Source organism: Ammospiza caudacuta, chromosome 8 (genome assembly GCF_027887145.1).
Source record: "Ammospiza caudacuta isolate bAmmCau1 chromosome 8, bAmmCau1.pri, whole genome shotgun sequence".
NCBI lineage: Eukaryota > Metazoa > Chordata > Aves > Passeriformes > Passerellidae > Ammospiza > Ammospiza caudacuta.
The window spans coordinates 2,870,256-2,939,741 of record NC_080600.1 but is presented as its reverse complement, the minus strand read 5'-3'; positions in this window follow the sequence as shown (position 1 = coordinate 2,939,741).

The window sequence follows — 69,486 nt, the reverse complement described above, 5'->3', positions numbered from 1 at the left end:
AAGGAAAACCTGCGGGAGCACAGAAAACATCTCCCATCATGTTCTGGACGTTGCACAGAGGTCTGCCAAGTGTTTGGCATGAAGGAAAGAAAAGTAGTCCAAAACAGCTTCCAATCGAAGATTCATGTGATTGGAAACATCAGGAAAGTGTAAGGTACTGTTTTCTATCAGTTGGCAAGCTGCGCACACAATGCCAGTGTTGTACAGCTTCCTTCTTCACCTTTCCGATGCTGCCGCTCTCTCCGGCTCCCGGAGCCGAAGAAGCGGCTTCTTCGCGCAAAGACGATTGTACCGCTCACAGTGCTCTCTTAGCGCCGCTTCTGCCGAAAGAAGCCCGGGAGCGGCTCTTAGCTCCAGAGAGCATCGTACCTTCGTCTTTAGCCTCTTTTGTGGTCTACATCCTAGCAGAAAGCTTTTCCACTCTGTCTGGCAAGGAAAACCTGCGGGAGCACAGAAAACATCTCCCATCGTGTTCTGGACGTTGCACGGAGGTCTGCCAAGTGTTTGGCATGAAGGAAAGAAAAGTAGTCCAAAACAGCTTCCAATCGAAGATTCATGTGATTGGAAACATCAGGAAAGTGTAAGGTACTGTTTTCTATCAGTTGGCAAGCTGCGCACACAATCCCAGTGTTGTACAGCTTACTTCTTCACCTTTCCGATGCTGCCGCTCTCTCCGGATCCCGGAGCCGAAGAAGCGGCTTCTTCGCGCAAAGACGATTGTACCGCTCACAGTGCTCTCTTAGCGCCGTTTCTGCCAAAAGAAGCCCGGGAGCGGCTCTTAGCTCCGGAGAGCATCGTACCTTCGTCTTTAGCGTCTTTTGTGGTCTACATCCTAGCAGAAAGCTTTTCCACTCTGTCTGGCAAGGAAAACCTGCGGGAGCACAGAAAACATCTCCCATCGTCTTCTGGACGTTGCACGGAGGTCTGCCAAGTGTTTGGCATGAAGGAAAGAAAAGTTGTCCAAAACAGCTTCCAATCGAAGATTCGTGTGATTGGAAACGTCAGGAAAGTGTAAGGTACTGTTTTCTATCAGTTGGCAAGCTGCGCACACAATCCCAGTGTTGTACAGCTTCCTTCTTCACCTTTGCGATGCTGCCGCTCTGTCCGGCTCCCGGAGCCGAAGAAGCGGCTTCTTCGCGCAAAGACGATTGTACCGCTCACAGTGCTCTCTTAGCGCCGCTTCTGCCGAAAGAAGCCCGGGAGTGGCTCTTAGCTCCGGAGAGCATCGTACCTTCGTCTTTAGCCTCTTTTGTGGTCTACATCCTAGCAGAAAGCTTTTCCACTCTGTCTGGCAAGGAAAACCTGCGGGAGCACAGAAAACATCTCCCATCGTCTTCTGGACGTTGCACGGAGGTCTGCCAAGTGTTTGGCATGAAGGAAAGAAAAGTTGTCCAAAACAGCTTCCAATCGAAGATTCATGTGATTGGAAACGTCAGGAAAGTGTAAGGTACTGTTTTCTATCAGTTGGCAAGCTGCGCACACAATGCCAGTGTTGTACAGCTTCCTTCTTCACCTTTGCGATGCTGCCGCTCTCTCCGGCTCCCGGAGCCGAAGAAGCGGCTTCTTCGCGCAAAGACGATTGTACCGCTCACAGTGCTCTCTTAGCGCCGCTTCTGCCGAAAGAAGCCCGGGAGCGGCTCTTAGCTCCGGAGAGCATCGTACCTTCGTCTTTAGCGTCTTTTGTGGTCTACATCCTAGCAGAAAGCTTTTCCACTCTGTCTGGCAAGGAAAACCTGCGGGAGCACAGAAAACATCTCCCATCGTCTTCTGGACGTTGCACGGAGGACTGCCAAGTGTTTGGCATGAAGGAAAGAAAAGTTGTCCAAAACAGCTTCCAATCGAAGATTCGTGTGATTGGAAACGTCAGGAAAGTGTAAGGTACTGTTTTCTATCAGTTGGCAAGCTGCGCACACAATCCCAGTGTTGTACAGCTTCCTTCTTCACCTTTGCGATGCTGCCGCTCTGTCCGGCTCCCGGAGCCGAAGAAGCGGCTTCTTCGCGCAAAGACGATTGTACCGCTCACAGTGCTCTCTTAGCGCCGCTTCTGCCGAAAGAAGCCCGGGAGCGGCTCTTAGCTCCGGAGAGCATCGTACCTTCGTCTTTAGCGTCTTTTGTGGTCTACATCCTAGCAGAAAGCTTTTCCACTCTGTCTGGCAAGGAAAACCTGCGGGAGCACAGAAAACATCTCCCATCGTGTTCTGGACGTTGCACGGAGGTCTGCCAAGTGTTTGGCATGAAGGAAAGAAAAGTTGTCCAAAACAGCTTCCAATCGAAGATTCGTGTGATTGGAAACGTCAGGAAAGTGTAAGGTACTGTTTTCTATCAGTTGGCAAGCTGCGCACACAATGCCAGTGTTGTACAGCTTCCTTCTTCACCTTTCCGATGCTGCCGCTCTCTCCGGCTCCCGGAGCCGAAGAAGCGGCTTCTTCGCGCAAAGACGATTGTACCGCTCACAGTGCTCTCTTAGCGCCGCTTCTGCCGAAAGAAGCCCGGGAGCGGCTCTTAGCTCCGGAGAGCATCGTACCTTCGTCTTTAGCGTCTTTTGTGGTCTACATCCTAGCAGAAAGCTTTTCCACTCTGTCTGGCAAGGAAAACCTGCGGGAGCACAGAAAACATCTCCCATCGTCTTCTGGACGTTGCACGGAGGTCTGCCAAGTGTTTGGCATGAAGGAAAGAAAAGTTGTCCAAAACAGCTTCCAATCGAAGATTCATGTGATTGGAAACGTCAGGAAAGTTGTAAGGTACTGTTTTCTATCAGTTGGCAAGCTGCGCACACAATCCCAGTGTTGTACAGCTTCCTTCTTCACCTTTCCGATGCTGCCGCTCTCTCCGGCTCCCGGAGCCGAAGAAGCGGCTTCTTCACGCAAAGACGATTGTACCGCTCACAGTGCTCTCTTAGCGCCGCTTCTGCCGAAAGAAGCCCGGGAGCGGCTCTTAGCTCCGGAGAGCATCGTACCTTCGTCTTTAGCGTCTTTTGTGGTCTACATCCTAGCAGAAAGCTTTTCCACTCTGTCTGGCAAGGAAAACCTGCGGGAGCACAGAAAACATCTCCCATCGTGTTCTGGACGTTGCACGGAGGTCTGCCAAGTGTTTGGCATGAAGGAAAGAAAAGTTGTCCAAAACAGCTTCCAATCGAAGATTCGTGTGATTGGAAACGTCAGGAAAGTGTAAGGTACTGTTTTCTATCAGTTGGCAAGCTGCGCACACAATCCCAGTGTTGTACAGCTTCCTTCTTCACCTTTGCGATGCTGCCGCTCTCTCCGGCTCCCGGAGCCGGAGAAGCGGCTTCTTCGCGCAAAGACGATTGTACCGCTCACAGTGCTCTCTTAGCGCCGCTTCTGCCGAAAGAAGCCCGGGAGCGGCTCTTAGCTCCGGAGAGCATCGTACCTTCGTCTTTAGCGTCTTTTGTGGTCTACATCCTAGCAGAAAGCTTTTCCACTCTGTCTGGCAAGGAAAACCTGCGGGAGCACAGAAAACATCTCCCATCGTGTTCTGGACGTTGCACGGAGGTCTGCCAAGTGTTTGGCATGAAGGAAAGAAAAGTTGTCCAAAACAGCTTCCAATCGAAGATTCATGTGATTGGAAACGTCAGGAAAGTGTAAGGTACTGTTTTCTATCAGTTGGCAAGCTGCGCACACAATCCCAGTGTTGTACAGCTTCCTTCTTCACCTTTGCGATGCTGCCGCTCTCTCCGGCTCCCGGAGCCGAAGAAGCGGCTTATTCGCGCAAAGACGATTGTACCGCTCACAGTGCTCTCTTAGCGCCGCTTCTGCCGAAAGAAGCCCGGGAGCGGCTCTTAGCTCCGGAGAGCATCGTACCTTCGTCTTTAGCGTCTTTTGTGGTCTACATCCTAGCAGAAAGCTTTTCCACTCTGTCTGGCAAGGAAAACCTGCAGGAGCACAGAAAACATCTCCCATCGTGTTCTGGACGTTGCACAGAGGTCTGCCAAGTGTTTGGCATGAAGGAAAGAAAAGTAGTCCAAAACAGCTTCCAATCGAAGATTCATGTGATTGGAAACATCAGGAAAGTGTAAGGTACTGTTTTCTATCAGTTGGCAAGCTGCGCACACAATCCCAGTGTTGTACAGCTTCCTTCTTCACCTTTCCGTTGCTGCCGCTCTCTCCGGCTCCCGGAGCCGAAGAAGCGGCTTCTTCGCGCAAAGACGATTGTACCGCTCACAGTGCTCTCTTAGCGCCGTTTCTGCCAAAAGAAGCCCGGGAGCGGCTCTTAGCTCCGGAGAGCATCGTACCTTCGTCTTTAGCGTCTTTTGTGGTCTACATCCTAGCAGAAAGCTTTTCCACTCTGTCTGGCAAGGAAAACCTGCGGGAGCACAGAAAACATCTCCCATCGTCTTCTGGACGTTGCACAGAGGTCTGCCAAGTGTTTGGCATGAAGGAAAGAAAAGTTGTCCAAAACAGCTTCCAATCGAAGATTCGTGTGATTGGAAACGTCAGGAAAGTGTAAGGTACTGTTTTCTATCAGTTGGCAAGCTGCGCACACAATCCCAGTGTTGTTTAGCTTCCTTCTTCACCTTTCCGATGCTGCCGCTCTCTCCGGCTCCCGGAGCCGAAAAAGCGGCTTCTTCGCGCAAAGACGATTGTACCGCTCACAGTGCTCTCTTAGCGCCGCTTCTGCCGAAAGAAGCCCGGGAGCGGCTCTTAGCTCCGGAGAGCATCGTACCTTCGTCTTTAGCGTCTTTTGTGGTCTACATCCTAGCAGAAAGCTTTTCCACTATGTCTGGTAAGGAAAACCTGCGGGAGCACAGAAAACATCTCCCATCGTGTTCTGGACGTTGCACGGATGTCTGCCAAGTGTTTGGCATGATGGAAAGAAAAGTAGTCCAAAACAGCTTCCAATCGAAGATTCATGTGATTGGAAACATCAGGAAAGTGTAAGGTACTGTTTTCTATCAGTTGGCAAGCTGCGCATACAATCCCAGTGTTGTACAACTTCCTTCTTCACCTTTCCGTTGCTGCCGCTCTCTCCGGCTCCCGGAGCCGAAGAAGCGGCTTCTTCGCGCAAAGACGATTGTACCGCTCACAGTGCTCTCTTAGCGCCGTTTCTGCCAAAAGAAGCCCGGGAGCGGCTCTTAGCTCCGGAGAGCATCGTACCTTCGTCTTTAGCGTCTTTTGTGGTCTACATCCTAGCAGAAAGCTTTTCCACTCTGTCTGGCAAGGAAAACCTGCGGGAGCACAGAAAACATCTCCCATCGTGTTCTGGACGTTGCACGGAGGTCTGCCAAGTGTTTGGCATGAAGGAAAGAAAAGTTGTCCAAAACAGCTTCCAATCGAAGATTCATGTGATTGGAAACGTCAGGAAAGTGTAAGGTACTGTTTTCTATCAGTTGGCAAGCTGCGCACACAATGCCAGTGTTGTACAGCTTCCTTCTTCACCTTTCCGATGCTGCCGCTCTGTCCGGCTCCCGGAGCCGAAGAAGCGGCTTCTTCGCGCAAAGACGATTGTACCGCTCACAGTGCTCTCTTAGCGCCGCTTCTGCCGAAAGAAGCCCGGGAGCGGCTCTTAGCTCCGGAGAGCATCGTACCTTCGTCTTTAGCGTCTTTTGTGGTCTACATCCTAGCAGAAAGCTTTTCCACTCTGTCTGGCAAGGAAAACCTGCGGGAGCACAGAAAACATCTCCCATCGTCTTCTGGACATTGCACGGAGGTCTGCCAAGTGTTTGGCATAAAGGAAAGAAAAGTTGTCCAAAACAGCTTCCAATCGAAGATTCATGTGATTGGAAATGTCAGGAAAGTTGTAAGGTACTGTTTTCTATCAGTTGGCAAGCTGCGCACACAATCCCAGTGTTGTACAGCTTCCTTCTTCACCTTTGCGATGTTGCCGCTCTCTCCGGCTCCCGGAGCCGAAGAAGCGGCTTCTTCGCGCAAAGACGATTGTACCGCTCACAGTGCTCTCTTAGCGCCGCTTCTGCCGAAAGAAGCCCGGGAGCGGCTCTTAGCTCCGGAGAGCATCGTACCTGCGTCTTTAGCCTCTTTTGTGGTCTACATCCTAGCAGAAAGCTTTTCCACTCTGTCTGGCAAGGAAAACCTGCGGGAGCACAGAAAACATCTCCCATCGTCTTCTGGACGTTGCACGGAGGTCTGCCAAGTGTTTGGCATGAAGGAAAGAAAAGTTGTCCAAAACAGCTTCCAATCGAAGATTCGTGTGATTGGAAACGTCAGGAAAGTGTAAGGTACTGTTTTCTATCAGTTGGCAAGCTGCGCACACAATCCCAGTGTTGTACAGCTTCCTTCTTCACCTTTCCGTTGCTGCCGCTCTCTCCGGCTCCCGGAGCCGAAGAAGCGGCTTCTTCGCGCAAAGACGATTGTACCGCTCACAGTGCTCTCTTAGCGCCGCTTCTGCCGAAAGAAGCCCGGGAGCGGCTCTTAGCTCCGGAGAGCATCGTACCTTCGTCTTTAGCGTCTTTTGTGGTCTACATCCTAGCAGAAAGCTTTTCCACTCTGTCTGGCAAGGAAAACCTGCGGGAGCACAGAAAACATCTCCCATCGTCTTCTGGACGTTGCACGGAGGTCTGCCAAGTGTTTGGCATGAAGGAAAGAAAAGGTTTCCAAAACAGCTTCCAATCGAAGATTCATGTGATTGGAAACGTCAGGAAAGTTGTAAGGTACTGTTTTCTATCAGTTGGCAAGCTGCGCACACAATGCCAGTGTTGTACAGCTTCCTTCTTCACCTTTCCGATGCTGCCGCTCTGTCCGGCTCCCGGAGCCGAAGAAGCGGCTTCTTCGCGCAAAGACGATTGTACCGCTCACAGTGCTCTCTTAGTGCCGCTTCTGCCGAAAGAAGCCCGGGAGCGGCTCTTAGCTCCGGAGAGCATCGTACCTTCGTCTTTAGCGTCTTTTGTGGTCTACATCCTAGCAGAAAGCTTTTCCACTCTGTCTGGCAAGGAAAACCTGCGGGAGCACAGAAAACATCTCCCATCGTGTTCTGGACGTTGCACGGAGGTCTGCCAAGTGTTTGGCATGAAGGAAAGAAAAGTAGTCAAAAACAGCTTCCAATCGAAGATTCATGTGATTGGAAACATCAGGAAAGTGTAAGGTACTGTTTTCTATCAGTTGGCAAGCTGCGCACACAATGCCAGTGTTGTACAGCTTCCTTCTTCACCTTTCCGATGCTGCCGCTCTCTCCGGCTCCCGGAGCCGAAGAAGCGGCTTCTTCGCGCAAAGACGATTGTACCGCTCACAGTGCTCTCTTAGCGCCGCTTCTGCCGAAAGAAGCCCGGGAGCGGCTCTTAGCTCCGGAGAGCATCGTACCTTCGTCTTTAGCGTCTTTTGTGGTCTACATCCTAGCAGAAAGCTTTTCCACTCTGTCTGGCAAGGAAAACCTGCGGGAGCACAGAAAACATCTCCCATCGTCTTCTGGACGTTGCACGGAGGTCTGCCAAGTGTTTGGCATGAAGGAAAGAAAAGTTGTCCAAAACAGCTTCCAATCGAAGATTCGTGTGATTGGAAACGTCAGGAAAGTGTAAGGTACTGTTTTCTATCAGTTGGCAAGCTGCGCACACAATCCCAGTGTTGTACAGCTTCCTTCTTCACCTTTGCGATGCTGCCGCTCTGTCCGGCTCCCGGAGCCGAAGAAGCGGCTTCTTCGCGCAAAGACGATTGTACCGCTCACAGTGCTCTCTTAGCGCCGCTTCTGCCGAAAGAAGCCCGGGAGCGGCTCTTAGCTCCGGAGAGCATCGTACCTTCGTCTTTAGCGTCTTTTGTGGTCTACATCCTAGCAGAAAGCTTTTCCACTCTGTCTGGCAAGGAAAACCTGCGGGAGCACAGAAAACATCTCCCATCGTCTTCTGGACGTTGCACGGAGGACTGCCAAGTGTTTGGCATGAAGGAAAGAAAAGTTGTCCAAAACAGCTTCCAATCGAAGATTCATGTGATTGGAAACGTCAGGAAAGTGTAAGGTACTGTTTTCTATCAGTTGGCAAGCTGCGCACACAATCCCAGTGTTGTACAGCTTCCTTCTTCACCTTTGCGATGCTGCCGCTCTCTCCGGCTCCCGGAGCCGAAGAAGCGGCTTCTTCGCGCAAAGACGATTGTACCGCTCACAGTGCTCTCTTAGCGCCGCTTCTGCCGAAAGAAGCCCGGGAGCGGCTCTTAGCTCCGGAGAGCATCGTACCTTCGTCTTTAGCGTCTTTTGTGGTCTACATCCTAGCAGAAAGCTTTTCCACTCTGTCTGGCAAGGAAAACCTGCGGGAGCACAGAAAACATCTCCCATCGTCTTCTGGACGTTGCACGGAGGACTGCAAAGTGTTTGGCATGAAGGAAAGAAAAGTTGTCCAAAACAGCTTCCAATCGAAGATTCGTGTGATTGGAAACGTCAGGAAAGTGTAAGGTACTGTTTTCTATCAGTTGGCAAGCTGCGCACACAATCCCATTGTTGTACAGCTTCCTTCTTCACCTTTCCGTTGCTGTCGCTCTGTCCGGCTCCCGGAGCCGAAGAAGCGGCTTCTTCGCGCAAAGACGATTGTACCGCTCACAGTGCTCTCTTAGCGCCGCTTCTGCCGAAAGAAGCCCGGGAGCGGCTCTTAGCTCCGGAGAGCATCGTACCTTCGTCTTTAGCGTCTTTTGTGGTCTACATCCTAGCAGAAAGCTTTTCCACTCTGTCTGGCAAGGAAAACCTGCGGGAGCACAGAAAACATCTCCCATCGTGTTCTGGACGTTGCACGGAGGTCTGCCAAGTGTTTGGCATGAAGGAAAGAAAAGTTGTCCAAAACAGCTTCCAATCGAAGATTCGTGTGATTGGAAACGTCAGGAAAGTGTAAGGTACTGTTTTCTATCAGTTGGCAAGCTGCGCACACAATCCCAGTGTTGTACAGCTTCCTTCTTCACCTTTGCGATGCTGCCGCTCTCTCCGGCTCCCGGAGCCGAAGAAGCGGCTTCTTCGCGCAAAGACGATTGTACCGCTCACAGTGCTCTCTTAGCGTCGCTTCTGCCGAAAGAAGCCCGGGAGCGGCTCTTAGCTCCGGAGAGCATCGTACCTTCGTCTTTAGCGTCTTTTGTGGTCTACATCCTAGCAGAAAGCTTTTCCACTCTGTCTGGCAAGGAAAACCTGCGGGAGCACAGAAAACATCTCCCATCGTCTTCTGGACGTTGCACGGAGGTCTGCCAAGAGTTTGGCATGAAGGAAAGAAAAGTTGTCCAAAACAGCTTCCAATCGAAGATTCATGTGATTGGAAACGTCAGGAAAGTTGTAAGGTACTGTTTTCTATCAGTTGGCAAGCTGCGCACACAATGCCAGTGTTGTACAGCTTCCTTCTTCACCTTTGCGATGCTGCCGCTCTCTCCGGCTCCCGGAGCCGAAGAAGCGGCTTCTTCGCGCAAAGACGATTGTACCGCTCACAGTGCTCTCTTAGCGCCGCTTCTGCCGAAAGAAGCCCGGCAGCGGCTCTTAGCTCCGGAGAGCATCGTACCTGCGTCTTTAGCCTCTTTTGTGGTCTACATCCTAGCAGAAAGCTTTTCCACTCTGTCTGGCAAGGAAAACCTGCGGGAGCACAGAAAACATCTCCCATCGTGTTCTGGACGTTGCACGGAGGTCTGCCAAGTGTTTGGCATGAAGGAAAGAAAAGTTGTCCAAAACAGCTTCCAATCGAAGATTCATGTGATTGGAAACGTCAGGAAAGTGTAAGGTACTGTTTTCTATCAGTTGGCAAGCTGCGCACACAATCCCAGTGTTGTACAGCTTCCTTCTTCACCTTTCCGATGCTGCCGCTCTCTCCGGCTCCCGGAGCCGAAGAAGCGGCTTCTTCGCGCAAAGACGATTGTACCGCTCACAGTGCTCTCTTAGCGCCGCTTCTGCCGAAAGAAGCCCGGGAGCGGCTCTTAGCTCCGGAGAGCATCGTACCTTCGTCTTTAGCGTCTTTTGTGGTCTACATCCTAGCAGAAAGCTTTTCCACTCTGTCTGGCAAGGAAAACCTGCGGGAGCACAGAAAACATCTCCCATCGTCTTCTGGACGTTGCACGGAGGTCTGCCAAGTGTTTGGCATGAAGGAAAGAAAAGTTGTCCAAAACAGCTTCCAATCGAAGATTCATGTGATTGGAAACGTCAGGAAAGTTGTAAGGTACTGTTTTCTATCAGTTGGCAAGCTGCGCACACAATCCCAGTGTTGTACAGCTTCCTTCTTCACCTTTGCGATGCTGCCGCTCTGTCCGGCTCCCGGAGCCGAAGAAGCGGCTTCTTCGCGCAAAGACGATTGTACCGCTCACAGTGCTCTCTTAGCGCCGCTTCTGCCGAAAGAAGCCCGGGAGCGGCTCTTAGCTCCGGAGAGCATCGTACCTTCGTCTTTAGCCTCTTTTGTGGTCTACATCCTAGCAGAAAGCTTTTCCACTCTGTCTGGCAAGGAAAACCTGCGGGAGCACAGAAAACATCTCCCATCGTGTTCTGGACGTTGCACGGAGGTCTGCCAAGTGTTTGGCATGAAGGAAAGAAAAGTTGTCCAAAACAGCTTCCAATCGAAGATTCATGTGATTGGAAACGTCAGGAAAGTGTAAGGTACTGTTTTCTATCAGTTGGCAAGCTGCGCACACAATCCCAGTGTTGTACAGCTTCCTTCTTCACCTTTGCGATGCTGCCGCTCTCTCCGGCTCCCGGAGCCGAAGAAGCGGCTTCTTCGCGCAAAGACGATTGTACCGCTCACAGTGCTCTCTTAGCGCCGCTTCTGCCGAAAGAAGCCCGGGAGCGGCTCTTAGCTCCGGAGAGCATCGTACCTTCGTATTTAGCATCTTTTGTGGTCTACATCCTAGCAGAAAGCTTTTCCACTCTGTCTGGCAAGGAAAACCTGCGGGAGCACAGAAAACATCTCCCATCGTGTTCTGGACGTTGCACGGAGGTCTGCCAAGTGTTTGGCATGAAGGAAAGAAAAGTTGTCCAAAACAGCTTCCAATCGAAGATTCATGTGATTGGAAACGTCAGGAAAGTGTAAGGTACTGTTTTCTATCAGTTGGCAAGCTGCGCACACAATCCCAGTGTTGTACAGCTTCCTTCTTCACCTTTCCGATGCTGCCGCTCTGTCCGGCTCCCGGAGCCGAAGAAGCGGCTTCTTCGCGCAAAGACGATTGTACCGCTCACAGTGCTCTCTTAGCGCCGCTTCTGCCGAAAGAAGCCCGGGAGCGGCTCTTAGCTCCGGAGAGCATCGTACCTTCGTCTTTAGCGTCTTTTGTGGTCTACATCCTAGCAGAAAGCTTTTCCACTCTGTCTGGTAAGGAAAACCTGCGGGAGCACAGAAAACATCTCCCATCGTGTTCTGGACGTTGCACGGAGGTCTGCCAAGTGTTTGGCATGAAGGAAAGAAAAGTAGTCCAAAACAGCTTCCAATCGAAGATTCATGTGATTGGAAACATCAGGAAAGTGTAAGGTACTGTTTTCTATCAGTTGGCAAGCTGCGCACACAATCCCAGTGTTGTACAACTTCCTTCTTCACCTTTCCGTTGCTGCCGCTCTCTCCGGCTCCCGGAGCCGAAGAAGCGGCTTCTTCGCGCAAAGACGATTGTACCTCTCACAGTGCTCTCTTAGCGCCGTTTCTGCCAAAAGAAGCCCGGGAGCGGCTCTTAGCTCCGTAGAGCATCGTACCTTCGTCTTTAGCGTCTTTTGTGGTCTACATCCTAGCAGAAAGCTTTTCCACTCTGTCTGGCAAGGAAAACCTGCGGGAGTACAGAAAACATCTCCCATCGTGTTCTGGACGTTGCACGGAGGTCTGCCAAGTGTTTGGCATGAAGGAAAGAAAAGTTGTCCAAAACAGCTTCCAACCGAAGATTCATGTGATTGGAAACGTCAGAAAGTGTAAGGTACTGTTTTCTATCAGTTGGCAAGCTGCGCACACAATGCCAGTGTTGTACAGCTTCCTTCTTCACCTTTCCGATGCTGCCGCTCTGTCCGGCTCCCGGAGCCGAAGAAGCGGCTTCTTCGCGCAAAGACGATTGTACCGCTCACAGTGCTCTCTTAGCGCCTCTTCTGCCGAAAGAAGCCCGGGAGCGGCTCTTAGCTCCGGAGAGCATCGTACCTTCGTCTTTAGCGTCTTTTGTGGTCTACATCCTAGCAGAAAGCTTTTCCACTCTGTCTGGCAAGGAAAACCTGCGGGACCACAGAAAACATCTCCCATCGTCTTCTGGACGTTGCACGGAGGTCTGCCAAGTGTTTGGCATAAAGGAAAGAAAAGTTGTCCAAAACAGCTTCCAATCGAAGATTCATGTGATTGGAAATGTCAGGAAAGTTGTAAGGTACTGTTTTCTATCAGTTGGCAAGCTGCGCACACAATCCCAGTGTTGTACAGCTTCCTTCTTCACCTTTGCGATGCTGCCGCTCTCTCCGGCTCCCGGAGCCGAAGAAGCGGCTTCTTCGCGCAAAGACGATTGTACCGCTCACAGTGCTCTCTTAGCGCCGCTTCTGCCGAAAGAAGCCCGGGAGCGGCTCTTAGCTCCGGAGAGCATCGTACCTGCGTCTTTAGCCTCTTTTGTGGTCTACATCCTAGCAGAAAGCTTTTCCACTCTGTCTGGCAAGGAAAACCTGCGGGAGCACAGAAAACATCTCCCATCGTCTTCTGGACGTTGCACGGAGGTCTGCCAAGTGTTTGGCATGAAGGAAAGAAAAGTTGTCCAAAACAGCTTCCAATCGAAGATTCATGTGATTGGAAACGTCAGGAAAGTGTAAGGTACTGTTTTCTATCAGTTGGCAAGCTGCGCACACAATCCCAGTGTTGTACAGCTTCCTTCTTCACCTTTGCGATGCTGCCGCTCTCTCCGGCTCCCGGAGTCGAAGAAGCGGCTTCTTCGCGCAAAGACGATTGTACCGCTCACAGTGCTCTCTTAGCGCCGCTTCTGCCGAAAGAAGCCCGGGAGCGGCTCTTAGCTCCGGAGAGCATCGTACCTTCGTCTTTAGCGTCTTTTGTGGTCTACATCCTAGCAGAAAGCTTTTCCACTCTGTCTGGCAAGGAAAACCTGCGGGAGCACAGAAAACATCTCCCATCGTCTTCTGGACGTTGCACGGAGGTCTGCCAAGTGTTTGGCATGAAGGAAAGAAAAGTTGTCCAAAACAGCTTCCAATCGAAGATTCATGTGATTGGAAACGTCAGGAAAGTTGTAAGGTACTGTTTTCTATCAGTTGGCAAGCTGCGCACACAATCCCAGTGTTGTACAACTTCCTTCTTCACCTTTCCGTTGCTGCCGCTCTCTCCGGCTCCCGGAGCCGAAGAAGCGGCTTCTTCGCGCAAAGACGATTGTAACTCTCACAGTGCTCTCTTAGCGCCGTTTCTGCCAAAAGAAGCCCGGGAGCGGCTCTTACCTCCGTAGAGCATCGTACCTTCGTCTTTAGCGTCTTTTGTGGTCTACATCCTAGCAGAAAGCTTTTCCACTCTGTCTGGCAAGGAAAACCTGCGGGAGCACAGAAAACATCTCCCATCGTCTTCTGGACGTTGCACAGAGGTCTGCCAAGTGTTTGGCATGAAGGAAAGAAAAGTTGTCCAAAACAGCTTCCAATCGAAGATTCGTGTGATTGGAAACGTCAGGAAAGTGTAAGGTACTGTTTTCTATCAGTTGGCAAGCTGCGCACACAATCCCAGTGTTGTTTAGCTTCCTTCTTCACCTTTCCGATGCTGCCGCTCTCTCCGGCTCCCGGAGACGAAAAAGCGGCTTCTTCGCGCAAAGACGATTGTACCGCTCACAGTGCTCTCTTAGCGCCGCTTCTGCCGAAAGAAGCCCGGGAGCGGCTCTTAGCTCCGGAGAGCATCGTACCTTCGTCTTTAGTGTCTTTTGTGGTCTACATCCTAGCAGAAAGCTTTTCCACTATGTCTGGTAAGGAAAACCTGCGGGAGCACAGAAAACATCTCCCATCGTGTTCTGGACGTTGCACGGATGTCTGCCAAGTGTTTGGCATGAAGGAAAGAAAAGTAGTCCAAAACAGCTTCCAATCGAAGATTCATGTGATTGGAAACATCAGGAAAGTGTAAGGTACTGTTTTCTATCAGTTGGCAAGCTGCGCATACAATCCCAGTGTTGTACAACTTCCTTCTTCACCTTTCCGTTGCTGCCGCTCTCTCCGGCTCCCGGAGCCGAAGAAGCGGCTTCTTCGCGCAAAGACGATTGTACCGCTCACAGTGCTCTCTTAGCGCCGTTTCTGCCAAAAGAAGCCCGGGAGCGGCTCTTACCTCCGTAGAGCATCGTACCTTCGTCTTTAGCGTCTTTTGTGGTCTACATCCTAGCAGAAAGCTTTTCCACTCTGTCTGGCAAGGAAAACCTGCGGGAGCACAGAAAACATCTCCCATCGTGTTCTGGACGTTGCACGGAGGTCTGCCAAGTGTTTGGCATGAAGGAAAGAAAAGTTGTCCAAAACAGCTTCCAATCGAAGATTCATGTGATTGGAAACGTCAGGAAAGTGTAAGGTACTGTTTTCTATCAGTTGGCAAGCTGCGCACACAATGCCAGTGTTGTACAGCTTCCTTCTTCACCTTTCCGATGCTGCCGCTCTGTCCGGCTCCCGGAGCCGAAGAAGCGGCTTCTTCGCGCAAAGACGATTGTACCGCTCACAGTGCTCTCTTAGCGCCGCTTCTGCCGAAAGAAGCCCGGGAGCGGCTCTTAGCTCCGGAGAGCATCGTACCTTCGTCTTTAGCGTCTTTTGTGGTCTACATCCTAGCAGAAAGCTTTTCCACTCTGTCTGGCAAGGAAAACCTGCGGGAGCACAGAAAACATCTCCCATCGTCTTCTGGACATTGCACGGAGGTCTGCCAAGTGTTTGGCATAAAGGAAAGAAAAGTTGTCCAAAACAGCTTCCAATCGAAGATTCATGTGATTGGAAATGTCAGGAAAGTTGTAAGGTACTGTTTTCTATCAGTTGGCAAGCTGCGCACACAATCCCAGTGTTGTACAGCTTCCTTCTTCACCTTTGCGATGTTGCCGCTCTCTCCGGCTCCCGGAGCCGAAGAAGCGGCTTCTTCGCGCAAAGACGATTGTACCGCTCACAGTGCTCTCTTAGCGCCGCTTCTGCCGAAAGAAGCCCGGGAGCGGCTCTTAGCTCCGGAGAGCATCGTACCTGCGTCTTTAGCCTCTTTTGTGGTCTACATCCTAGCAGAAAGCTTTTCCACTCTGTCTGGCAAGGAAAACCTGCGGGAGCACAGAAAACATCTCCCATCGTCTTCTGGACGTTGCACGGAGGTCTGCCAAGTGTTTGGCATGAAGGAAAGAAAAGTTGTCCAAAACAGCTTCCAATCGAAGATTCGTGTGATTGGAAACGTCAGGAAAGTGTAAGGTACTGTTTTCTATCAGTTGGCAAGCTGCGCACACAATCCCAGTGTTGTACAGCTTCCTTCTTCACCTTTCCGTTGCTGCCGCTCTCTCCGGCTCCCGGAGCCGAAGAAGCGGCTTCTTCGCGCAAAGACGATTGTACCGCTCACAGTGCTCTCTTAGCGCCGCTTCTGCCGAAAGAAGCCCGGGAGCGGCTCTTAGCTCCGGAGAGCATCGTACCTTCGTCTTTAGCGTCTTTTGTGGTCTACATCCTAGCAGAAAGCTTTTCCACTCTGTCTGGCAAGGAAAACCTGCGGGAGCACAGAAAACATCTCCCATCGTCTTCTGGACGTTGCACGGAGGTCTGCCAAGTGTTTGGCATGAAGGAAAGAAAAGGTTTCCAAAACAGCTTCCAATCGAAGATTCATGTGATTGGAAACGTCAGGAAAGTTGTAAGGTACTGTTTTCTATCAGTTGGCAAGCTGCGCACACAATCCCAGTGTTGTACAGCTTCCTTCTTCACCTTTGCGATGCTGCCGCTCTGTCCGGCTCCCGGAGCCGAAGAAGCGGCTTCTTCGCGCAAAGACGATTGTACCGCTCACAGTGCTCTCTTAGTGCCGCTTCTGCCGAAAGAAGCCCGGGAGCGGCTCTTAGCTCCGGAGAGCATCGTACCTTCGTCTTTAGCGTCTTTTGTGGTCTACATCCTAGCAGAAAGCTTTTCCACTCTGTCTGGCAAGGAAAACCTGCGGGAGCACAGAAAACATCTCCCATCGTGTTCTGGACGTTGCACGGAGGTCTGCCAAGTGTTTGGCATGAAGGAAAGAAAAGTAGTCAAAAACAGCTTCCAATCGAAGATTCATGTGATTGGAAACATCAGGAAAGTGTAAGGTACTGTTTTCTATCAGTTGGCAAGCTGCGCACACAATCCCAGTGTTGTACAGCTTCCTTCTTCACCTTTCCGATGCTGCCGCTCTCTCCGGCTCCCGGAGCCGAAGAAGCGGCTTCTTCGCGCAAAGACGATTGTACCGCTCACAGTGCTCTCTTAGCGCCGCTTCTGCCGAAAGAAGCCCGGGAGCGGCTCTTAGCTCCGGAGAGCATCGTACCTTCGTCTTTAGCGTCTTTTGTGGTCTACATCCTAGCAGAAAGCTTTTCCACTCTGTCTGGCAAGGAAAACCTGCGGGAGCACAGAAAACATCTCCCATCGTGTTCTGGACGTTGCACGGAGGTCTGCCAAGTGTTTGGCATGAAGGAAAGAAAAGTTGTCCAAAACAGCTTCCAATCGAAGATTCGTGTGATTGGAAACGTCAGGAAAGTGTAAGGTACTGTTTTCTATCAGTTGGCAAGCTGCGCACACAATCCCAGTGTTGTACAGCTTCCTTCTTCACCTTTGCGATGCTGCCGCTCTGTCCGGCTCCCGGAGCCGAAGAAGCGGCTTCTTCGCGCAAAGACGATTGTACCGCTCACAGTGCTCTCTTAGCGCCGCTTCTGCCGAAAGAAGCCCGGGAGCGGCTCTTAGCTCCGGAGAGCATCGTACCTTCGTCTTTAGCGTCTTTTGTGGTCTACATCCTAGCAGAAAGCTTTTCCACTCTGTCTGGCAAGGAAAACCTGCGGGAGCACAGAAAACATCTCCCATCGTCTTCTGGACGTTGCACGGAGGACTGCCAAGTGTTTGGCATGAAGGAAAGAAAAGTTGTCCAAAACAGCTTCCAATCGAAGATTCGTGTGATTGGAAACGTCAGGAAAGTGTAAGGTACTGTTTTCTATCAGTTGGCAAGCTGCGCACACAATCCCAGTGTTGTACAGCTTCCTTCTTCACCTTTGCGATGCTGCCGCTCTCTCCGGCTCCCGGAGCCGAAGAAGCGGCTTCTTCGCGCAAAGACGATTGTACCGCTCACAGTGCTCTCTTAGCGCCGCTTCTGCCGAAAGAAGCCCGGGAGTGGCTCTTAGCTCCGGAGAGCATCGTACCTGCGTCTTTAGCCTCTTTTGTGGTCTACATCCTAGCAGGAAGCTTTTCCACTCTGTCTGGCAAGGAAAACCTGCGGGAGCACAGAAAACATCTCCCATCGTGTTCTGGACGTTGCACGGATGTCTGCCAAGTGTTTGGCATGAAGGAAAGAAAAGTTGTCCAAAACAGCTTCCAATCGAAGATTCATGTGATTGGAAACGTCAGGAAAGTGTAAGGTACTGTTTTCTATCAGTTGGCAAGCTGCGCACACAATCCCAGTGTTGTACAGCTTCCTTCTTCACCTTTGCGATGCTGCCGCTCTCTCCGGCTCCCGGAGCCGAAGAAGCGGCTTCTTCGCGCAAAGACGATTGTACCGCTCACAGTGCTCTCTTAGCGCCGCTTCTGCCGAAAGAAGCCCGGGAGCGGCTCTTAGCTCCGGAGAGCATCGTACCTTCGTCTTTAGCGTCTTTTGTGGTCTACATCCTAGCAGAAAGCTTTTCCACTCTGTCTGGCAAGGAAAACCTGCGGGAGCACAGAAAACATCTCCCATCGTGTTCTGGACGTTGCACGGATGTCTGCCAAGTGTTTGGCATGAAGGAAAGAAAAGTTGTCCAAAACAGCTTCCAATCGAAGATTCGTGTGATTGGAAACGTCAGGAAAGTGTAAGGTACTGTTTTCTATCAGTTGGCAAGCTGCGCACACAATCCCAGTGTTGTACAGCTTCCTTCTTCACCTTTCCGTTGCTGTCGCTCTGTCCGGCTCCCGGAGCCGAAGAAGCGGCTTCTTCGCGCAAAGACGATTGTACCGCTCACAGTGCTCTCTTAGCGCCGCTTCTGCCGAAAGAAGCCCGGGAGCGGCTCTTAGCTCCGGAGAGCATCGTACCTTCGTCTTTAGCGTCTTTTGTGGTCTACATCCTAGCAGAAAGCTTTTCCACTCTGTCTGGCAAGGAAAACCTGCGGGAGCACAGAAAACATCTCCCATCGTGTTCTGGACGTTGCACGGAGGTCTGCCAAGTGTTTGGCATGAAGGAAAGAAAAGTTGTCCAAAACAGCTTCCAATCGAAGATTCGTGTGATTGGAAACGTCAGGAAAGTGTAAGGTACTGTTTTCTATCAGTTGGCAAGCTGCGCACACAATCCCAGTGTTGTACAGCTTCCTTCTTCACCTTTGCGATGCTGCCGCTCTCTCCGGCTCCCGGAGCCGAAGAAGCGGCTTCTTCGCGCAAAGACGATTGTACCGCTCACAGTGCTCTCTTAGCGTCGCTTCTGCCGAAAGAAGCCCGGGAGCGGCTCTTAGCTCCGGAGAGCATCGTACCTTCGTCTTTAGCGTCTTTTGTGGTCTACATCCTAGCAGAAAGCTTTTCCACTCTGTCTGGCAAGGAAAACCTGCGGGAGCACAGAAAACATCTCCCATCGTCTTCTGGACGTTGCACGGAGGTCTGCCAAGAGTTTGGCATGAAGGAAAGAAAAGTTGTCCAAAACAGCTTCCAATCGAAGATTCATGTGATTGGAAACGTCAGGAAAGTTGTAAGGTACTGTTTTCTATCAGTTGGCAAGCTGCGCACACAATGCCAGTGTTGTACAGCTTCCTTCTTCACCTTTGCGATGCTGCCGCTCTCTCCGGCTCCCGGAGCCGAAGAAGCGGCTTCTTCGCGCAAAGACGATTGTACCGCTCACAGTGCTCTCTTAGCGCCGCTTCTGCCGAAAGAAGCCCGGGAGCGGCTCTTAGCTCCGGAGAGCATCGTACCTGCGTCTTTAGCCTCTTTTGTGGTCTACATCCTAGCAGAAAGCTTTTCCACTCTGTCTGGCAAGGAAAACCTGCGGGAGCACAGAAAACATCTCCCATCGTGTTCTGGACGTTGCACGGAGGTCTGCCAAGTGTTTGGCATGAAGGAAAGAAAAGTTGTCCAAAACAGCTTCCAATCGAAGATTCATGTGATTGGAAACGTCAGGAAAGTGTAAGGTACTGTTTTCTATCAGTTGGCAAGCTGCGCACACAATCCCAGTGTTGTACAGCTTCCTTCTTCACCTTTCCGATGCTGCCGCTCTCTCCGGCTCCCGGAGCCGAAGAAGCGGCTTCTTCGCGCAAAGACGATTGTACCGCTCACAGTGCTCTCTTAGCGCCGCTTCTGCCGAAAGAAGCCCGGGAGCGGCTCTTAGCTCCGGAGAGCATCGTACCTTCGTCTTTAGCGTCTTTTGTGGTCTACATCCTAGCAGAAAGCTTTTCCACTCTGTCTGGCAAGGAAAACCTGCGGGAGCACAGAAAACATCTCCCATCGTCTTCTGGACGTTGCACGGAGGTCTGCCAAGTGTTTGGCATGAAGGAAAGAAAAGTTGTCCAAAACAGCTTCCAATCGAAGATTCATGTGATTGGAAACGTCAGGAAAGTTGTAAGGTACTGTTTTCTATCAGTTGGCAAGCTGCGCACACAATCCCAGTGTTGTACAGCTTCCTTCTTCACCTTTGCGATGCTGCCGCTCTGTCCGGCTCCCGGAGCCGAAGAAGCGGCTTCTTCGCGCAAAGACGATTGTACCGCTCACAGTGCTCTCTTAGCGCCGCTTCTGCCGAAAGAAGCCCGGGAGCGGCTCTTAGCTCCGGAGAGCATCGTACCTTCGTCTTTAGCCTCTTTTGTGGTCTACATCCTAGCAGAAAGCTTTTCCACTCTGTCTGGCAAGGAAAACCTGCGGGAGCACAGAAAACATCTCCCATCGTGTTCTGGACGTTGCACGGAGGTCTGCCAAGTGTTTGGCATGAAGGAAAGAAAAGTTGTCCAAAACAGCTTCCAATCGAAGATTCATGTGATTGGAAACGTCAGGAAAGTGTAAGGTACTGTTTTCTATCAGTTGGCAAGCTGCGCACACAATCCCAGTGTTGTACAGCTTCCTTCTTCACCTTTGCGATGCTGCCGCTCTCTCCGGCTCCCGGAGCCGAAGAAGCGGCTTCTTCGCGCAAAGACGATTGTACCGCTCACAGTGCTCTCTTAGCGCCGCTTCTGCCGAAAGAAGCCCGGGAGCGGCTCTTAGCTCCGGAGAGCATCGTACCTTCGTCTTTAGCGTCTTTTGTGGTCTACATCCTAGCAGAAAGCTTTTCCACTCTGTCTGGCAAGGAAAACCTGCGGGAGCACAGAAAACATCTCCCATCGTCTTCTGGACATTGCACGGAGGTCTGCCAAGTGTTTGGCATAAAGGAAAGAAAAGTTGTCCAAAACAGCTTCCAATCGAAGATTCATGTGATTGGAAATGTCAGGAAAGTTGTAAGGTACTGTTTTCTATCAGTTGGCAAGCTGCGCACACAATCCCAGTGTTGTACAGCTTCCTTCTTCACCTTTGCGATGTTGCCGCTCTCTCCGGCTCCCGGAGCCGAAGAAGCGGCTTCTTCGCGCAAAGACGATTGTACCGCTCACAGTGCTCTCTTAGCGCCGCTTCTGCCGAAAGAAGCCCGGGAGCGGCTCTTAGCTCCGGAGAGCATCGTACCTGCGTCTTTAGCCTCTTTTGTGGTCTACATCCTAGCAGAAAGCTTTTCCACTCTGTCTGGCAAGGAAAACCTGCGGGAGCACAGAAAACATCTCCCATCGTCTTCTGGACGTTGCACGGAGGTCTGCCAAGTGTTTGGCATGAAGGAAAGAAAAGTTGTCCAAAACAGCTTCCAATCGAAGATTCGTGTGATTGGAAACGTCAGGAAAGTGTAAGGTACTGTTTTCTATCAGTTGGCAAGCTGCGCACACAATCCCAGTGTTGTACAGCTTCCTTCTTCACCTTTCCGTTGCTGCCGCTCTCTCCGGCTCCCGGAGCCGAAGAAGCGGCTTCTTCGCGCAAAGACGATTGTACCGCTCACAGTGCTCTCTTAGCGCCGCTTCTGCCGAAAGAAGCCCGGGAGCGGCTCTTAGCTCCGGAGAGCATCGTACCTTCGTCTTTAGCGTCTTTTGTGGTCTACATCCTAGCAGAAAGCTTTTCCACTCTGTCTGGCAAGGAAAACCTGCGGGAGCACAGAAAACATCTCCCATCGTCTTCTGGACGTTGCACGGAGGTCTGCCAAGTGTTTGGCATGAAGGAAAGAAAAGGTTTCCAAAACAGCTTCCAATCGAAGATTCATGTGATTGGAAACGTCAGGAAAGTTGTAAGGTACTGTTTTCTATCAGTTGGCAAGCTGCGCACACAATCCCAGTGTTGTACAGCTTCCTTCTTCACCTTTCCGATGCTGCCGCTCTGTCCGGCTCCCGGAGCCGAAGAAGCGGCTTCTTCGCGCAAAGACGATTGTACCGCTCACAGTGCTCTCTTAGTGCCGCTTCTGCCGAAAGAAGCCCGGGAGCGGCTCTTAGCTCCGGAGAGCATCGTACCTTCGTCTTTAGCGTCTTTTGTGGTCTACATCCTAGCAGAAAGCTTTTCCACTCTGTCTGGCAAGGAAAACCTGCGGGAGCACAGAAAACATCTCCCATCGTGTTCTGGACGTTGCACGGAGGTCTGCCAAGTGTTTGGCATGAAGGAAAGAAAAGTAGTCAAAAACAGCTTCCAATCGAAGATTCATGTGATTGGAAACATCAGGAAAGTGTAAGGTACTGTTTTCTATCAGTTGGCAAGCTGCGCACACAATCCCAGTGTTGTACAGCTTCCTTCTTCACCTTTCCGATGCTGCCGCTCTCTCCGGCTCCCGGAGCCGAAGAAGCGGCTTCTTCGCGCAAAGACGATTGTACCGCTCACAGTGCTCTCTTAGCGCCGCTTCTGCCGAAAGAAGCCCGGGAGCGGCTCTTAGCTCCGGAGAGCATCGTACCTTCGTCTTTAGCGTCTTTTGTGGTCTACATCCTAGCAGAAAGCTTTTCCACTCTGTCTGGCAAGGAAAACCTGCGGGAGCACAGAAAACATCTCCCATCGTGTTCTGGACGTTGCACGGAGGTCTGCCAAGTGTTTGGCATGAAGGAAAGAAAAGTTGTCCAAAACAGCTTCCAATCGAAGATTCGTGTGATTGGAAACGTCAGGAAAGTGTAAGGTACTGTTTTCTATCAGTTGGCAAGCTGCGCACACAATCCCAGTGTTGTACAGCTTCCTTCTTCACCTTTGCGATGCTGCCGCTCTGTCCGGCTCCCGGAGCCGAAGAAGCGGCTTCTTCGCGCAAAGACGATTGTACCGCTCACAGTGCTCTCTTAGCGCCGCTTCTGCCGAAAGAAGCCCGGGAGCGGCTCTTAGCTCCGGAGAGCATCGTACCTTCGTCTTTAGCGTCTTTTGTGGTCTACATCCTAGCAGAAAGCTTTTCCACTCTGTCTGGCAAGGAAAACCTGCGGGAGCACAGAAAACATCTCCCATCGTCTTCTGGACGTTGCACGGAGGACTGCCAAGTGTTTGGCATGAAGGAAAGAAAAGTTGTCCAAAACAGCTTCCAATCGAAGATTCGTGTGATTGGAAACGTCAGGAAAGTGTAAGGTACTGTTTTCTATCAGTTGGCAAGCTGCGCACACAATCCCAGTGTTGTACAGCTTCCTTCTTCACCTTTGCGATGCTGCCGCTCTCTCCGGCTCCCGGAGCCGAAGAAGCGGCTTCTTCGCGCAAAGACGATTGTACCGCTCACAGTGCTCTCTTAGCGCCGCTTCTGCCGAAAGAAGCCCGGGAGTGGCTCTTAGCTCCGGAGAGCATCGTACCTGCGTCTTTAGCCTCTTTTGTGGTCTACATCCTAGCAGAAAGCTTTTCCACTCTGTCTGGCAAGGAAAACCTGCGGGAGCACAGAAAACATCTCCCATCGTGTTCTGGACGTTGCACGGATGTCTGCCAAGTGTTTGGCATGAAGGAAAGAAAAGTTGTCCAAAACAGCTTCCAATCGAAGATTCATGTGATTGGAAACGTCAGGAAAGTGTAAGGTACTGTTTTCTATCAGTTGGCAAGCTGCGCACACAATCCCAGTGTTGTACAGCTTCCTTCTTCACCTTTGCGATGCTGCCGCTCTCTCCGGCTCCCGGAGCCGAAGAAGCGGCTTCTTCGCGCAAAGACGATTGTACCGCTCACAGTGCTCTCTTAGCGCCGCTTCTGCCGAAAGAAGCCCGGGAGCGGCTCTTAGCTCCGGAGAGCATCGTACCTTCGTCTTTAGCGTCTTTTGTGGTCTACATCCTAGCAGAAAGCTTTTCCACTCTGTCTGGCAAGGAAAACCTGCGGGAGCACAGAAAACATCTCCCATCGTCTTCTGGACGTTGCACGGAGGACTGCAAAGTGTTTGGCATGAAGGAAAGAAAAGTTGTCCAAAACAGCTTCCAATCGAAGATTCGTGTGATTGGAAACGTCAGGAAAGTGTAAGGTACTGTTTTCTATCAGTTGGCAAGCTGCGCACACAATCCCAGTGTTGTACAGCTTCCTTCTTCACCTTTCCGTTGCTGTCGCTCTGTCCGGCTCCCGGAGCCGAAGAAGCGGCTTCTTCGCGCAAAGACGATTGTACCGCTCACAGTGCTCTCTTAGCGCTGCTTCTGCCGAAAGAAGCCCGGGAGCGGCTCTTAGCTCCGGAGAGCATCGTACCTTCGTCTTTAGCGTCTTTTGTGGTCTACATCCTAGCAGAAAGCTTTTCCACTCTGTCTGGCAAGGAAAACCTGCGGGAGCACAGAAAACATCTCCCATCGTGTTCTGGACGTTGCACGGAGGTCTGCCAAGTGTTTGGCATGAAGGAAAGAAAAGTTGTCCAAAACAGCTTCCAATCGAAGATTCGTGTGATTGGAAACGTCAGGAAAGTTGTAAGGTACTGTTTTCTATCAGTTGGCAAGCTGCGCACACAATCCCAGTGTTGTACAGCTTCCTTCTTCACCTTTGCGATGCTGCCGCTCTCTCCGGCTCCCGGAGCCGAAGAAGCGGCTTCTTCGCGCAAAGACGATTGTACCGCTCACAGTGCTCTCTTAGCGTCGCTTCTGCCGAAAGAAGCCCGGGAGCGGCTCTTAGCTCCGGAGAGCATCGTACCTTCGTCTTTAGCGTCTTTTGTGGTCTACATCCTAGCAGAAAGCTTTTCCACTCTGTCTGGCAAGGAAAACCTGCGGGAGCACAGAAAACATCTCCCATCGTCTTCTGGACGTTGCACGGAGGTCTGCCAAGAGTTTGGCATGAAGGAAAGAAAAGTTGTCCAAAACAGCTTCCAATCGAAGATTCATGTGATTGGAAACGTCAGGAAAGTTGTAAGGTACTGTTTTCTATCAGTTGGCAAGCTGCGCACACAATGCCAGTGTTGTACAGCTTCCTTCTTCACCTTTGCGATGCTGCCGCTCTCTCCGGCTCCCGGAGCCGAAGAAGCGGCTTCTTCGCGCAAAGACGATTGTACCGCTCACAGTGCTCTCTTAGCGCCGCTTCTGCCGAAAGAAGCCCGGGAGCGGCTCTTAGCTCCGGAGAGCATCGTACCTGCGTCTTTAGCCTCTTTTGTGGTCTACATCCTAGCAGAAAGCTTTTCCACTCTGTCTGGCAAGGAAAACCTGCGGGAGCACAGAAAACATCTCCCATCGTGTTCTGGACGTTGCACGGAGGTCTGCCAAGTGTTTGGCATGAAGGAAAGAAAAGTTGTCCAAAACAGCTTCCAATCGAAGATTCATGTGATTGGAAACGTCAGGAAAGTGTAAGGTACTGTTTTCTATCAGTTGGCAAGCTGCGCACACAATCCCAGTGTTGTACAGCTTCCTTCTTCACCTTTCCGATGCTGCCGCTCTCTCCGGCTCCCGGAGCCGAAGAAGCGGCTTCTTCGCGCAAAGACGATTGTACCGCTCACAGTGCTCTCTTAGCGCCGCTTCTGCCGAAAGAAGCCCGGGAGCGGCTCTTAGCTCCGGAGAGCATCGTACCTTCGTCTTTAGCGTCTTTTGTGGTCTACATCCTAGCAGAAAGCTTTTCCACTCTGTCTGGCAAGGAAAACCTGCGGGAGCACAGAAAACATCTCCCATCGTGTTCTGGACGTTGCACGGAGGTCTGCCAAGTGTTTGGCATGAAGGAAAGAAAAGTTGTCCAAAACAGCTTCCAATCGAAGATTCATGTGATTGGAAACGTCAGGAAAGTTGTAAGGTACTGTTTTCTATCAGTTGGCAAGCTGCGCACACAATCCCAGTGTTGTACAGCTTCCTTCTTCACCTTTGCGATGCTGCCGCTCTGTCCGGCTCCCGGAGCCGAAGAAGCGGCTTCTTCGCGCAAAGACGATTGTACCGCTCACAGTGCTCTCTTAGCGCCGCTTCTGCCGAAAGAAGCCCGGGAGCGGCTCTTAGCTCCGGAGAGCATCGTACCTTCGTCTTTAGCCTCTTTTGTGGTCTACATCCTAGCAGAAAGCTTTTCCACTCTGTCTGGCAAGGAAAACCTGCGGGAGCACAGAAAACATCTCCCATCGTGTTCTGGACGTTGCACGGAGGTCTGCCAAGTGTTTGGCATGAAGGAAAGAAAAGTTGTCCAAAACAGCTTCCAATCGAAGATTCATGTGATTGGAAACGTCAGGAAAGTGTAAGGTACTGTTTTCTATCAGTTGGCAAGCTGCGCACACAATCCCAGTGTTGTACAGCTTCCTTCTTCACCTTTGCGATGCTGCCGCTCTCTCCGGCTCCCGGAGCCGAAGAAGCGGCTTCTTCGCGCAAAGACGATTGTACCGCTCACAGTGCTCTCTTAGCGCCGCTTCTGCCGAAAGAAGCCCGGGAGCGGCTCTTAGCTCCGGAGAGCATCGTACCTTCGTATTTAGCATCTTTTGTGGTCTACATCCTAGCAGAAAGCTTTTCCACTCTGTCTGGCAAGGAAAACCTGCGGGAGCACAGAAAACATCTCCCATCGTGTTCTGGACGTTGCACGGAGGTCTGCCAAGTGTTTGGCATGAAGGAAAGAAAAGTTGTCCAAAACAGCTTCCAATCGAAGATTCATGTGATTGGAAACGTCAGGAAAGTGTAAGGTACTGTTTTCTATCAGTTGGCAAGCTGCGCACACAATCCCAGTGTTGTACAGCTTCCTTCTTCACCTTTCCGATGCTGCCGCTCTGTCCGGCTCCCGGAGCCGAAGAAGCGGCTTCTTCGCGCAAAGACGATTGTACCGCTCACAGTGCTCTCTTAGCGCCGCTTCTGCCGAAAGAAGCCCGGGAGCGGCTCTTAGCTCCGGAGAGCATCGTACCTTCGTCTTTAGCGTCTTTTGTGGTCTACATCCTAGCAGAAAGCTTTTCCACTCTGTCTGGTAAGGAAAACCTGGGGGAGCACAGAAAACATCTCCCATCGTGTTCTGGACGTTGCACGGAGGTCTGCCAAGTGTTTGGCATGAAGGAAAGAAAAGTAGTCCAAAACAGCTTCCAATCGAAGATTCATGTGATTGGAAACATCAGGAAAGTGTAAGGTACTGTTTTCTATCAGTTGGCAAGCTGCGCACACAATCCCAGTGTTGTACAACTTCCTTCTTCACCTTTCCGTTGCTGCCGCTCTCTCCGGCTCCCGGAGCCGAAGAAGCGGCTTCTTCGCGCAAAGACGATTGTACCTCTCACAGTGCTCTCTTAGCGCCGTTTCTGCCAAAAGAAGCCCGGGAGCGGCTCTTAGCTCCGTAGAGCATCGTACCTTCGTCTTTAGCGTCTTTTGTGGTCTACATCCTAGCAGAAAGCTTTTCCACTCTGTCTGGAAAGGAAAACCTGCGGGAGTACAGAAAACATCTCCCATCGTGTTCTGGACGTTGCACGGAGGTCTGCCAAGTGTTTGGCATGAAGGAAAGAAAAGTTGTCCAAAACAGCTTCCAACCGAAGATTCATGTGATTGGAAACGTCAGAAAGTGTAAGGTACTGTTTTCTATCAGTTGGCAAGCTGCGCACACAATGCCAGTGTTGTACAGCTTCCTTCTTCACCTTTCCGATGCTGCCGCTCTGTCCGGCTCCCGGAGCCGAAGAAGCGGCTTCTTCGCGCAAAGACGATTGTACCGCTCACAGTGCTCTCTTAGCGCCTCTTCTGCCGAAAGAAGCCCGGGAGCGGCTCTTAGCTCCGGAGAGCATCGTACCTTCGTCTTTAGCGTCTTTTGTGGTCTACATCCTAGCAGAAAGCTTTTCCACTCTGTCTGGCAAGGAAAACCTGCGGGACCACAGAAAACATCTCCCATCGTCTTCTGGACGTTGCACGGAGGTCTGCCAAGTGTTTGGCATAAAGGAAAGAAAAGTTGTCCAAAACAGCTTCCAATCGAAGATTCATGTGATTGGAAATGTCAGGAAAGTTGTAAGGTACTGTTTTCTATCAGTTGGCAAGCTGCGCACACAATCCCAGTGTTGTACAGCTTCCTTCTTCACCTTTGCGATGCTGCCGCTCTCTCCGGCTCCCGGAGCCGAAGAAGCGGCTTCTTCGCGCAAAGACGATTGTACCGCTCACAGTGCTCTCTTAGCGCCGCTTCTGCCGAAAGAAGCCCGGGAGCGGCTCTTAGCTCCGGAGAGCATCGTACCTGCGTCTTTAGCCTCTTTTGTGGTCTACATCCTAGCAGAAAGCTTTTCCACTCTGTCTGGCAAGGAAAACCTGCGGGAGCACAGAAAACATCTCCCATCGTGTTCTGGACGTTGCACGGAGGTCTGCCAAGTGTTTGGCATGAAGGAAAGAAAAGTTGTCCAAAACAGCTTCCAATCGAAGATTCATGTGATTGGAAACGTCAGGAAAGTGTAAGGTACTGTTTTCTATCAGTTGGCAAGCTGCGCACACAATCCCAGTGTTGTACAGCTTCCTTCTTCACCTTTGCGATGCTGCCGCTCTCTCCGGCTCCCGGAGTCGAAGAAGCGGCTTCTTCGCGCAAAGACGATTGTACCGCTCACAGTGCTCTCTTAGCGCCGCTTCTGCCGAAAGAAGCCCGGGAGCGGCTCTTAGCTCCGGAGAGCATCGTACCTTCGTCTTTAGCGTCTTTTGTGGTCTACATCCTAGCAGAAAGCTTTTCCACTCTGTCTGGCAAGGAAAACCTGCGGGAGCACAGAAAACATCTCCCATCGTCTTCTGGACGTTGCACGGAGGTCTGCCAAGTGTTTGGCATGAAGGAAAGAAAAGTTGTCCAAAACAGCTTCCAATCGAAGATTCATGTGATTGGAAACGTCAGGAAAGTTGTAAGGTACTGTTTTCTATCAGTTGGCAAGCTGCGCACACAATCCCAGTGTTGTACAACTTCCTTCTTCACCTTTCCGTTGCTGCCGCTCTCTCCGGCTCCCGGAGCCGAAGAAGCGGCTTCTTCGCGCAAAGACGATTGTACCTCTCACAGTGCTCTCTTAGCGCCGTTTCTGCCAAAAGAAGCCCGGGAGCGGCTCTTACCTCCGTAGAGCATCGTACCTTCGTCTTTAGCGTCTTTTGTGGTCTACATCCTAGCAGAAAGCTTTTCCACTCTGTCTGGCAAGGAAAACCTGCGGGAGTACAGAAAACATCTCCCATCGTGTTCTGGACGTTGCACGGAGGTCTGCCAAGTGTTTGGCATGAAGGAAAGAAAAGTTGTCCAAAACAGCTTCCAACCGAAGATTCATGTGATTGGAAACGTCAGAAAGTGTAAGGTACTGTTTTCTATCAGTTGGCAAGCTGCGCACACAATGCCAGTGTTGTACAGCTTCCTTCTTCACCTTTCCGATGCTGCCGCTCTGTCCGGCTCCCGGAGCCGAAGAAGCGGCTTCTTCGCGCAAAGACGATTGTACCGCTCACAGTGCTCTCTTAGCGCCTCTTCTGCCGAAAGAAGCCCGGGAGCGGCTCTTAGCTCCGGAGAGCATCGTACCTTCGTCTTTAGCGTCTTTTGTGGTCTACATCCTAGCAGAAAGCTTTTCCACTCTGTCTGGCAAGGAAAACCTGCGGGACCACAGAAAACATCTCCCATCGTCTTCTGGACGTTGCACGGAGGTCTGCCAAGTGTTTGGCATAAAGGAAAGAAAAGTTGTCCAAAACAGCTTCCAATCGAAGATTCATGTGATTGGAAATGTCAGGAAAGTTGTAAGGTACTGTTTTCTATCAGTTGGCAAGCTGCGCACACAATCCCAGTGTTGTACAGCTTCCTTCTTCACCTTTGCGATGCTGCCGCTCTCTCCGGCTCCCGGAGCCGAAGAAGCGGCTTCTTCGCGCAAAGACGATTGTACCGCTCACAGTGCTCTCTTAGCGCCGCTTCTGCCGAAAGAAGCCCGGGAGCGGCTCTTAGCTCCGGAGAGCATCGTACCTGCGTCTTTAGCCTCTTTTGTGGTCTACATCCTAGCAGAAAGCTTTTCCACTCTGTCTGGCAAGGAAAACCTGCGGGAGCACAGAAAACATCTCCCATCGTCTTCTGGACGTTGCACGGAGGTCTGCCAAGTGTTTGGCATGAAGGAAAGAAAAGTTGTCCAAAACAGCTTCCAATCGAAGATTCATGTGATTGGAAACGTCAGGAAAGTGTAAGGTACTGTTTTCTATCAGTTGGCAAGCTGCGCACACAATCCCAGTGTTGTACAGCTTCCTTCTTCACCTTTGCGATGCTGCCGCTCTCTCCGGCTCCCGGAGCCGAAGAAGCGGCTTCTTCGCGCAAAGACGATTGTACCGCTCACAGTGCTCTCTTAGCGCCGCTTCTGCCGAAAGAAGCCCGGGAGCGGCTCTTAGCTCCGGAGAGCATCGTACCTTCGTCTTTAGCGTCTTTTGTGGTCTACATCCTAGCAGAAAGCTTTTCCACTCTGTCTGGCAAGGAAAACCTGCGGGAGCACAGAAAACATCTCCCATCGTCTTCTGGACGTTGCACGGAGGTCTGCCAAGTGTTTGGCATGAAGGAAAGAAAAGTTGTCCAAAACAGCTTCCAATCGAAGATTCATGTGATTGGAAACGTCAGGAAAGTTGTAAGGTACTGTTTTCTATCAGTTGGCAAGCTGCGCACACAATCCCAGTGTTGTACAGCTTCCTTCTTCACCTTTGCGATGCTGCCGCTCTCTCCGGCTCCCGGAGCCGAAGAAGCGGCTTCTTCGCGCAAAGACGATTGTACCGCTCACAGTGCTCTCTTAGCGCCGCTTCTGCCGAAAGAAGCCCGGGAGCGGCTCTTAGCTCCGGAGAGCATCGTACCTTCGTCTTTAGCCTCTTTTGTGGTCTACATCCTAGCAGAAAGCTTTTCCACTCTGTCTGGCAAGGAAAACCTGCGGGAGCACAGAAAACATCTCCCATCGTGTTCTGGACGTTGCACGGAGGTCTGCCAAGTGTTTGGCATGAAGGAAAGAAAAGTTGTCCAAAACAGCTTCCAATCGAAGATTCATGTGATTGGAAACGTCAGGAAAGTGTAAGGTACTGTTTTCTATCAGTTGGCAAGCTGCGCACACAATCCCAGTGTTGTACAGCTTCCTTCTTCACCTTTGCGATGCTGCCGCTCTCTCCGGCTCCCGGAGCCGAAGAAGCGGCTTCTTCGCGCAAAGACGATTGTACCGCTCACAGTGCTCTCTTAGCGCCGCTTCTGCCGAAAGAAGCCCGGGAGCGGCTCTTAGCTCCGGAGAGCATCGTACCTTCGTATTTAGCATCTTTTGTGGTCTACATCCTAGCAGAAAGCTTTTCCACTCTGTCTGGCAAGGAAAACCTGCGGGAGCACAGAAAACATCTCCCATCGTGTTCTGGACGTTGCACGGAGGTCTGCCAAGTGTTTGGCATGAAGGAAAGAAAAGTTGTCCAAAACAGCTTCCAATCGAAGATTCATGTGATTGGAAACGTCAGGAAAGTGTAAGGTACTGTTTTCTATCAGTTGGCAAGCTGCGCACACAATCCCAGTGTTGTACAGCTTCCTTCTTCACCTTTCCGATGCTGCCGCTCTGTCCGGCTCCCGGAGCCGAAGAAGCGGCTTCTTCGCGCAAAGACGATTGTACCGCTCACAGTGCTCTCTTAGCGCCGCTTCTGCCGAAAGAAGCCCGGGAGCGGCTCTTAGCTCCGGAGAGCATCGTACCTTCGTCTTTAGCGTCTTTTGTGGTCTACATCCTAGCAGAAAGCTTTTCCACTCTGTCTGGTAAGGAAAACCTGCGGGAGCACAGAAAACATCTCCCATCGTGTTCTGGACGTTGCACGGAGGTCTGCCAAGTGTTTGGCATGAAGGAAAGAAAAGTAGTCCAAAACAGCTTCCAATCGAAGATTCATGTGATTGGAAACATCAGGAAAGTGTAAGGTACTGTTTTCTATCAGTTGGCAAGCTGCGCACACAATCCCAGTGTTGTACAACTTCCTTCTTCACCTTTCCGTTGCTGCCGCTCTCTCCGGCTCCCGGAGCCGAAGAAGCAGCTTCTTCGCGCAAAGACGATTGTACCTCTCACAGTGCTCTCTTAGCGCCGTTTCTGCCAAAAGAAGCCCGGGAGCGGCTCTTAGCTCCGTAGAGCATCGTACCTTCGTCTTTAGCGTCTTTTGTGGTCTACATCCTAGCAGAAAGCTTTTCCACTCTGTCTGGCAAGGAAAACCTGCGGGAGTACAGAAGACATCTCCCATCGTGTTCTGGACGTTGCACGGAGGTCTGCCAAGTGTTTGGCATGAAGGAAAGAAAAGTTGTCCAAAACAGCTTCCAACCGAAGATTCATGTGATTGGAAACGTCAGAAAGTGTAAGGTACTGTTTTCTATCAGTTGGCAAGCTGCGCACACAATGCCAGTGTTGTACAGCTTCCTTCTTCACCTTTCCGATGCTGCCGCTCTGTCCGGCTCCCGGAGCCGAAGAAGCGGCTTCTTCGCGCAAAGACGATTGTACCGCTCACAGTGCTCTCTTAGCGCCGCTTCTGCCGAAAGAAGCCCGGGAGCGGCTCTTAGCTCCGGAGAGCATCGTACCTTCGTCTTTAGCGTCTTTTGTGGTCTACATCCTAGCAGAAAGCTTTTCCACTCTGTCTGGCAAGGAAAACCTGCGGGACCACAGAAAACATCTCCCATCGTCTTCTGGACGTTGCACGGAGGTCTGCCAAGTGTTTGGCATAAAGGAAAGAAAAGTTGTCCAAAACAGCTTCCAATCGAAGATTCATGTGATTGGAAATGTCAGGAAAGTTGTAAGGTACTGTTTTCTATCAGTTGGCAAGCTGCGCACACAATCCCAGTGTTGTACAGCTTCCTTCTTCACCTTTGCGATGCTGCCGCTCTCTCCGGCTCCCGGAGCCGAAGAAGCGGCTTCTTCGCGCAAAGACGATTGTACCGCTCACAGTGCTCTCTTAGCGCCGCTTCTGCCGAAAGAAGCCCGGGAGCGGCTCTTAGCTCCGGAGAGCATCGTACCTGCGTCTTTAGCCTCTTTTGTGGTCTACATCCTAGCAGAAAGCTTTTCCACTCTGTCTGGCAAGGAAAACCTGCGGGAGCACAGAAAACATCTCCCATCGTGTTCTGGACGTTGCACGGAGGTCTGCCAAGTGTTTGGCATGAAGGAAAGAAAAGTTGTCCAAAACAGCTTCCAATCGAAGATTCATGTGATTGGAAACGTCAGGAAAGTGTAAGGTACTGTTTTCTATCAGTTGGCAAGCTGCGCACACAATCCCAGTGTTGTACAGCTTCCTTCTTCACCTTTGCGATGCTGCCGCTCTCTCCGGCTCCCGGAGTCGAAGAAGCGGCTTCTTCGCGCAAAGACGATTGTACCGCTCACAGTGCTCTCTTAGCGCCGCTTCTGCCGAAAGAAGCCCGGGAGCGGCTCTTAGCTCCGGAGAGCATCGTACCTTCGTCTTTAGCGTCTTTTGTGGTCTACATCCTAGCAGAAAGCTTTTCCACTCTGTCTGGCAAGGAAAACCTGCGGGAGCACAGAAAACATCTCCCATCGTCTTCTGGACGTTGCACGGAGGTCTGCCAAGTGTTTGGCATGAAGGAAAGAAAAGTTGTCCAAAACAGCTTCCAATCGAAGATTCATGTGATTGGAAACGTCAGGAAAGTTGTAAGGTACTGTTTTCTATCAGTTGGCAAGCTGCGCACACAATCCCAGTGTTGTACAACTTCCTTCTTCACCTTTCCGTTGCTGCCGCTCTCTCCGGCTCCCGGAGCCGAAGAAGCGGCTTCTTCGCGCAAAGACGATTGTACCGCTCACAGTGCTCTCTTAGCGCCGTTTCTGCCAAAAGAAGCCCGGGAGCGGCTCTTACCTCCGTAGAGCATCGTACCTTCGTCTTTAGCGTCTTTTGTGGTCTACATCCTAGCAGAAAGCTTTTCCACTCTGTCTGGCAAGGAAAACCTGCGGGAGTACAGAAAACATCTCCCATCGTGTTCTGGACGTTGCACGGAGGTCTGCCAAGTGTTTGGCATGAAGGAAAGAAAAGTTGTCCAAAACAGCTTCCAACCGAAGATTCATGTGATTGGAAACGTCAGAAAGTGTAAGGTACTGTTTTCTATCAGTTGGCAAGCTGCGCACACAATCCCAGTGTTGTACAGCTTCCTTCTTCACCTTTCCGATGCTGCCGCTCTGTCCGGCTCCCGGAGCCGAAGAAGCGGCTTCTTCGCGCAAAGACGATTGTACCGCTCACAGTGCTCTCTTAGCGCCTCTTCTGCCGAAAGAAGCCCGGGAGCGGCTCTTAGCTCCGGAGAGCATCGTACCTTCGTCTTTAGCGTCTTTTGTGGTCTACATCCTAGCAGAAAGCTTTTCCACTCTGTCTGGCAAGGAAAACCTGCGGGACCACAGAAAACATCTCCCATCGTCTTCTGGACGTTGCACGGAGGTCTGCCAAGTGTTTGGCATAAAGGAAAGAAAAGTTGTCCAAAACAGCTTCCAATCGAAGATTCATGTGATTGGAAATGTCAGGAAAGTTGTAAGGTACTGTTTTCTATCAGTTGGCAAGCTGCGCACACAATCCCAGTGTTGTACAGCTTCCTTCTTCACCTTTGCGATGCTGCCGCTCTCTCCGGCTCCCGGAGCCGAAGAAGCGGCTTCTTCGCGCAAAGACGATTGTACCGCTCACAGTGCTCTCTTAGCGCCGCTTCTGCCGAAAGAAGCCCGGGAGCGGCTCTTAGCTCCGGAGAGCATCGTACCTGCGTCTTTAGCCTCTTTTGTGGTCTACATCCTAGCAGAAAGCTTTTCCACTCTGTCTGGCAAGGAAAACCTGCGGGAGCACAGAAAACATCTCCCATCGTCTTCTGGACGTTGCACGGAGGTCTGACAAGTGTTTGGCATGAAGGAAAGAAAAGTTGTCCAAAACAGCTTCCAATCGAAGATTCATGTGATTGGAAACGTCAGGAAAGTGTAAGGTACTGTTTTCTATCAGTTGGCAAGCTGCGCACACAATCCCAGTGTTGTACAGCTTCCTTCTTCACCTTTCCGTTGCTGCCGCTCTGTCCGGCTCCCGGAGCCGAAGAAGCGGCTTCTTCGCGCAAAGACGATTGTACCGCTCACAGTGCTCTCTTAGCGCCGCTTCTGCCGAAAGAAGCCCGGGAGCGGCTCTTAGCTCCGGAGAGCATCGTACCTTCGTCTTTAGCGTCTTTTGTGGTCTACATCCTAGCAGAAAGCTTTTCCACTCTGTCTGGCAAGGAAAACCTGCGGGAGCACAGAAAACATCTCCCATCGTCTTCTGGACGTTGCACGGAGGTCTGCCAAGTGTTTGGCATGAAGGAAAGAAAAGTTGTCCAAAACAGCTTCCAATCGAAGATTCCTGTGATTGGAAACGTCAGGAAAGTGTAAGGTACTGTTTTCTATCAGTTGGCAAGCTGCGCACACAATCCCAGTGTTGTACAGCTTCCTTCTTCACCTTTCCGATGCTGCCGCTCTGTCCGGCTCCCGGAGCCGAAGAAGCGGCTTCTTCGCGCAAAGACGATTGTACCGCTCACAGTGCTCTCTTAGCGCCGCTTCTGCCGAAAGAAGCCCGGGAGCGGCTCTTAGCTCCGGAGAGCATCGTACCTTCGTCTTTAGCGTCTTTTGTGGTCTACATCCTAGCAGAAAGCTTTTCCACTCTGTCTGGCAAGGAAAACCTGCGGGAGCACAGAAAACATCTCCCATCGTCTTCTGGACATTGCACGGAGGTCTGCCAAGTGTTTGGCATAAAGGAAAGAAAAGTTGTCCAAAACAGCTTCCAATCGAAGATTCATGTGATTGGAAACGTCAGGAAAGTTGTAAGGTACTGTTTTCTATCAGTTGGCAAGCTGCGCACACAATCCCAGTGTTGTACAGCTTCCTTCTTCACCTTTGCGATGTTGCCGCTCTCTCCGGCTCCCGGAGCCGAAGAAGCGGCTTCTTCGCGCAAAGACGATTGTACCGCTCACAGTGCTCTCTTAGCGCCGCTTCTGCCGAAAGAAGCCCGGGAGCGGCTCTTAGCTCCGGAGAGCATCGTACCTGCGTCTTTAGCCTCTTTTGTGGTCTACATCCTAGCAGAAAGCTTTTCCACTCTGTCTGGCAAGGAAAACCTGCGGGAGCACAGAAAACATCTCCCATCGTCTTCTGGACGTTGCACGGAGGTCTGCCAAGTGTTTGGCATGAAGGAAAGAAAAGTTGTCCAAAACAGCTTCCAATCGAAGATTCGTGTGATTGGAAACGTCAGGAAAGTGTAAGGTACTGTTTTCTATCAGTTGGCAAGCTGCGCACACAATCCCAGTGTTGTACAGCTTCCTTCTTCACCTTTCCGTTGCTGCCGCTCTCTCCGGCTCCCGGAGCCGAAGAAGCGGCTTCTTCGCGCAAAGACGATTGTACCGCTCACAGTGCTCTCTTAGCGCCGCTTCTGCCGAAAGAAGCCCGGGAGCGGCTCTTAGCTCCGGAGAGCATCGTACCTTCGTCTTTAGCGTCTTTTGTGGTCTACATCCTAGCAGAAAGCTTTTCCACTCTGTCTGGCAAGGAAAACCTGCGGGAGCACAGAAAACATCTCCCATCGTCTTCTGGACGTTGCACGGAGGTCTGCCAAGTGTTTGGCATGAAGGAAAGAAAAGGTTTCCAAAACAGCTTCCAATCGAAGATTCATGTGATTGGAAACGTCAGGAAAGTTGTAAGGTACTGTTTTCTATCAGTTGGCAAGCTGCGCACACAATGCCAGTGTTGTACAGCTTCCTTCTTCACCTTTCCGATGCTGCCGCTCTCTCCGGCTCCCGGAGCCGAAGAAGCGGCTTCTTCGCGCAAAGACGATTGTACCGCTCACAGTGCTCTCTTAGTGCCGCTTCTGCCGAAAGAAGCCCGGGAGCGGCTCTTAGCTCCGGAGAGCATCGTACCTTCGTCTTTAGCGTCTTTTGTGGTCTACATCCTAGCAGAAAGCTTTTCCACTCTGTCTGGCAAGGAAAACCTGCGGGAGCACAGAAAACATCTCCCATCGTGTTCTGGACGTTGCACGGAGGTCTGCCAAGTGTTTGGCATGAAGGAAAGAAAAGTAGTCAAAAACAGCTTCCAATCGAAGATTCATGTGATTGGAAACATCAGGAAAGTGTAAGGTACTGTTTTCTATCAGTTGGCAAGCTGCGCACACAATCCCAGTGTTGTACAGCTTCCTTCTTCACCTTTGCGATGCTGCCGCTCTCTCCGGCTCCCGGAGCCGAAGAAGCGGCTTCTTCGCGCAAAGACGATTGTACCGCTCACAGTGCTCTCTTAGCGCCGCTTCTGCCGAAAGAAGCCCGGGAGCGGCTCTTAGCTCCGGAGAGCATCGTACCTTCGTCTTTAGCGTCTTTTGTGGTCTACATCCTAGCAGAAAGCTTTTCCACTCTGTCTGGCAAGGAAAACCTGCGGGAGCACAGAAAACATCTCCCATCGTCTTCTGGACGTTGCACGGAGGTCTGCCAAGTGTTTGGCATGAAGGAAAGAAAAGTTGTCCAAAACAGCTTCCAATCGAAGATTCGTGTGATTGGAAACGTCAGGAAAGTGTAAGGTACTGTTTTCTATCAGTTGGCAAGCTGCGCACACAATGCCAGTGTTGTACAGCTTCCTTCTTCACCTTTGCGATGCTGCCGCTCTCTCCGGCTCCCGGAGCCGAAGAAGCGGCTTCTTCGCGCAAAGACGATTGTACCGCTCACAGTGCTCTCTTAGCGCCGCTTCTGCCGAAAGAAGCCCGGGAGTGGCTCTTAGCTCCGGAGAGCATCGTACCTGCGTCTTTAGCCTCTTTTGTGGTCTACATCCTAGCAGAAAGCTTTTCCACTCTGTCTGGCAAGGAAAACCTGCGGGAGCACAGAAAACATCTCCCATCGTCTTCTGGACGTTGCACGGAGGTCTGCCAAGTGTTTGGCATGAAGGAAAGAAAAGTTGTCCAAAACAGCTTCCAATCGAAGATTCATGTGATTGGAAACGTCAGGAAAGTGTAAGGTACTGTTTTCTATCAGTTGGCAAGCTGCGCACACAATCCCAGTGTTGTACAGCTTCCTTCTTCACCTTTGCGATGCTGCCGCTCTCTCCGGCTCCCGGAGCCGAAGAAGCGGCTTCTTCGCGCAAAGACGATTGTACCGCTCACAGTGCTCTCTTAGCGCCGCTTCTGCCGAAAGAAGCCCGGGAGCGGCTCTTAGCTCCGGAGAGCATCGTACCTTCGTCTTTAGCGTCTTTTGTGGTCTACATCCTAGCAGAAAGCTTTTCCACTCTGTCTGGCAAGGAAAACCTGCGGGAGCACAGAAAACATCTCCCATCGTCTTCTGGACGTTGCACGGAGGACTGCAAAGTGTTTGGCATGAAGGAAAGAAAAGTTGTCCAAAACAGCTTCCAATCGAAGATTCGTGTGATTGGAAACGTCAGGAAAGTGTAAGGTACTGTTTTCTATCAGTTGGCAAGCTGCGCACACAATCCCAGTGTTGTACAGCTTCCTTCTTCACCTTTCCGTTGCTGTCGCTCTGTCCGGCTCCCGGAGCCGAAGAAGCGGCTTCTTCGCGCAAAGACGATTGTACCGCTCACAGTGCTCTCTTAGCGCCGCTTCTGCCGAAAGAAGCCCGGGAGCGGCTCTTAGCTCCGGAGAGCATCGTACCTTCGTCTTTAGCGTCTTTTGTGGTCTACATCCTAGCAGAAAGCTTTTCCACTCTGTCTGGCAAGGAAAACCTGCGGGAGCACAGAAAACATCTCCCATCGTGTTCTGGACGTTGCACGGAGGTCTGCCAAGTGTTTGGCATGAAGGAAAGAAAAGTTGTCCAAAACAGCTTCCAATCGAAGATTCGTGTGATTGGAAACGTCAGGAAAGTGTAAGGTACTGTTTTCTATCAGTTGGCAAGCTGCGCACACAATCCCAGTGTTGTACAGCTTCCTTCTTCACCTTTGCGATGCTGCCGCTCTCTCCGGCTCCCGGAGCCGAAGAAGCGGCTTCTTCGCGCAAAGACGATTGTACCGCTCACAGTGCTCTCTTAGCGTCGCTTCTGCCGAAAGAAGCCCGGGAGCGGCTCTTAGCTCCGGAGAGCATCGTACCTTCGTCTTTAGCGTCTTTTGTGGTCTACATCCTAGCAGAAAGCTTTTCCACTCTGTCTGGCAAGGAAAACCTGCGGGAGCACAGAAAACATCTCCCATCGTCTTCTGGACGTTGCACGGAGGTCTGCCAAGAGTTTGGCATGAAGGAAAGAAAAGTTGTCCAAAACAGCTTCCAATCGAAGATTCATGTGATTGGAAACGTCAGGAAAGTTGTAAGGTACTGTTTTCTATCAGTTGGCAAGCTGCGCACACAATGCCAGTGTTGTACAGCTTCCTTCTTCACCTTTGCGATGCTGCCGCTCTCTCCGGCTCCCGGAGCCGAAGAAGCGGCTTCTTCGCGCAAAGACGATTGTACCGCTCACAGTGCTCTCTTAGCGCCGCTTCTGCCGAAAGAAGCCCGGGAGCGGCTCTTAGCTCCGGAGAGCATCGTACCTGCGTCTTTAGCCTCATTTGTGGTCTACATCCTAGCAGAAAGCTTTTCCACTCTGTCTGGCAAGGAAAACCTGCGGGAGCACAGAAAACATCTCCCATCGTGTTCTGGACGTTGCACGGAGGTCTGCCAAGTGTTTGGCATGAAGGAAAGAAAAGTTGTCCAAAACAGCTTCCAATCGAAGATTCATGTGATTGGAAACGTCAGGAAAGTGTAAGGTACTGTTTTCTATCAGTTGGCAAGCTGCGCACACAATCCCAGTGTTGTACAGCTTCCTTCTTCACCTTTCCGATGCTGCCGCTCTCTCCGGCTCCCGGAGCCGAAGAAGCGGCTTCTTCGCGCAAAGACGATTGTACCGCTCACAGTGCTCTCTTAGCGCCGCTTCTGCCGAAAGAAGCCCGGGAGCGGCTCTTAGCTCCGGAGAGCATCGTACCTTCGTCTTTAGCGTCTTTTGTGGTCTACATCCTAGCAGAAAGCTTTTCCACTCTGTCTGGCAAGGAAAACCTGCGGGAGCACAGAAAACATCTCCCATCGTCTTCTGGACGTTGCACGGAGGTCTGCCAAGTGTTTGGCATGAAGGAAAGAAAAGTTGTCCAAAACAGCTTCCAATCGAAGATTCATGTGATTGGAAACGTCAGGAAAGTTGTAAGGTACTGTTTTCTATCAGTTGGCAAGCTGCGCACACAATCCCAGTGTTGTACAGCTTCCTTCTTCACCTTTGCGATGCTGCCGCTCTGTCCGGCTCCCGGAGCCGAAGAAGCGGCTTCTTCGCGCAAAGACGATTGTACCGCTCACAGTGCTCTCTTAGCGCCGCTTCTGCCGAAAGAAGCCCGGGAGCGGCTCTTAGCTCCGGAGAGCATCGTACCTTCGTCTTTAGCCTCTTTTGTGGTCTACATCCTAGCAGAAAGCTTTTCCACTCTGTCTGGCAAGGAAAACCTGCGGGAGCACAGAAAACATCTCCCATCGTGTTCTGGACGTTGCACGGAGGTCTGCCAAGTGTTTGGCATGAAGGAAAGAAAAGTTGTCCAAAACAGCTTCCAATCGAAGATTCATGTGATTGGAAACGTCAGGAAAGTGTAAGGTACTGTTTTCTATCAGTTGGCAAGCTGCGCACACAATCCCAGTGTTGTACAGCTTCCTTCTTCACCTTTGCGATGCTGCCGCTCTCTCCGGCTCCCGGAGCCGAAGAAGCGGCTTCTTCGCGCAAAGACGATTGTACCGCTCACAGTGCTCTCTTAGCGCCGCTTCTGCCGAAAGAAGCCCGGGAGCGGCTCTTAGCTCCGGAGAGCATCGTACCTTCGTATTTAGCATCTTTTGTGGTCTACATCCTAGCAGAAAGCTTTTCCACTCTGTCTGGCAAGGAAAACCTGCGGGAGCACAGAAAACATCTCCCATCGTGTTCTGGACGTTGCACGGAGGTCTGCCAAGTGTTTGGCATGAAGGAAAGAAAAGTTGTCCAAAACAGCTTCCAATCGAAGATTCATGTGATTGGAAACGTCAGGAAAGTGTAAGGTACTGTTTTCTATCAGTTGGCAAGCTGCGCACACAATCCCAGTGTTGTACAGCTTCCTTCTTCACCTTTCCGATGCTGCCGCTCTGTCCGGCTCCCGGAGCCGAAGAAGCGGCTTCTTCGCGCAAAGACGATTGTACCGCTCACAGTGCTCTCTTAGCGCCGCTTCTGCCGAAAGAAGCCCGGGAGCGGCTCTTAGCTCCGGAGAGCATCGTACCTTCGTCTTTAGCGTCTTTTGTGGTCTACATCCTAGCAGAAAGCTTTTCCACTCTGTCTGGTAAGGAAAACCTGCGGGAGCACAGAAAACATCTCCCATCGTGTTCTGGACGTTGCACGGAGGTCTGCCAAGTGTTTGGCATGAAGGAAAGAAAAGTAGTCCAAAACAGCTTCCAATCGAAGATTCATGTGATTGGAAACATCAGGAAAGTGTAAGGTACTGTTTTCTATCAGTTGGCAAGCTGCGCACACAATCCCAGTGTTGTACAACTTCCTTCTTCACCTTTCCGTTGCTGCCGCTCTCTCCGGCTCCCGGAGCCGAAGAAGCGGCTTCTTCGCGCAAAGACGATTGTACCTCTCACAGTGCTCTCTTAGCGCCGTTTCTGCCAAAAGAAGCCCGGGAGCGGCTCTTAGCTCCGTAGAGCATCGTACCTTCGTCTTTAGCGTCTTTTGTGGTCTACATCCTAGCAGAAAGCTTTTCCACTCTGTCTGGCAAGGAAAACCTGCGGGAGTACAGAAAACATCTCCCATCGTGTTCTGGACGTTGCACGGAGGTCTGCCAAGTGTTTGGCATGAAGGAAAGAAAAGTTGTCCAAAACAGCTTCCAACCGAAGATTCATGTGATTGGAAACGTCAGAAAGTGTAAGGTACTGTTTTCTATCAGTTGGCAAGCTGCGCACACAATGCCAGTGTTGTACAGCTTCCTTCTTCACCTTTCCGATGCTGCCGCTCTGTCCGGCTCCCGGAGCCGAAGAAGCGGCTTCTTCGCGCAAAGACGATTGTACCGCTCACAGTGCTCTCTTAGCGCCTCTTCTGCCGAAAGAAGCCCGGGAGCGGCTCTTAGCTCCGGAGAGCATCGTACCTTCGTCTTTAGCGTCTTTTGTGGTCTACATCCTAGCAGAAAGCTTTTCCACTCTGTCTGGCAAGGAAAACCTGCGGGACCACAGAAAACATCTCCCATCGTCTTCTGGACGTTGCACGGAGGTCTGCCAAGTGTTTGGCATAAAGGAAAGAAAAGTTGTCCAAAACAGCTTCCAATCGAAGATTCATGTGATTGGAAATGTCAGGAAAGTTGTAAGGTACTGTTTTCTATCAGTTGGCAAGCTGCGCACACAATCCCAGTGTTGTACAGCTTCCTTCTTCACCTTTGCGATGCTGCCGCTCTCTCCGGCTCCCGGAGCCGAAGAAGCGGCTTCTTCGCGCAAAGACGATTGTACCGCTCACAGTGCTCTCTTAGCGCCGCTTCTGCCGAAAGAAGCCCGGGAGCGGCTCTTAGCTCCGGAGAGCATCGTACCTGCGTCTTTAGCCTCTTTTGTGGTCTACATCCTAGCAGAAAGCTTTTCCACTCTGTCTGGCAAGGAAAACCTGCGGGAGCACAGAAAACATCTCCCATCGTGTTCTGGACGTTGCACGGAGGTCTGCCAAGTGTTTGGCATGAAGGAAAGAAAAGTTGTCCAAAACAGCTTCCAATCGAAGATTCATGTGATTGGAAACGTCAGGAAAGTGTAAGGTACTGTTTTCTATCAGTTGGCAAGCTGCGCACACAATCCCAGTGTTGTACAGCTTCCTTCTTCACCTTTGCGATGCTGCCGCTCTCTCCGGCTCCCGGAGTCGAAGAAGCGGCTTCTTCGCGCAAAGACGATTGTACCGCTCACAGTGCTCTCTTAGCGCCGCTTCTGCCGAAAGAAGCCCGGGAGCGGCTCTTAGCTCCGGAGAGCATCGTACCTTCGTCTTTAGCGTCTTTTGTGGTCTACATCCTAGCAGAAAGCTTTTCCACTCTGTCTGGCAAGGAAAACCTGCGGGAGCACAGAAAACATCTCCCATCGTCTTCTGGACGTTGCACGGAGGTCTGCCAAGTGTTTGGCATGAAGGAAAGAAAAGTTGTCCAAAACAGCTTCCAATCGAAGATTCATGTGATTGGAAACGTCAGGAAAGTTGTAAGGTACTGTTTTCTATCAGTTGGCAAGCTGCGCACACAATCCCAGTGTTGTACAACTTCCTTCTTCACCTTTCCGTTGCTGCCGCTCTCTCCGGCTCCCGGAGCCGAAGAAGCGGCTTCTTCGCGCAAAGACGATTGTACCTCTCACAGTGCTCTCTTAGCGCTGTTTCTGCCAAAAGAAGCCCGGGAGCGGCTCTTACCTCCGTAGAGCATCGTACCTTCGTCTTTAGCGTCTTTTGTGGTCTACATCCTAGCAGAAAGCTTTTCCACTCTGTCTGGCAAGGAAAACCTGCGGGAGTACAGAAAACATCTCCCATCGTGTTCTGGACGTTGCACGGAGGTCTGCCAAGTGTTTGGCATGAAGGAAAGAAAAGTTGTCCAAAACAGCTTCCAACCGAAGATTCATGTGATTGGAAACGTCAGAAAGTGTAAGGTACTGTTTTCTATCAGTTGGCAAGCTGCGCACACAATGCCAGTGTTGTACAGCTTCCTTCTTCACCTTTCCGATGCTGCCGCTCTGTCCGGCTCCCGGAGCCGAAGAAGCGGCTTCTTCGCGCAAAGACGATTGTACCGCTCACAGTGCTCTCTTAGCGCCTCTTCTGCCGAAAGAAGCCCGGGAGCGGCTCTTAGCTCCGGAGAGCATCGTACCTTCGTCTTTAGCGTCTTTTGTGGTCTACATCCTAGCAGAAAGCTTTTCCACTCTGTCTGGCAAGGAAAACCTGCGGGACCACAGAAAACATCTCCCATCGTCTTCTGGACGTTGCACGGAGGTCTGCCAAGTGTTTGGCATAAAGGAAAGAAAAGTTGTCCAAAACAGCTTCCAATCGAAGATTCATGTGATTGGAAATGTCAGGAAAGTTGTAAGGTACTGTTTTCTATCAGTTGGCAAGCTGCGCACACAATCCCAGTGTTGTACAGCTTCCTTCTTCACCTTTGCGATGCTGCCGCTCTCTCCGGCTCCCGGAGCCGAAGAAGCGGCTTCTTCGCGCAAAGACGATTGTACCGCTCACAGTGCTCTCTTAGCGCCGCTTCTGCCGAAAGAAGCCCGGGAGCGGCTCTTAGCTCCGGAGAGCATCGTACCTGCGTCTTTAGCCTCTTTTGTGGTCTACATCCTAGCAGAAAGCTTTTCCACTCTGTCTGGCAAGGAAAACCTGCGGGAGCACAGAAAACATCTCCCATCGTCTTCTGGACGTTGCACGGAGGTCTGCCAAGTGTTTGGCATGAAGGAAAGAAAAGTTGTCCAAAACAGCTTCCAATCGAAGATTCATGTGATTGGAAACGTCAGGAAAGTGTAAGGTACTGTTTTCTATCAGTTGGCAAGCTGCGCTCACAATCCCAGTGTTGTACAGCTTCCTTCTTCACCTTTCCGATGCTGCCGCTCTCTCCGGCTCCCGGAGCCGAAGAAGCGGCTTCTTCGCGCAAAGACGATTGTACCGCTCACAGTGCTCTCTTAGCGCCGCTTCTGCCGAAAGAAGCCCGGGAGCGGCTCTTAGCTCCGGAGAGCATCGTACCTTCGTCTTTAGCGTCTTTTGTGGTCTACATCCTAGCAGAAAGCTTTTCCACTCTGTCTGGCAAGGAAAACCTGCGGGAGCACAGAAAACATCTCCCATCGTCTTCTGGACGTTGCACGGAGGTCTGCCAAGTGTTTGGCATGAAGGAAAGAAAAGTTGTCCAAAACAGCTTCCAATCGAAGATTCATGTGATTGGAAACGTCAGGAAAGTTGTAAGGTACTGTTTTCTATCAGTTGGCAAGCTGCGCACACAATCCCAGTGTTGTACAGCTTCCTTCTTCACCTTTGCGATGCTGCCGCTCTCTCCGGCTCCCGGAGCCGAAGAAGCGGCTTCTTCGCGCAAAGACGATTGTACCGCTCACAGTGCTCTCTTAGCGCCGCTTCTGCCGAAAGAAGCCCGGGAGCGGCTCTTAGCTCCGGAGAGCATCGTACCTTCGTCTTTAGCCTCTTTTGTGGTCTACATCCTAGCAGAAAGCTTTTCCACTCTGTCTGGCAAGGAAAACCTGCGGGAGCACAGAAAACATCTCCCATCGTCTTCTGGACGTTGCACGGAGGTCTGCCAAGTGTTTGGCATGAAGGAAAGAAAAGTTGTCCAAAACAGCTTCCAATCGAAGATTCATGTGATTGGAAACGTCAGGAAAGTGTAAGGTACTGTTTTCTATCAGTTGGCAAGCTGCGCACACAATCCCAGTGTTGTACAGCTTCCTTCTTCACCTTTGCGATGCTGCCGCTCTGTCCGGCTCCCGGAGCCGAAGAAACGGCTTCTTCGCGCAAAGACGATTGTACCGCTCACAGTGCTCTCTTAGCGCCGCTTCTGCCGAAAGAAGCCCGGGAGCGGCTCTTAGCTCCGGAGAGCATCGTACCTTCGTCTTTAGCGTCTTTTGTGGTCTACATCCTAGCAGAAAGCTTTTCCACTCTGTCTGGTAAGGAAAACCTGCGGGAGCACAGAAAACATCTCCCATCGTGTTCTGGACGTTGCACGGAGGTCTGCCAAGTGTTTGGCATGAAGGAAAGAAAAGTAGTCCAAAACAGCTTCCAATCGAAGATTCATGTGATTGGAAACATCAGGAAAGTGTAAGGTACTGTTTTCTATCAGTTGGCAAGCTGCGCACACAATCCCAGTGTTGTACAACTTCCTTCTTCACCTTTCCGTTGCTGCCGCTCTCTCCGGCTCCCGGAGCCGAAGAAGCGGCTTCTTCGCGCAAAGACGATTGTACCTCTCACAGTGCTCTCTTAGCGCCGTTTCTGCCAAAAGAAGCCCGGGAGCGGCTCTTAGCTCCGTAGAGCATCGTACCTTCGTCTTTAGCGTCTTTTGTGGTCTACATCCTAGCAGAAAGCTTTTCCACTCTGTCTGGCAAGGAAAACCTGCGGGAGTACAGAAAACATCTCCCATCGTGTTCTGGACGTTGCACGGAGGTCTGCCAAGTGTTTGGCATGAAGGAAAGAAAAGTTGTCCAAAACAGCTTCCAACCGAAGATTCATGTGATTGGAAACGTCAGAAAGTGTAAGGTACTGTTTTCTATCAGTTGGCAAGCTGCGCACACAATGCCAGTGTTGTACAGCTTCCTTCTTCACCTTTCCGATGCTGCCGCTCTGTCCGGCTCCCGGAGCCGAAGAAGCGGCTTCTTCGCGCAAAGACGATTGTACCGCTCACAGTGCTCTCTTAGCGCCTCTTCTGCCGAAAGAAGCCCGGGAGCGGCTCTTAGCTCCGGAGAGCATCGTACCTTCGTCTTTAGCGTCTTTTGTGGTCTACATCCTAGCAGAAAGCTTTTCCACTCTGTCTGGCAAGGAAAACCTGCGGGACCACAGAAAACATCTCCCATCGTCTTCTGGACGTTGCACGGAGGTCTGCCAAGTGTTTGGCATAAAGGAAAGAAAAGTTGTCCAAAACAGCTTCCAATCGAAGATTCATGTGATTGGAAACGTCAGGAAAGTTGTAAGGTACTGTTTTCTATCAGTTGGCAAGCTGCGCACACAATCCCAGTGTTGTACAGCTTCCTTCTTCACCTTTGCGATGCTGCCGCTCTCTCCGGCTCCCGGAGCCGAAGAAGCGGCTTCTTCGCGCAAAGACGATTGTACCGCTCACAGTGCTCTCTTAGCGCCGCTTCTGCCGAAAGAAGCCCGGGAGCGGCTCTTAGCTCCGGAGAGCATCGTACCTGCGTCTTTAGCCTCTTTTGTGGTCTACATCCTAGCAGAAAGCTTTTCCACTCTGTCTGGCAAGGAAAACCTGCGGGAGCACAGAAAACATCTCCCATCGTGTTCTGGACGTTGCACGGAGGTCTGCCAAGTGTTTGGCATGAAGGAAAGAAAAGTTGTCCAAAACAGCTTCCAATCGAAGATTCATGTGATTGGAAACGTCAGGAAAGTGTAAGGTACTGTTTTCTATCAGTTGGCAAGCTGCGCACACAATCCCAGTGTTGTACAGCTTCCTTCTTCACCTTTGCGATGCTGCCGCTCTCTCCGGCTCCCGGAGTCGAAGAAGCGGCTTCTTCGCGCAAAGACGATTGTACCGCTCACAGTGCTCTCTTAGCGCCGCTTCTGCCGAAAGAAGCCCGGGAGCGGCTCTTAGCTCCGGAGAGCATCGTACCTTCGTCTTTAGCGTCTTTTGTGGTCTACATCCTAGCAGAAAGCTTTTCCACTCTGTCTGGCAAGGAAAACCTGCGGGAGCACAGAAAACATCTCCCATCGTGTTCTGGACGTTGCACAGAGGTCTGCCAAGTGTTTGGCATGAAGGAAAGAAAAGTTGTCCAAAACAGCTTCCAATCGAAGATTCATGTGATTGGAAACGTCAGGAAAGTTGTAAGGTACTGTTTTCTATCAGTTGGCAAGCTGCGCACACAATCCCAGTGTTGTACAACTTCCTTCTTCACCTTTCCGTTGCTGCCGCTCTCTCCGGCTCCCGGAGCCGAAGAAGCGGCTTCTTCGCGCAAAGACGATTGTACCTCTCACAGTGCTCTCTTAGCGCCGTTTCTGCCAAAAGAAGCCCGGGAGCGGCTCTTACCTCCGTAGAGCATCGTACCTTCGTCTTTAGCGTCTTTTGTGGTCTACATCCTAGCAGAAAGCTTTTCCACTCTGTCTGGCAAGGAAAACCTGCGGGAGTACAGAAAACATCTCCCATCGTGTTCTGGACGTTGCACGGAGGTCTGCCAAGTGTTTGGCATGAAGGAAAGAAAAGTTGTCCAAAACAGCTTCCAACCGAAGATTCATGTGATTGGAAACGTCAGAAAGTGTAAGGTACTGTTTTCTATCAGTTGGCAAGCTGCGCACACAATGCCAGTGTTGTACAGCTTCCTTCTTCACCTTTCCGATGCTGCCGCTCTGTCCGGCTCCCGGAGCCGAAGAAGCGGCTTCTTCGCGCAAAGACGATTGTACCGCTCACAGTGCTCTCTTAGCGCCTCTTCTGCCGAAAGAAGCCCGGGAGCGGCTCTTAGCTCCGGAGAGCATCGTACCTTCGTCTTTAGCGTCTTTTGTGGTCTACATCCTAGCAGAAAGCTTTTCCACTCTGTCTGGCAAGGAAAACCTGCGGGACCACAGAAAACATCTCCCATCGTCTTCTGGACGTTGCACGGAGGTCTGCCAAGTGTTTGGCATAAAGGAAAGAAAAGTTGTCCAAAACAGCTTCCAATCGAAGATTCATGTGATTGGAAATGTCAGGAAAGTTGTAAGGTACTGTTTTCTATCAGTTGGCAAGCTGCGCACACAATCCCAGTGTTGTACAGCTTCCTTCTTCACCTTTGCGATGCTGCCGCTCTCTCCGGCTCCCGGAGCCGAAGAAGCGGCTTCTTCGCGCAAAGACGATTGTACCGCTCACAGTGCTCTCTTAGCGCCGCTTCTGCCGAAAGAAGCCCGGGAGCGGCTCTTAGCTCCGGAGAGCATCGTACCTGCGTCTTTAGCCTCTTTTGTGGTCTACATCCTAGCAGAAAGCTTTTCCACTCTGTCTGGCAAGGAAAACCTGCGGGAGCACAGAAAACATCTCCCATCGTCTTCTGGACGTTGCACGGAGGTCTGCCAAGTGTTTGGCATGAAGGAAAGAAAAGTTGTCCAAAACAGCTTCCAATCGAAGATTCATGTGATTGGAAACGTCAGGAAAGTGTAAGGTACTGTTTTCTATCAGTTGGCAAGCTGCGCACACAATCCCAGTGTTGTACAGCTTCCTTCTTCACCTTTCCGTTGCTGCCGCTCTGTCCGGCTCCCGGAGCCGAAGAAGCGGCTTCTTCGCGCAAAGACGATTGTACCGCTCACAGTGCTCTCTTAGCGCCGCTTCTGCCGAAAGAAGCCCGGGAGCGGCTCTTAGCTCCGGAGAGCATCGTACCTTCGTCTTTAGCGTCTTTTGTGGTCTACATCCTAGCAGAAAGCTTTTCCACTCTGTCTGGCAAGGAAAACCTGCGGGAGCACAGAAAACATCTCCCATCGTGTTCTGGACGTTGCACGGAGGTCTGCCAAGTGTTTGGCATGAAGGAAAGAAAAGTTGTCCAAAACAGCTTCCAATCGAAGATTCATGTGTTTGGAAACGTCAGGAAAGTTGTAAGGTACTGTTTTCTATCAGTTGGCAAGCTGCGCACACAATCCCAGTGTTGTACAGCTTCCTTCTTCACCTTTCCGTTGCTGCCGCTCTCTCCGGCTCCCGGAGCCGAAGAAGCGGCTTCTTCGCGCAAAGACGATTGTACCGCTCACAGTGCTCTCTTAGCGCCGCTTCTGCCGAAAGAAGCCCGGGAGCGGCTCTTAGCTCCGGAGAGCATCGTACCTGCGTCTTTAGCGTCTTTTGTGGTCTACATCCTAGCAGAAAGCTTTTCCACTCTGTCTGGCAAGGAAAACCTGCGGGAGCACAGAAAACATCTCCCATCGTGTTCTGGACGTTGCACGGAGGTCTGCCAAGTGTTTGGCATGAAGGAAAGAAAAGTAGTCAAAAACAGCTTCCAATCGAAGATTCATGTGATTGGAAACATCAGGAAAGTTGTAAGGTACTGTTTTCTATCAGTTGGCAAGCTGCGCACACAATCCCAGTGTTGTACAGCTTCCTTCTTCACCTTTGCGATGCTGCCGCTCTCTCCGGCTCCCGGAGCCGAAGAAGCGGCTTCTTCGCGCAAAGACGATTGTACCGCTCACAGTGCTCTCTTAGCGCCGTTTCTGCCGAAAGAAGCCCGGGAGAGGCTCTTAGCTCCGGAGAGCATCGTACCTTCGTCTTTAGCGTCTTTTGTGGTCTACATCCTAGCAGAAAGCTTTTCCACTCTGTCTGGCAAGGAAAACCTGCGGGAGCACAGAAAACATCTCCCATCGTGTTCTGGACGTTGCACGGAGGTCTGCCAAGTGTTTGGCATGAAGGAAAGAAAAGTTGTCCAAAACAGCTTCCAATCGAAGATTCATGTGATTGGAAACGTCAGGAAAGTGTAAGGTACTGTTTTCTATCAGTTGGCAAGCTGCGCACACAATCCCAGTGTTGTACAGCTTCCTTCTTCACCTTTCCGATGCTGCCGCTCTGTCCGGCTCCCGGAGCCGAAGAAGCGGCTTCTTCGCGCAAAGACGATTGTACCGCTCACAGTGCTCTCTTAGCGCCGCTTCTGCCGAAAGAAGCCCGGGAGCGGCTCTTAGCTCCGGAGAGCATCGTACCTGCGTCTTTAGCGTCTTTTGTGGTCTACATCCTAGCAGAAAGCTTTTCCACTCTGTCTGGCAAGGAAAACCTGCGGGAGCACAGAAAACATCTCCCATCGTGTTCTGGACGTTGCACGGAGGTCTGCCAAGTGTTTGGCATGAAGGAAAGAAAAGTTGTCCAAAACAGCTTCCAATCGAAGATTCATGTGATTGGAAACGTCAGGAAAGTTGTAAGGTACTGTTTTCTATCAGTTGGCAAGCTGCGCACACAATCCCAGTGTTGTACAGCTTCCTTCTTCACCTTTCCGATGCTGCCGCTCTCTCCGGCTCCCGGAGCCGAAGAAGCGGCTTCTTCGCGCAAAGACGATTGTACCGCTCACAGTGCTCTCTTAGCGCCTCTTCTGCCGAAAGAAGCCCGGGAGCGGCTCTTAGCTCCGGAGAGCATCGTACCTTCGTCTTTAGCGTCTTTTGTGGTCTACATCCTAGCAGAAAGCTTTTCCACTCTGTCTGGCAAGGAAAACCTGCGGGAGCACAGAAAACATCTCCCATCGTGTTCTGGACGTTGCACGGAGGTCTGCCAAGTGTTTGGCATGAAGGAAAGAAAAGTTGTCCAAAACAGCTTCCAATCGAAGATTCATGTGATTGGAAACGTCAGGAAAGTTGTAAGGTACTGTTTTCTATCAGTTGGCAAGCTGCGCACACAATGCCAGTGTTGTACAGCTTCCTTCTTCACCTTTCCGATGCTGCCGCTCTGTCCGGCTCCCGGAGCCGAAGAAGCGGCTTCTTCGCGCAAAGACGATTGTACCGCTCACAGTGCTCTCTTAGCGCCTCTTCTGCCGAAAGAAGCCCGGGAGCGGCTCTTAGCTCCGGAGAGCATCGTACCTTCGTCTTTAGCGTCTTTTGTGGTCTACATCCTAGCAGAAAGCTTTTCCACTCTGTCTGGCAAGGAAAACCTGCGGGACCACAGAAAACATCTCCCATCGTCTTCTGGACGTTGCACGGAGGTCTGCCAAGTGTTTGGCATAAAGGAAAGAAAAGTTGTCCAAAACAGCTTCCAATCGAAGATTCATGTGATTGGAAATGTCAGGAAAGTTGTAAGGTACTGTTTTCTATCAGTTGGCAAGCTGCGCACACAATCCCAGTGTTGTACAGCTTCCTTCTTCACCTTTGCGATGCTGCCGCTCTCTCCGGCTCCCGGAGCCGAAGAAGCGGCTTCTTCGCGCAAAGACGATTGTACCGCTCACAGTGCTCTCTTAGCGCCGCTTCTGCCGAAAGAAGCCCGGGAGCGGCTCTTAGCTCCGGAGAGCATCGTACCTGCGTCTTTAGCCTCTTTTGTGGTCTACATCCTAGCAGAAAGCTTTTCCACTCTGTCTGGCAAGGAAAACCTGCGGGAGCACAGAAAACATCTCCCATCGTGTTCTGGACGTTGCACGGAGGTCTGCCAAGTGTTTGGCATGAAGGAAAGAAAAGTTGTCCAAAACAGCTTCCAATCGAAGATTCATGTGATTGGAAACGTCAGGAAAGTGTAAGGTACTGTTTTCTATCAGTTGGCAAGCTGCGCACACAATCCCAGTGTTGTACAGCTTCCTTCTTCACCTTTGCGATGCTGCCGCTCTCTCCGGCTCCCGGAGTCGAAGAAGCGGCTTCTTCGCGCAAAGACGATTGTACCGCTCACAGTGCTCTCTTAGCGCCGCTTCTGCCGAAAGAAGCCCGGGAGCGGCTCTTAGCTCCGGAGAGCATCGTACCTTCGTCTTTAGCGTCTTTTGTGGTCTACATCCTAGCAGAAAGCTTTTCCACTCTGTCTGGCAAGGAAAACCTGCGGGAGCACAGAAAACATCTCCCATCGTCTTCTGGACGTTGAACGGAGGTCTGCCAAGTGTTTGGCATGAAGGAAAGAAAAGTTGTCCAAAACAGCTTCCAATCGAAGATTCATGTGATTGGAAACGTCAGGAAAGTTGTAAGGTACTGTTTTCTATCAGTTGGCAAGCTGCGCACACAATCCCAGTGTTGTACAACTTCCTTCTTCACCTTTCCGTTGCTGCCGCTCTCTCCGGCTCCCGGAGCCGAAGAAGCGGCTTCTTCGCGCAAAGACGATTGTACCTCTCACAGTGCTCTCTTAGCGCTGTTTCTGCCAAAAGAAGCCCGGGAGCGGCTCTTACCTCCGTAGAGCATCGTACCTTCGTCTTTAGCGTCTTTTGTGGTCTACATCCTAGCAGAAAGCTTTTCCACTCTGTCTGGCAAGGAAAACCTGCGGGAGTACAGAAAACATCTCCCATCGTGTTCTGGACGTTGCACGGAGGTCTGCCAAGTGTTTGGCATGAAGGAAAGAAAAGTTGTCCAAAACAGCTTCCAACCGAAGATTCATGTGATTGGAAACGTCAGAAAGTGTAAGGTACTGTTTTCTATCAGTTGGCAAGCTGCGCACACAATGCCAGTGTTGTACAGCTTCCTTCTTCACCTTTCCGATGCTGCCGCTCTGTCCGGCTCCCGGAGCCGAAGAAGCGGCTTCTTCGCGCAAAGACGATTGTACCGCTCACAGTGCTCTCTTAGCGCCTCTTCTGCCGAAAGAAGCCCGGGAGCGGCTCTTAGCTCCGGAGAGCATCGTACCTTCGTCTTTAGCGTCTTTTGTGGTCTACATCCTAGCAGAAAGCTTTTCCACTCTGTCTGGCAAGGAAAACCTGCGGGACCACAGAAAACATCTCCCATCGTCTTCTGGACGTTGCACGGAGGTCTGCCAAGTGTTTGGCATAAAGGAAAGAAAAGTTGTCCAAAACAGCTTCCAATCGAAGATTCATGTGATTGGAAATGTCAGGAAAGTTGTAAGGTACTGTTTTCTATCAGTTGGCAAGCTGCGCACACAATCCCAGTGTTGTACAGCTTCCTTCTTCACCTTTGCGATGCTGCCGCTCTCTCCGGCTCCCGGAGCCGAAGAAGCGGCTTCTTCGCGCAAAGACGATTGTACCGCTCACAGTGCTCTCTTAGCGCCGCTTCTGCCGAAAGAAGCCCGGGAGCGGCTCTTAGCTCCGGAGAGCATCGTACCTGCGTCTTTAGCCTCTTTTGTGGTCTACATCCTAGCAGAAAGCTTTTCCACTCTGTCTGGCAAGGAAAACCTGCGGGAGCACAGAAAACATCTCCCATCGTCTTCTGGACGTTGCACGGAGGTCTGCCAAGTGTTTGGCATGAAGGAAAGAAAAGTTGTCCAAAACAGCTTCCAATCGAAGATTCATGTGATTGGAAACGTCAGGAAAGTGTAAGGTACTGTTTTCTATCAGTTGGCAAGCTGCGCTCACAATCCCAGTGTTGTACAGCTTCCTTCTTCACCTTTCCGATGCTGCCGCTCTCTCCGGCTCCCGGAGCCGAAGAAGCGGCTTCTTCGCGCAAAGACGATTGTACCGCTCACAGTGCTCTCTTAGCGCCGCTTCTGCCGAAAGAAGCCCGGGAGCGGCTCTTAGCTCCGGAGAGCATCGTACCTTCGTCTTTAGCGTCTTTTGTGGTCTACATCCTAGCAGAAAGCTTTTCCACTCTGTCTGGCAAGGAAAACCTGCGGGAGCACAGAAAACATCTCCCATCGTCTTCTGGACGTTGCACGGAGGTCTGCCAAGTGTTTGGCATGAAGGAAAGAAAAGTTGTCCAAAACAGCTTCCAATCGAAGATTCATGTGATTGGAAACGTCAGGAAAGTTGTAAGGTACTGTTTTCTATCAGTTGGCAAGCTGCGCACACAATCCCAGTGTTGTACAGCTTCCTTCTTCACCTTTGCGATGCTGCCGCTCTCTCCGGCTCCCGGAGCCGAAGAAGCGGCTTCTTCGCGCAAAGACGATTGTACCGCTCACAGTGCTCTCTTAGCGCCGCTTCTGCCGAAAGAAGCCCGGGAGCGGCTCTTAGCTCCGGAGAGCATCGTACCTTCGTCTTTAGCCTCTTTTGTGGTCTACATCCTAGCAGAAAGCTTTTCCACTCTGTCTGGCAAGGAAAACCTGCGGGAGCACAGAAAACATCTCCCATCGTCTTCTGGACGTTGCACGGAGGTCTGCCAAGTGTTTGGCATGAAGGAAAGAAAAGTTGTCCAAAACAGCTTCCAATCGAAGATTCATGTGATTGGAAACGTCAGGAAAGTGTAAGGTACTGTTTTCTATCAGTTGGCAAGCTGCGCACACAATCCCAGTGTTGTACAGCTTCCTTCTTCACCTTTGCGATGCTGCCGCTCTCTCCGGCTCCCGGAGCCGAAGAAGCGGCTTCTTCGCGCAAAGACGATTGTACCGCTCACAGTGCTCTCTTAGCGCCGCTTCTGCCGAAAGAAGCCCGGGAGCGGCTCTTAGCTCCGGAGAGCATCGTACCTTCGTATTTAGCATCTTTTGTGGTCTACATCCTAGCAGAAAGCTTTTCCACTCTGTCTGGCAAGGAAAACCTGCGGGAGCACAGAAAACATCTCCCATCGTGTTCTGGACGTTGCACGGAGGTCTGCCAAGTGTTTGGCATGAAGGAAAGAAAAGTTGTCCAAAACAGCTTCCAATCGAAGATTCATGTGATTGGAAACGTCAGGAAAGTGTAAGGTACTGTTTTCTATCAGTTGGCAAGCTGCGCACACAATCCCAGTGTTGTACAGCTTCCTTCTTCACCTTTCCGATGCTGCCGCTCTGTCCGGCTCCCGGAGCCGAAGAAGCGGCTTCTTCGCGCAAAGACGATTGTACCGCTCACAGTGCTCTCTTAGCGCCGCTTCTGCCGAAAGAAGCCCGGGAGCGGCTCTTAGCTCCGGAGAGCATCGTACCTTCGTCTTTAGCGTCTTTTGTGGTCTACATCCTAGCAGAAAGCTTTTCCACTCTGTCTGGTAAGGAAAACCTGCGGGAGCACAGAAAACATCTCCCATCGTGTTCTGGACGTTGCACGGAGGTCTGCCAAGTGTTTGGCATGAAGGAAAGAAAAGTAGTCCAAAACAGCTTCCAATCGAAGATTCATGTGATTGGAAACATCAGGAAAGTGTAAGGTACTGTTTTCTATCAGTTGGCAAGCTGCGCACACAATCCCAGTGTTGTACAACTTCCTTCTTCACCTTTCCGTTGCTGCCGCTCTCTCCGGCTCCCGGAGCCGAAGAAGCGGCTTCTTCGCGCAAAGACGATTGTACCTCTCACAGTGCTCTCTTAGCGCCGTTTCTGCCAAAAGAAGCCCGGGAGCGGCTCTTAGCTCCGTAGAGCATCGTACCTTCGTCTTTAGCGTCTTTTGTGGTCTACATCCTAGCAGAAAGCTTTTCCACTCTGTCTGGCAAGGAAAACCTGCGGGAGTACAGAAAACATCTCCCATCGTGTTCTGGACGTTGCACGGAGGTCTGCCAAGTGTTTGGCATGAAGGAAAGAAAAGTTGTCCAAAACAGCTTCCAACCGAAGATTCATGTGATTGGAAACGTCAGAAAGTGTAAGGTACTGTTTTCTATCAGTTGGCAAGCTGCGCACACAATGCCAGTGTTGTACAGCTTCCTTCTTCACCTTTCCGATGCTGCCGCTCTGTCCGGCTCCCGGAGCCGAAGAAGCGGCTTCTTCGCGCAAAGACGATTGTACCGCTCACAGTGCTCTCTTAGCGCCTCTTCTGCCGAAAGAAGCCCGGGAGCGGCTCTTAGCTCCGGAGAGCATCGTACCTTCGTCTTTAGCGTCTTTTGTGGTCTACATCCTAGCAGAAAGCTTTTCCACTCTGTCTGGCAAGGAAAACCTGCGGGACCACAGAAAACATCTCCCATCGTCTTCTGGACGTTGCACGGAGGTCTGCCAAGTGTTTGGCATAAAGGAAAGAAAAGTTGTCCAAAACAGCTTCCAATCGAAGATTCATGTGATTGGAAACGTCAGGAAAGTTGTAAGGTACTGTTTTCTATCAGTTGGCAAGCTGCGCACACAATCCCAGTGTTGTACAGCTTCCTTCTTCACCTTTGCGATGCTGCCGCTCTCTCCGGCTCCCGGAGCCGAAGAAGCGGCTTCTTCGCGCAAAGACGATTGTACCGCTCACAGTGCTCTCTTAGCGCCGCTTCTGCCGAAAGAAGCCCGGGAGCGGCTCTTAGCTCCGGAGAGCATCGTACCTGCGTCTTTAGCCTCTTTTGTGGTCTACATCCTAGCAGAAAGCTTTTCCACTCTGTCTGGCAAGGAAAACCTGCGGGAGCACAGAAAACATCTCCCATCGTGTTCTGGACGTTGCACGGAGGTCTGCCAAGTGTTTGGCATGAAGGAAAGAAAAGTTGTCCAAAACAGCTTCCAATCGAAGATTCATGTGATTGGAAACGTCAGGAAAGTGTAAGGTACTGTTTTCTATCAGTTGGCAAGCTGCGCACACAATCCCAGTGTTGTACAGCTTCCTTCTTCACCTTTGCGATGCTGCCGCTCTCTCCGGCTCCCGGAGTCGAAGAAGCGGCTTCTTCGCGCAAAGACGATTGTACCGCTCACAGTGCTCTCTTAGCGCCGCTTCTGCCGAAAGAAGCCCGGGAGCGGCTCTTAGCTCCGGAGAGCATCGTACCTTCGTCTTTAGCGTCTTTTGTGGTCTACATCCTAGCAGAAAGCTTTTCCACTCTGTCTGGCAAGGAAAACCTGCGGGAGCACAGAAAACATCTCCCATCGTCTTCTGGACGTTGCACGGAGGTCTGCCAAGTGTTTGGCATGAAGGAAAGAAAAGTTGTCCAAAACAGCTTCCAATCGAAGATTCATGTGATTGGAAACGTCAGGAAAGTTGTAAGGTACTGTTTTCTATCAGTTGGCAAGCTGCGCACACAATCCCAGTGTTGTACAACTTCCTTCTTCACCTTTCCGTTGCTGCCGCTCTCTCCGGCTCCCGGAGCCGAAGAAGCGGCTTCTTCGCGCAAAGACGATTGTACCTCTCACAGTGCTCTCTTAGCGCCGTTTCTGCCAAAAGAAGCCCGGGAGCGGCTCTTACCTCCGTAGAGCATCGTACCTTCGTCTTTAGCGTCTTTTGTGGTCTACATCCTAGCAGAAAGCTTTTCCACTCTGTCTGGCAAGGAAAACCTGCGGGAGTACAGAAAACATCTCCCATCGTGTTCTGGACGTTGCACGGAGGTCTGCCAAGTGTTTGGCATGAAGGAAAGAAAAGTTGTCCAAAACAGCTTCCAACCGAAGATTCATGTGATTGGAAACGTCAGAAAGTGTAAGGTACTGTTTTCTATCAGTTGGCAAGCTGCGCACACAATGCCAGTGTTGTACAGCTTCCTTCTTCACCTTTCCGATGCTGCCGCTCTGTCCGGCTCCCGGAGCCGAAGAAGCGGCTTCTTCGCGCAAAGACGATTGTACCGCTCACAGTGCTCTCTTAGCGCCTCTTCTGCCGAAAGAAGCCCGGGAGCGGCTCTTAGCTCCGGAGAGCATCGTACCTTCGTCTTTAGCGTCTTTTGTGGTCTACATCCTAGCAGAAAGCTTTTCCACTCTGTCTGGCAAGGAAAACCTGCGGGACCACAGAAAACATCTCCCATCGTCTTCTGGACGTTGCACGGAGGTCTGCCAAGTGTTTGGCATAAAGGAAAGAAAAGTTGTCCAAAACAGCTTCCAATCGAAGATTCATGTGATTGGAAATGTCAGGAAAGTTGTAAGGTACTGTTTTCTATCAGTTGGCAAGCTGCGCACACAATCCCAGTGTTGTACAGCTTCCTTCTTCACCTTTGCGATGCTGCCGCTCTCTCCGGCTCCCGGAGCCGAAGAAGCGGCTTCTTCGCGCAAAGACGATTGTACCGCTCACAGTGCTCTCTTAGCGCCGCTTCTGCCGAAAGAAGCCCGGGAGCGGCTCTTAGCTCCGGAGAGCATCGTACCTGCGTCTTTAGCCTCTTTTGTGGTCTACATCCTAGCAGAAAGCTTTTCCACTCTGTCTGGCAAGGAAAACCTGCGGGAGCACAGAAAACATCTCCCATCGTCTTCTGGACGTTGCACGGAGGTCTGCCAAGTGTTTGGCATGAAGGAAAGAAAAGTTGTCCAAAACAGCTTCCAATCGAAGATTCATGTGATTGGAAACGTCAGGAAAGTGTAAGGTACTGTTTTCTATCAGTTGGCAAGCTGCGCACACAATCCCAGTGTTGTACAGCTTCCTTCTTCACCTTTCCGTTGCTGCCGCTCTGTCCGGCTCCCGGAGCCGAAGAAGCGGCTTCTTCGCGCAAAGACGATTGTACCGCTCACAGTGCTCTCTTAGCGCCGCTTCTGCCGAAAGAAGCCCGGGAGCGGCTCTTAGCTCCGGAGAGCATCGTACCTTCGTCTTTAGCGTCTTTTGTGGTCTACATCCTAGCAGAAAGCTTTTCCACTCTGTCTGGCAAGGAAAACCTGCGGGAGCACAGAAAACATCTCCCATCGTGTTCTGGACGTTGCACGGAGGTCTGCCAAGTGTTTGGCATGAAGGAAAGAAAAGTTGTCCAAAACAGCTTCCAATCGAAGATTCATGTGATTGGAAACGTCAGGAAAGTTGTAAGGTACTGTTTTCTATCAGTTGGCAAGCTGCGCACACAATCCCAGTGTTGTACAGCTTCCTTCTTCACCTTTCCGTTGCTGCCGCTCTCTCCGGCTCCCGGAGCCGAAGAAGCGGCTTCTTCGCGCAAAGACGATTGTACCGCTCACAGTGCTCTCTTAGCGCCGCTTCTGCCGAAAGAAGCCCGGGAGCGGCTCTTAGCTCCGGAGAGCATCGTACCTGCGTCTTTAGCGTCTTTTGTGGTCTACATCCTAGCAGAAAGCTTTTCCACTCTGTCTGGCAAGGAAAACCTGCGGGAGCACAGAAAACATCTCCCATCGTGTTCTGGACGTTGCACGGAGGTCTGCCAAGTGTTTGGCATGAAGGAAAGAAAAGTAGTCAAAAACAGCTTCCAATCGAAGATTCATGTGATTGGAAACATCAGGAAAGTTGTAAGGTACTGTTTTCTATCAGTTGGCAAGCTGCGCACACAATCCCAGTGTTGTACAGCTTCCTTCTTCACCTTTGCGATGCTGCCGCTCTCTCCGGCTCCCGGAGCCGAAGAAGCGGCTTCTTCGCGCAAAGACGATTGTACCGCTCACAGTGCTCTCTTAGCGCCGTTTCTGCCGAAAGAAGCCCGGGAGAGGCTCTTAGCTCCGGAGAGCATCGTACCTTCGTCTTTAGCGTCTTTTGTGGTCTACATCCTAGCAGAAAGCTTTTCCACTCTGTCTGGCAAGGAAAACCTGCGGGAGCACAGAAAACATCTCCCATCGTGTTCTGGACGTTGCACGGAGGTCTGCCAAGTGTTTGGCATGAAGGAAAGAAAAGTTGTCCAAAACAGCTTCCAATCGAAGATTCATGTGATTGGAAACGTCAGGAAAGTGTAAGGTACTGTTTTCTATCAGTTGGCAAGCTGCGCACACAATCCCAGTGTTGTACAGCTTCCTTCTTCACCTTTCCGATGCTGCCGCTCTGTCCGGCTCCCGGAGCCGAAGAAGCGGCTTCTTCGCGCAAAGACGATTGTACCGCTCACAGTGCTCTCTTAGCGCCGCTTCTGCCGAAAGAAGCCCGGGAGCGGCTCTTAGCTCCGGAGAGCATCGTACCTGCGTCTTTAGCGTCTTTTGTGGTCTACATCCTAGCAGAAAGCTTTTCCACTCTGTCTGGCAAGGAAAACCTGCGGGAGCACAGAAAACATCTCCCATCGTCTTCTGGACGTTGCACGGAGGTCTGCCAAGTGTTTGGCATGAAGGAAAGAAAAGTTGTCCAAAACAGCTTCCAATCGAAGATTCATGTGATTGGAAACGTCAGGAAAGTTGTAAGGTACTGTTTTCTATCAGTTGGCAAGCTGCGCACACAATCCCAGTGTTGTACAGCTTCCTTCTTCACCTTTCCGATGCTGCCGCTCTCTCCGGCTCCCGGAGCCGAAGAAGCGGCTTCTTCGCGCAAAGACGATTGTACCGCTCACAGTGCTCTCTTAGCGCCGCTTCTGCCGAAAGAAGCCCGGGAGCGGCTCTTAGCTCCGGAGAGCATCGTACCTTCGTCTTTAGCGTCTTTTGTGGTCTACATCCTAGCAGAAAGCTTTTCCACTCTGTCTGGCAAGGAAAACCTGCGGGAGCACAGAAAACATCTCCCATCGTCTTCTGGACGTTGCACGGAGGTCTGCCAAGTGTTTGGCATGAAGGAAAGAAAAGTTGTCCAAAACAGCTTCCAATCGAAGATTCGTGTGATTGGAAACGTCAGGAAAGTGTAAGGTACTGTTTTCTATCAGTTGGCAAGCTGCGCACACAATCCCAGTGTTGTACAGCTTCCTTCTTCACCTTTGCGATGCTGCCGCTCTCTCCGGCTCCCGGAGCCGAAGAAGCGGCTTCTTCGCGCAAAGACGATTGTACCGCTCACAGTGCTCTCTTAGCGCCGCTTCTGCCGAAAGAAGCCCGGGAGCGGCTCTTAGCTCCGGAGAGCATCGTACCTTCGTCTTTAGCGTCTTTTGTGGTCTACATCCTAGCAGAAAGCTTTTCCACTCTGTCTGGCAAGGAAAACCTGCGGGAGCACAGAAAACATCTCCCATCGTCTTCTGGACGTTGCACGGAGGTCTGCCAAGTGTTTGGCATGAAGGAAAGAAAAGTTGTCCAAAACAGCTTCCAATCGAAGATTCATGTGATTGGAAACGTCAGGAATGTTGTAAGGTACTGTTTTCTATCAGTTGGCAAGCTGCGCACACAATCCCAGTGTTGTACAGCTTCCTTCTTCACCTTTGCGATGCTGCCGCTCTCTCCGGCTCCCGGAGCCGAAGAAGCGGCTTCTTCGCGCAAAGACGATTGTACCGCTCACAGTGCTCTCTTAGCGCCGCTTCTGCCGAAAGAAGCCCGGGAGCGGCTCTTAGCTCCGGAGAGCATCGTACCTGCGTCTTTAGCCTCTTTTGTGGTCTACATCCTAGCAGAAAGCTTTTCCACTCTGTCTGGCAAGGAAAACCTGCGGGAGCACAGAAAACATCTCCCATCGTGTTCTGGACGTTGCACGGAGGTCTGCCAAGTGTTTGGCATGAAGGAAAGAAAAGTTGTCCAAAACAGCTTCCAATCGAAGATTCATGTGATTGGAAACGTCAGGAAAGTGTAAGGTACTGTTTTCTATCAGTTGGCAAGCTGCGCACACAATGCCAGTGTTGTACAGCTTCCTTCTTCACCTTTCCGATGCTGCCGCTCTCTCCGGCTCCCGGAGCCGAAGAAGCGGCTTCTTCGCGCAAAGACGATTGTACCGCTCACAGTGCTCTCTTAGCGCCGCTTCTGCCGAAAGAAGCCCGGGAGCGGCTCTTAGCTCCGGAGAGCATCGTACCTTCGTCTTTAGCGTCTTTTGTGGTCTACATCCTAGCAGAAAGCTTTTCCACTCTGTCTGGCAAGGAAAACCTGCGGGAGCACAGAAAACATCTCCCATCGTCTTCTGGACGTTGCACGGAGGTCTGCCAAGTGTTTGGCATGAAGGAAAGAAAAGTTGTCCAAAACAGCTTCCAATCGAAGATTCATGTGATTGGAAACGTCAGGAAAGTGTAAGGTACTGTTTTCTATCAGTTGGCAAGCTGCGCACACAATGCCAGTGTTGTACAGCTTCCTTCTTCACCTTTCCGATGCTGCCGCTCTGTCCGGCTCCCGGAGCCGAAGAAGCGGCTTCTTCGCGCAAAGACGATTGTACCGCTCACAGTGCTCTCTTAGCGCCGCTTCTGCCGAAAGAAGCCCGGGAGCGGCTCTTAGCTCCGGAGAGCATCGTACCTTCGTCTTTAGCGTCTTTTGTGGTCTACATCCTAGCAGAAAGCTTTTCCACTCTGTCTGGCAAGGAAAACCTGCGGGAGTACAGAAAACATCTCCCATCGTGTTCTGGACGTTGCACGGAGGTCTGCCAAGTGTTTGGCATGAAGGAAAGAAAAGTTGTCCAAAACAGCTTCCAACCGAAGATTCATGTGATTGGAAACGTCAGAAAGTGTAAGGTACTGTTTTCTATCAGTTGGCAAGCTGCGCACACAATGCCAGTGTTGTACAGCTTCCTTCTTCACCTTTCCGATGCTGCCGCTCTGTCCGGCTCCCGGAGCCGAAGAAGCGGCTTCTTCGCGCAAAGACGATTGTACCGCTCACAGTGCTCTCTTAGCGCCTCTTCTGCCGAAAGAAGCCCGGGAGCGGCTCTTAGCTCCGGAGAGCATCGTACCTTCGTCTTTAGCGTCTTTTGTGGTCTACATCCTAGCAGAAAGCTTTTCCACTCTGTCTGGCAAGGAAAACCTGCGGGACCACAGAAAACATCTCCCATCGTCTTCTGGACGTTGCACGGAGGTCTGCCAAGTGTTTGGCATAAAGGAAAGAAAAGTTGTCCAAAACAGCTTCCAATCGAAGATTCATGTGATTGGAAATGTCAGGAAAGTTGTAAGGTACTGTTTTCTATCAGTTGGCAAGCTGCGCACACAATCCCAGTGTTGTACAGCTTCCTTCTTCACCTTTGCGATGCTGCCGCTCTCTCCGGCTCCCGGAGCCGAAGAAGCGGCTTCTTCGCGCAAAGACGATTGTACCGCTCACAGTGCTCTCTTAGCGCCGCTTCTGCCGAAAGAAGCCCGGGAGCGGCTCTTAGCTCCGGAGAGCATCGTACCTTCGTCTTTAGCCTCTTTTGTGGTCTACATCCTAGCAGAAAGCTTTTCCACTCTGTCTGGCAAGGAAAACCTGCGGGAGCACAGAAAACATCTCCCATCGTCTTCTGGACGTTGCACGGAGGTCTGCCAAGTGTTTGGCATGAAGGAAAGAAAAGTTGTCCAAAACAGCTTCCAATCGAAGATTCATGTGATTGGAAACGTCAGGAAAGTGTAAGGTACTGTTTTCTATCAGTTGGCAAGCTGCGCACACAATCCCAGTGTTGTACAGCTTCCTTCTTCACCTTTCCGTTGCTGCCGCTCTGTCCGGCTCCCGGAGCCGAAGAAGCGGCTTCTTCGCGCAAAGACGATTGTACCGCTCACAGTGCTCTCTTAGCGCCGCTTCTGCCGAAAGAAGCCCGGGAGCGGCTCTTAGCTCCGGAGAGCATCGTACCTTCGTCTTTAGCGTCTTTTGTGGTCTACATCCTAGCAGAAAGCTTTTCCACTCTGTCTGGCAAGGAAAACCTGCGGGAGCACAGAAAACATCTCCCATCGTGTTCTGGACGTTGCACGGAGGTCTGCCAAGTGTTTGGCATGAAGGAAAGAAAAGTTGTCCAAAACAGCTTCCAATCGAAGATTCATGTGATTGGAAACATCAGGAAAGTTGTAAGGTACTGTTTTCTATCAGTTGGCAAGCTGCGCACACAATCCCAGTGTTGTACAGCTTCCTTCTTCACCTTTGCGATGCTGCCGCTCTCTCCGGCTCCCGGAGCCGAAGAAGCGGCTTCTTCGCGCAAAGACGATTGTACCGCTCACAGTGCTCTCTTAGCGCCGCTTCTGCCGAAAGAAGCCCGGGAGCGGCTCTTAGCTCCGGAGAGCATCGTACCTTCGTCTTTAGCGTCTTTTGTGGTCTACATCCTAGCAGAAAGCTTTTCCACTCTGTCTGGCAAGGAAAACCTGCGGGAGCACAGAAAACATCTCCCATCGTCTTCTGGACGTTGCACGGAGGTCTGCCAAGTGTTTGGCATGAAGGAAAGAAAAGTTGTCCAAAACAGCTTCCAATCGAAGATTCATGTGATTGGAAACGTCAGGAAAGTTGTAAGGTACTGTTTTCTATCAGTTGGCAAGCTGCGCACACAATCCCAGTGTTGTACAGCTTCCTTCTTCACCTTTGCGATGCTGCCGCTCTCTCCGGCTCCCGGAGCCGAAGAAGCGGCTTCTTCGCGCAAAGACGATTGTACCGCTCACAGTGCTCTCTTAGCGCCGCTTCTGCCGAAAGAAGCCCGGGAGCGGCTCTTAGCTCCGGAGAGCATCGTACCTGCGTCTTTAGCCTCTTTTGTGGTCTACATCCTAGCAGAAAGCTTTTCCACTCTGTCTGGCAAGGAAAACCTGCGGGAGCACAGAAAACATCTCCCATCGTGTTCTGGACGTTGCACGGAGGTCTGCCAAGTGTTTGGCATGAAGGAAAGAAAAGTTGTCCAAAACAGCTTCCAATCGAAGATTCATGTGATTGGAAACGTCAGGAAAGTGTAAGGTACTGTTTTCTATCAGTTGGCAAGCTGCGCACACAATGCCAGTGTTGTACACCTTCCTTCTTCACCTTTCCGATGCTGCCGCTCTCTCCGGCTCCCGGAGCCGAAGAAGCGGCTTCTTCGCGCAAAGACGATTGTACCGCTCACAGTGCTCTCTTAGCGCCGCTTCTGCCGAAAGAAGCCCGGGAGCGGCTCTTAGCTCCGGAGAGCATCGTACCTTCGTCTTTAGCGTCTTTTGTGGTCTACATCCTAGCAGAAAGCTTTTCCACTCTGTCTGGCAAGGAAAACCTGCGGGAGCACAGAAAACATCTCCCATCGTCTTCTGGACGTTGCACGGAGGTCTGCCAAGTGTTTGGCATGAAGGAAAGAAAAGTTGTCCAAAACAGCTTCCAATCGAAGATTCATGTGATTGGAAACGTCAGGAAAGTTGTAAGGTACTGTTTTCTATCAGTTGGCAAGCTGCGCACACAATCCCAGTGTTGTACAGCTTCCTTCTTCACCTTTGCGATGCTGCCGCTCTCTCCGGCTCCCGGAGCCGAAGAAGCGGCTTCTTCGCGCAAAGACGATTGTACCGCTCACAGTGCTCTCTTAGCGCCGCTTCTGCCGAAAGAAGCCCGGGAGCGGCTCTTAGCTCCGGAGAGCATCGTACCTTCGTCTTTAGCGTCTTTTGTGGTCTACATCCTAGCAGAAAGCTTTTCCACTCTGTCTGGCAAGGAAAACCTGCGGGAGCACAGAAAACATCTCCCATCGTGTTCTGGACGTTGCACGGAGGTCTGCCAAGTGTTTGGCATGAAGGAAAGAAAAGTTGTCCAAAACAGCTTCCAATCGAAGATTCCTGTGATTGGAAACGTCAGGAAAGTGTAAGGTACTGTTTTCTATCAGTTGGCAAGCTGCGCACACAATCCCAGTGTTGTACAGCTTCCTTCTTCACCTTTGCGATGCTGCCGCTCTCTCCGGCTCCCGGAGCCGAAGAAGCGGCTTCTTCGCGCAAAGACGATTGTACCGCTCACAGTGCTCTCTTAGCGCCGCTTCTGCCGAAAGAAGCCCGGGAGCGGCTCTTAGCTCCGGAGAGCATCGTACCTTCGTCTTTAGCATCTTTTGTGGTCTACATCCTAGCAGAAAGCTTTTCCACTCTGTCTGGCAAGGAAAACCTGCGGGAGCACAGAAAACATCTCCCATCGTGTTCTGGACGTTGCACGGAGGTCTGCCAAGTGTTTGGCATGAAGGAAAGAAAAGTTGTCCAAAACAGCTTCCAATCGAAGATTCATGTGATTGGAAACGTCAGGAAAGTGTAAGGTACTGTTTTCTATCAGTTGGCAAGCTGCGCACACAATCCCAGTGTTGTACAGCTTCCTTCTTCACCTTTCCGATGCTGCCGCTCTGTCCGGCTCCCGGAGCCGAAGAAGCGGCTTCTTCGCGCAAAGACGATTGTACCGCTCACAGTGCTCTCTTAGCACCGCTTCTGCCGAAAGAAGCCCGGGAGCGGCTCTTAGCTCCGGAGAGCATCGTACCTTCGTCTTTAGCGTCTTTTGTGGTCTACATCCTAGCAGAAAGCTTTTCCACTCTGTCTGGTAAGGAAAACCTGCGGGAGCACAGAAAACATCTCCCATCGTGTTCTGGACGTTGCACGGAGGTCTGCCAAGTGTTTGGCATGAAGGAAAGAAAAGTAGTCCAAAACAGCTTCCAATCGAAGATTCATGTGATTGGAAACATCAGGAAAGTGTAAGGTACTGTTTTCTATCAGTTGGCAAGCTGCGCACACAATCCAAGTGTTGTACAACTTCCTTCTTCACCTTTCCGTTGCTGCCGCTCTCTCCGGCTCCCGGAGCCGAAGAAGCGGCTTCTTCGCGCAAAGACGATTGTACCTCTCACAGTGCTCTCTTAGCGCCTCTTCTGCCAAAAGAAGCCCGGGAGCGGCTCTTACCTCCGTAGAGCATCGTACCTTCGTCTTTAGCGTCTTTTGTGGTCTACATCCTAGCAGAAAGCTTTTCCACTCTGTCTGGCAAGGAAAACCTGCGGGAGCACAGAAAACATCTCCCATCGTGTTCTGGACGTTGCACGGAGGTCTGCCAAGTGTTTGGCATGAAGGAAAGAAAAGTTGTCCAAAACAGCTTCCAATCGAAGATTCATGTGATTGGAAACGTCAGAAAGTGTAAGGTACTGTTTTCTATCAGTTGGCAAGCTGCGCACACAATGCCAGTGTTGTACAGCTTCCTTCTTCACCTTTCCGATGCTGCCGCTCTGTCCGGCTCCCGGAGCCGAAGAAGCGGCTTCTTCGCGCAAAGACGATTGTACCGCTCACAGTGCTCTCTTAGCGCCTCTTCTGCCGAAAGAAGCCCGGGAGCGGCTCTTAGCTCCGGAGAGCATCGTACCTTCGTCTTTAGCGTCTTTTGTGGTCTACATCCTAGCAGAAAGCTTTTCCACTCTGTCTGGCAAGGAAAACCTGCGGGAGCACAGAAAACATCTCCCATCATCTTCTGGACGTTGCACGGAGGTCTGCCAAGTGTTTGGCATAAAGGAAAGAAAAGTTGTCCAAAACAGCTTCCAATCGAAGATTCATGTGATTGGAAATGTCAGGAAAGTTGTAAGGTACTGTTTTCTATCAGTTGGCAAGCTGCGCACACAATCCCAGTGTTGTACAGCTTCCTTCTTCACCTTTGCGATGCTGCCGCTCTCTCCGGCTCCCGGAGCCGAAGAAGCGGCTTCTTCGCGCAAAGACGATTGTACCGCTCACAGTGCTCTCTTAGCGCCGCTTCTGCCGAAAGAAGCCCGGGAGCGGCTCTTAGCTCCGGAGAGCATCGTACCTGCGTCTTTAGCCTCTTTTCTGGTCTACATCCTAGCAGAAAGCTTTTCCACTCTGTCTGGCAAGGAAAACCTGCGGGAGCACAGAAAACATCTCCCATCGTGTTCTGGACGTTGCACGGAGGTCTGCCAAGTGTTTGGCATGAAGGAAAGAAAAGTTGTCCAAAACAGCTTCCAATCGAAGATTCATGTGATTGGAAACGTCAGGAAAGTGTAAGGTACTGTTTTCTATCAGTTGGCAAGCTGCGCACACAATCCCAGTGTTGTACAGCTTCCTTCTTCACCTTTGCGATGCTGCCGCTCTCTCCGGCTCCCGGAGCCGAAGAAGCGGCTTCTTCGCGCAAAGACGATTGTACCGCTCACAGTGCTCTCTTAGCGCCGCTTCTGCCGAAAGAAGCCCGGGAGCGGCTCTTAGCTCTGGAGAGCATCGTACCTTTGTCTTTAGCGTCTTTTGTGGTCTACATCCTAGCAGAAAGCTTTTCCACTCTGTCTGGCAAGGAAAACCTGCGGGAGCACAGAAAACATCTCCCATCGTCTTCTGGACGTTGCACGGAGGTCTGCCAAGTGTTTGGCATGAAGGAAAGAAAAGTTGTCCAAAACAGCTTCCAATCGAAGATTCATGTGTTTGGAAACGTCAGGAAAGTTGTAAGGTACTGTTTTCTATCAGTTGGCAAGCTGCGCACACAATCCCAGTGTTGTACAGCTTCCTTCTTCACCTTTCCGTTGCTGCCGCTCTCTCCGGCTCCCGGAGTCGAAGAAGCGGCTTCTTCGCGCAAAGACGATTGTACCGCTCACAGTGCTCTCTTAGTGCCGCTTCTGCCGAAAGAAGCCCGGGAGCGGCTCTTAGCTCCGGAGAGCATCGTACCTTCGTCTTTAGCGTCTTTTGTGGTCTACATCCTAGCAGAAAGCTTTTCCACTCTGTCTGGCAAGGAAAACCTGCGGGAGCACAGAAAACATCTCCCATCGTGTTCTGGACGTTGCACGGAGGTCTGCCAAGTGTTTGGCATGAAGGAAAGAAAAGTAGTCAAAAACAGCTTCCAATCGAAGATTCATGTGATTGGAAACATCAGGAAAGTGTAAGGTACTGTTTTCTATCAGTTGGCAAGCTGCGCACACAATGCCAGTGTTGTACAGCTTCCTTCTTCACCTTTGCGGTGCTGCCGCTCTGTCCGGCTCCCGGAGCCGAAGAAGCGGCTTCTTCGCGCAAAGACGATTGTACCGCTCACAGTGCTCTCTTAGCGCCTCTTCTGCCGAAAGAAGCCCGGGAGCGGCTCTTAGCTCCGGAGAGCATCGTACCTTCGTCTTTAGCGTCTTTTGTGGTCTACATCCTAGCAGAAAGCTTTTCCACTCTGTCTGGCAAGGAAAACCTGCGGGACCACAGAAAACATCTCCCATCGTCTTCTGGACGTTGCACGGAGGTCTGCCAAGTGTTTGGCATGAAGGAAGAAAAGTTGTCCAAAACAGCTTCCAATCGAAGATTCGTGTGATTGGAAACGTCAGGAAAGTGTAAGGTACTGTTTTCTATCAGTTGGCAAGCTGCGCACACAATGCCAGTGTTGTACAGCTTCCTTCTTCACCTTTGCGATGCTGCCGCTCTGTCCGGCTCCCGGAGCCGAAGAAGCGGCTTCTTCGCGCAAAGACGATTGTACCGCTCACAGTGCTCTCTTAGCGCCGCTTCTGCCGAAAGAAGCCCGGGAGCGGCTCTTAGCTCCGGAGAGCATCGTACCTTCGTCTTTAGCGTCTTTTGTGGTCTACATCCTAGCAGAAAGCTTTTCCACTCTGTCTGGCAAGGAAAACCTGCGGGAGCACAGAAAACATCTCCCATCGTGTTCTGGACGTTGCACGGAGGTCTGCCAAGTGTTTGGCATGAAGGAAAGAAAAGTTGTCCAAAACAGCTTCCAATCGAAGATTCGTGTGATTGGAAACGTCAGGAAAGTGTAAGGTACTGTTTTCTATCAGTTGGCAAGCTGCGCACACAATCCCAGTGTTGTACAGCTTCCTTCTTCACCTTTCCGATGCTGCCGCTCTCTCCGGCTCCCGGAGCCGAAGAAGCGGCTTCTTCGCGCAAAGACGATTGTACCGCTCACAGTGCTCTCTTAGCGCCTCTTCTGCCGAAAGAAGCCCGGGAGCGGCTCTTAGCTCCGGAGAGCATCGTACCTTCGTCTTTAGCGTCTTTTGTGGTCTACATCCTAGCAGAAAGCTTTTCCACTCTGTCTGGCAAGGAAAACCTGCGGGAGCACAGAAAACATCTCCCATCATCTTCTGGACGTTGCACGGAGGTCTGCCAAGTGTTTGGCATAAAGGAAAGAAAAGTTGTCCAAAACAGCTTCCAATCGAAGATTCATGTGATTGGAAATGTCAGGAAAGTTGTAAGGTACTGTTTTCTATCAGTTGGCAAGCTGCGCACACAATCCCAGTGTTGTACAGCTTCCTTCTTCACCTTTGCGATGCTGCCGCTCTCTCCGGCTCCCGGAGCCGAAGAAGCGGCTTCTTCGCGCAAAGACGATTGTACCGCTCACAGTGCTCTCTTAGCGCCGCTTCTGCCGAAAGAAGCCCGGGAGCGGCTCTTAGCTCCGGAGAGCATCGTACCTGCGTCTTTAGCCTCTTTTCTGGTCTACATCCTAGCAGAAAGCTTTTCCACTCTGTCTGGCAAGGAAAACCTGCGGGAGCACAGAAAACATCTCCCATCGTGTTCTGGACGTTGCACGGAGGTCTGCCAAGTGTTTGGCATGAAGGAAAGAAAAGTTGTCCAAAACAGCTTCCAATCGAAGATTCATGTGATTGGAAACGTCAGGAAAGTGTAAGGTACTGTTTTCTATCAGTTGGCAAGCTGCGCACACAATCCCAGTGTTGTACAGCTTCCTTCTTCACCTTTGCGATGCTGCCGCTCTCTCCGGCTCCCGGAGCCGAAGAAGCGGCTTCTTCGCGCAAAGACGATTGTACCGCTCACAGTGCTCTCTTAGCGCCGCTTCTGCCGAAAGAAGCCCGGGAGCGGCTCTTAGCTCTGGAGAGCATCGTACCTTTGTCTTTAGCGTCTTTTGTGGTCTACATCCTAGCAGAAAGCTTTTCCACTCTGTCTGGCAAGGAAAACCTGCGGGAGCACAGAAAACATCTCCCATCGTCTTCTGGACGTTGC